Raw genomic sequence first — 72,089 nt, 5'->3', positions numbered from 1 at the left:
TGGAAATATGGAATCAGCCATGACAGGTGAGTAGATGAGATGAGGCCACGCCCTGTCATTACAAAGGTGTGTGCAGGAACAGTCTGGTAATTAAGGATGTACATTGAGCCCCTGGGCAGTAGGGAAACGAATAGAAGGTACAAATGGTCTGGGATCAGATGTGTATGTATACACAATTCCTCAATAGGCCTTACAGACCCAATCATCATTTACCATCAATTAGTCTAAAGCCCCGCCTCCTGGAGGTGACAACTTTTGTGTGTCAATCAGGTTATCACCTTCTGAGGAAAACCAGTGACAGCAGACAGACTGTGTGCCTTATGTGGAAAGCTCTATAAGTAATATTCACATCAAAGGAGTATGTTTAATCTCTTATAAAAGATGAAATCTTAGTTGCAGAGATATGAACATACTTCCTTCTTGTAGGGCGCTCTGTGCGCTACATTTACATATAAGAATCATATTGGTGGATTGGGGAGGAAGCCAGGGAAATGCATGGAATGGTTAGATGACGCGGGGGTGCGACAGTCGGATGGTGTTTGGTACTGTTGCGATCGGGCTGACGCGCTGGTGTCAGAAATCCAATCCCCGACTTGGTGTTCAGGCCAGTCTCGGCCCAATTGAACTTGGGCAGGTCCATACACAGTACCTCTTGTGGGCAGGTCAGGACCACCTCCCCCAGAGTCAATTGGCCGAAGACTAATGTCCTGCCCATCTCCTAATCCCAATAAATTGAACGCATGGACATTTGGACAGGGTGATCCGTACGGAGCTGGTTGGATTGACCAATGGATTGTTAAGTTTCTGGCTTGCTCCAGCCGCAGGGGAACGTGTTATTCTGTCTTTTTATTCCCTTTTTATTTTATAGTAATTAGTCATTTGTGTGGCTTCTTATATCTTTGTATTTCTGGAACTTGTTATATTTTGTACATATTTTATGCCCCGCCCACTTTGGGAAATTAAATCTTAAAATTAATTAGTGAACTTCTGTGTACTTAAGCTCGGGCTCATATCTTCGGAGAGACAAGATTGGAGAGATTAGATCGGAGAGATTAGATTGGAGAGATTAGATTGGAGAGATTAGATTGGGTTATATTGTATTGTATTTTAGTGCCTTTAAAACGCTCGGTTAAGCTCATTGCCAATCTGTATGCAACTGCACTGTGTGTGGGCAGATTGCACGCAGATTACAAAGGTAACAGATCTGCCAGACGGAGATCTGTGTGTGTGGGGTGTCTCAACAGACCATTCTGCGGATAAACTGTTGGGTGGTGGCAGGCTACCTTTGTGGTGCGTCTGGTGTGGGGGGGGGGGTGTGGACAGTGGAAGGGTTATCAACACCGGGGTTCAAGCTAGGATAGCTGAAGGGACCTTTAGAAGGGTGTGTGATTACTAAGCTGGTCCTCAACTCTAATCAGGGCACCAGGTTGTATGTAAGATCGTATCTCCCAGTGTGTGGCCGACCAGCTGGATTGGAGTGGAGTCTCCCCCCGGTGGTGGGCAGAGGTAGTGCGGGCTGTGAAAAGGTATCACGGCTGATCTTATATACGGTTTGAGATATTTAAGTGTAAATCCCTTTATTATCCCCTCTTTACCACCCTGTCGCAGCCGCACGCGTGCGTCACGGTTAGCTAGTCGCTGTGGCGTGTGGCGTGTGGGGGACACGTGACAGGGTGATCGATTTAGCGGATCCTTGACAGTTGGCGGCAGCGTGCGGGATCTGCTTAGTACATTAGTGCATGGTTTATTCATGTAACCCGTGTACTAAAGGTTGGAAGCTCGGTAGAAGTGACTGACCTACAGAAGCTCACTCAGTGCATAATAATTGTTTTGTAGAAGACATACTTGGCTATTTGCTCCCCCCCCCCCCTTCTTTTATCTTTTCTATCTTTTATTTTGTCAAAACGTGAAGATGGTAACCCAGGAAGATGAGTTAATACGCTGGTACCTGAGACAATCCGATGAGACTTTGATTGACCTTTGTGATCTAAAGGACATCAATACAGTTGGCAAGACGAGATGCCAGCTCCTAGGTGCTCTGATAGAGATGGAGTTAGAACAGCGCACCATGTCGGTGGAACCCTGCAACTGTGCCACTCCAGATGACTGCATGAATCGGTGTGACTCTGTTCTCAAACCCGCTCGGTACAAGAGATCAGCACGCAGAGAGAACCATGATGTGGGAACAAACCTACAGCTTTTGGGAGGTGATGACCCCGAGGTGCAGTTTCAGCTCATTTCCGCGTTACTACAAATTGAGAGAAGGTACCAACAGCGGATTGAGCAAATTGAGAGAAGGCGCAAACCCAAGATGGTCCAAGTCCAGCAGGGTAATGCATTGTTACCTCCATCTGCATCAAGAACTATAAGGGCCAGACCTACATTTGTGGAGACCTGGAAGTGTGTTACCTGTAACCAAGTGGGACATTATGCAGGGCCCTGTCCAAACGTGAGGATATCTAGCCCACCAGCAAAAGTGGAAAATGTACCCCCTACTGTGTTTCTTGTTGGAGAAAATGGAGGAGGCCGAGCGGATATCCAGCCACCATTTACTACAAGTAACAGTGTTACAGTTGGACTACAAGGTACGGGATCAGAGAAGGTCCTAGCTCATTCAGAATTGAGGAGCTGTGAGGATGTGATCCCAGTGGAAGCCATTGCTGGTACAGGGGTTGGAGGAGCCATCCCTGCAGTGCCTATGGCTTGTGTTTCTTTGAGCCAGGAGTCTGGAAGTCAAGTAGAAGAAGTGGGCAGAGCAGATCCCACTAATGAAGGAGGCCATGTGGACAGCCTGCAGCCAGTCACCGCAGGCAACAATGTTTCAGCTGTTCTCCGAGATAAGGGACCCGAGGATATCCTAGCCCTTCCCGGATGGAAGAGTCGTGAGGATGGGGTCCCAAAGAAAGCTACAGTTATCATAGGGGTTGGAGGAGTCACCCCTGTACTACCTGCAGCTTGTGTTGCTTTGCCCCGAGGATCCAGAAGCAAAGTGAGAGAAGTGGGCGTAGCAGCTACCACAAACATACTATCGGGTACTGACCTGGGGTGGTTGGTAACCCAGAACAAGTCTAAGTCAACACCCCTGAAGTCTACATTTAAACCCGAGGCCTCGGATTCACGTAATGTACTGTTGAGTGACTCAATGCACACTGGGGATTCTGGGGAGGGTCAGGGGGTGAAGGACTGTGTACCAGGGCCTGGCTCTAGTGGCTGTCTTGAGTCAAGGCCTGGAGAAGAGTTTAAAATCACAGAGGACTCTGCAACTGATAATGTTTTATGTGATGATAAATGTAATGACATGTGCAAGGCAGACCTTCCCTCTGCTGCAGTGGTGACTCAGGGTGCTCGCCAGGTGGCCCCGGACCAGTCATTGCCCACTGCTACAGAGGAACTGTCTGTGGAAGGGCCCAATCTAGCTGGGTTGGACCCTTGTGAACCTGGCCCAGAGGGCCTAAGGTCTCCTCAGACTGTTGTCCCCCTGGCACCTGTGGCAGATAGCTCTGAGTCCCCTGGAGCTGTGAGAATTGATGGCAGCCCAGAGGATCTCAGGGGTCTGGCTGAAGGACCACCAGTGGTGGATAGCAGGATGGGGGTGCATGGGGAAAAGGAATTTGGTTGTTTACCCCTATGTAAAGCAACAGGATGTTCTTCTGAAGTCCCCGGGGAAAAGGCACATTGGGTTTCAGTAGACCAGTGTTGTGTGCCCCTCGCCCCTTGTGGGATGAAGTTCTCTGTTGTCTGCTCCCCTGACACCACAGATACCAGTCATGCCATTTTGGATCCAGGGCTGTGGTGCACAGAGGAGGGACCACAGGGTGAGGGTTTAAGTCTGATTCATTCTGACTCTACCCCCTCAGTAGCTGTGGCTGACGGCACCAAGTTTCCAGAGGCTGTTACCTTTGATGCCAGCCCAGAGGAACTCATGGGTGCTGACAGACGCTCTGCTGAGGACGGGGTAGAAGTCTGTGACGTGGGTCAGAGGACAACCCCTAGTGGAATCCTTCCTCCTGTAACCTTTCCCTCTGTCACCAGTCGCGGGTGCTGCCAGTGCAGACTCATTTCTGTGTGTTGCAGAGGGAAGTCTGCAGGATGTTGAGGCAAATTCAGCCCAATCAGTGTCTTCCACCTCAGCAGCTGCAGCTGACATCACTGAGTCCTTCCAGGCTGATAGGTGTGAGGTTGGCCCGGAGGAGCTCAGGGGTGGTGCTGACAGATGTTCTGCTGAGGAGGACAGAGTAGAAGGGTGTGGCACGGGTCAGAGGATGACCCCTGGTGGAGTAAAGTCTGTGGATTTATCCTTTGTCCCCACAGCTATGAGTATCATGATTGAGGATTCATTGCTGTGCACAGCAAGGGAGGATCACAGGATGATGGGGGAACACTGACCCCCTCTGAATCTGCTTTCTCATAGGTTGGAGCTGACAGCCCTGTATCCTTGCTGGCTGATAGGTTGGATGTCAGCCCGGAGGAAGTCAGGGGTTTGTGCTGACCAGTCTCTGGCTGAGGCAGAAAGAGCAGAAGTGTGGGAGACAGGTCCAAGGGTGGAGGTTCTGGTATCCAAGCCATGGAACCAGGTCCAGATCACCCAGAAACAACCTTATGTCAGGCTCAGGCATCTGGGTGTCGCAGCCAATGGCGAACCACCAGATGACCCTGGCCAGTGGCTGAAAATGTTGACAGCGCACAATGACAGGTTTGCCAGTACCCGCCCAGTCGATAGTCGGTGGCCAGCAGATGAAATGGATCCGCGAGGGGATCTGCTGGCCAGTGGTGACCCAAACCCTTTGGGATCAGTCAGAGAGCTGGGCAGAAGCCCTCTCCCATCGGCAGGGGGATGGGCTGAGCTGTCAGCGGTGTCAAACTTTAGTTGGGAGAACTCACATCAGCCATGACAGGTGAGTAGATTAGATGAGGCCACGCCCTGTCATTACAAAGGTGTGTGCAGGAACAGTCTGGTCTTTAAGGATGTACATTGGGCCCCTGGGCAGTAGGGAAATGAATAGAAGGTACAAATGGTCTGGGATCAGATGTGTATTATACACAATTCCTCAATAGGCCTTACAGACCCAATCATCATTTAGCATCAATTAGTCTAAAGCCCCGCCTCCTGGAGGTGACAACTTTTGTGTGTCAATCAGGTTATCACCTTCTGAGGAAAACCAGTGACAGCAGACAGACTGTGTGCCTTTTGTGGAAAGCTCTATAAGTAATATTCACATCAAAGAAGTATGTTTAATCTCTTATAAAAGATGAAATATTAATTGGAGAGAGATGGAAATGCTTCCTTTGTGTAGGCCATTCTGTGCGCTACATTTACATATAAGAATCATATTTGTGGCTTGGGGAGGAAGCCAGGGAAATGCATGGAATGGTTAGATGACGCGGGGGTGCGACAGTCGGATGGTGTTTGGTACTGTTGTGATCGGGCTGATGCGCTGGTGTCAGAAATCCAATCCCCGACTTGGTGTTCAGGCCAGTCTCGGCCCAATTGGACTTGGGCAGGTCCATACACAGTACCTCTTGTGGGCAGGTCAGGACCACCTCCCCCAGAGTCAATTGGCCAAAGACTAATGTCCCGCCCATGTCCAAATCGCCATAAATTGAACGCACGGACATTTCGACAGGGTGATCCGTACGGAGCTGGTTCGATTGACCAATGGATTGCTGAGTTTCTGGCTCGCTCCAGCCGCAGGGTAAAGTGTTATTCTGTCTTTTTATTCCCTTTTATTTTATAGTAATCAGTCATTTGTGTGTCTTCTTATATCTTTGTATTTGCTGTAACCTTTTATCTTTTGTACATATTTTATGCCCCGCCCACTTCGGGAAATTAAATCTTAAAATTAATTAGTGAACTTCTGTGTATTTAAGCTCGGGGTCATATCTCCGGAGAGACTAGATTGGAGAGACTAGATCGGAGAGATTAGATCGGAGAGATTAGATCGGAGAGACTAGATTGGAGGGATCAGATTGGGTTATATTGTATTGTATTTTAGTGCCTTTAAAACGCTCGGTTAAGCTCATTGCCAATCTGTATGCAATTGCACTGTGTGTGGGCAGATTGCACGCAGATTGCAAAGGTAACGGATCTGCCAGACGGAGATCTGTGTGTGTGGGGTGTCTCAACAGACCATTCTGCGGATAAACTGTTGGGTGGTGGCAGGCTACCTTTGTGGTGCGCCTGGTGTGGGGGGGGGGTGTGTGGACAGTGGAAGGGTTATCAACACCGGGGTTCAAGCTAGGATAGCTGAAGGGACCTTTAGAAGGGTGTGTGATTACTAAGCTGGTCCTCAACTCTAATCAGGGCACCAGGTTGTATGTAAGATTTGTATCTGCCAGTGTGTGGTCGACCAGCTGGATTGGAGTGGAGTCTCCATCTGGTGGTGGCCAGAGGTAGTGCGGGCTGTGAAAAGGTATCACGGCTGATCTTATATACGGTTTGAGATATTTAAGTGTAAATCCCTTTGTTATTCCCCCTCTTTACCACCCTGTCGTGGCCACACACGTGCGTCACGGTTAGCTAGTCGCTGTGGGCGTGGCGTGTGGTGGACACGTGACAGGGTGATCGTTTAACGAATCCTTGACACCCCCTTCCTGCCTAGAGGGCACTTCTACCCCCTTCCTGCCTACAGGGCACTTCTACCCCCTTCCTGCCTACAGGGCACTTCTATCCCCTTCATGCCTACAGGACACTTCTACCCCCTTCCTGCCCAGGACACTTCTACCCCCTTCCTGCCCAGGACACTTCTACCCCCTTCCTGCCTACAGGACACTTCTATCTCCTTCCTGCCTACAGGGCACTTCTACCCCCTTCCTGCCTACAGGACACTTCTACCCCCTTCCTGCCTACAGGACACTTCTACCCCCTTCCTGCCTACAGGACACTTCTACCCCCTTCCTGCCCACCGGACACTTCTACCCCCTTCCTGCCTACAGGGCACTTCTACCCCCTTCCTTCCTACAGGACACTTCTACCCCCTTTCTGCCCACCGGACACTTTTACCCCCTTCCTGCCAACAGGGCACTTCTACCCCCTTCCTGCCCACCGGGCACTTCTACCCCCTTCCTGCCTACATGGCACTTCTACCCCCTTCCTGCCTACCGGGCACTTCTACCCCCTTCCTGCCCAGCGGACACTTCTACCCCCTTCCTGCCTACAGGGCACTTCTACCCCCTTCCTGTCTACCGGACACTTCTACCCCCTTCCTGCCTACCGGGCACTTCTACCCCCTTCCTTCTTACAGGACACTTCTACCCCCTTCCTGCCCACCGGACACTTCTACCCCCTTCCTGCCTACAGGGCACTTCTACCCCCTTCCTTCCTACAGGACACTTCTACCCCCTTCCTGCCTACCAGACACTTCCCCCCCTTCCTGCCTACAGGACACTTCTACCCCCTTCCTGCCCACCAGACACTTCTACCCCTTCCTGCCTACAGGACACTTCTACCCCCTTCCTGCCCACCAGACACTTCTACCCCCTTCCTGCCCACCGGACACTTCTACCCCCTTCCTGCCTACCAGACACTTCTACCCCTTCCTGCCTACAGGACACTTCTACCCCTTCCTGCCTACAGGACACTTCTACCCCCTTCCTGCCTACCGGACACTTCTACCCCCTTCCTGCCTACCGGGTACTTCTACCCCCTTCCTGCCTACAGGGCACTTCTACCCCCTTCCTGCCCACCGGGCACTTCTACCCCCTTCCTGCCCACCGGACACTTCTACCCCCTTCCTGCCCACCGGGCACTTCTACCCCCTTCCCGCCTACAGGACACTTCTACCTCCTTCCCGCCTACCGGGCACTTCTACCCCCTTCCTGCCTACAGGACACTTCTACCTCCTTCCCGCCTACCGGGCACTTCTACCCCCTTCCTGCCTACAGGACACTTCTACCTCCTTCCCGCCTACCGGGCACTTCTACCCCCTTCCCGCCTACAGGACACTTCTACCTCCTTCCCGCCTACCGGGCACTTCTACCCCCTTCCCGCCTACCGGGCACTTCTACCCCCTTCCCGCCTACCGGGCTCTTCTACCCCCTTCCCGCCTACCGGGCTCTTATACCCCTTTCCCGCCTACCGGGCACTTCTACCCCCTTCCCGCCTACAGGGCACTTCTACCCCCTTCCTGCCTACAGGGCACTTCTACCCCCTTCCTGCCCACCGGGCACTTCTACTCCCTTCCTGCCTACAGGACACTTCTACCCCCTTCCTGCCTACAGGGCACTTCTACCCCCTTCCTGCCCACAGGGCACTTCTATCCCCTTCCTGCCCACAGGGCACTTCTACCCCCTTCCTGCCTACAGGGCTCTTATACCCCCTTCCTGTCTACCGGACACTTCTACCCCCTTCCTGCCTACCGGGCACTTCTACCCCCTTCCTGTCTACCGGACACTTCTACCCCCTCCCTGCCTACAGGACACTTCTACCCCCTTCCTGCCTACCGGGCACTTCTATCCCCTTCCTGCCTACAGGGCACTTCTACCCCCTTCCTGCCTACCGGACACTTCTACACCCTTCTTGCCTACAGGGCACTTCTACCCCCTTCCTGCCTACAGGGCACTTCTACCCCCTTCCTGCCTACAGGGCACTTCTATTCCCTTCCTGCCTACCGGGCTCTTATACCCCCTTCCCGCCTACCGGGCTCTTATACCCCCTTCCCGCCTATCGGGCACTTCTACACCCTTCCCGCCTACCGGGCTCTTATACCCCCTTCCCGCCTACAGGGCACTTCTACCCCCTTCCCACCTACAGGGCACTTCTACCCCCTTCCCGCCTACCGGGCACTTCTACCCCCTTCCTGCCCACCGGGCACTTCTACTCCCTTCCTGCCTACCGGACACTTCTACCCCCTTCCTGCCTACCGGACACTTCTACCCCCTTCCTGCCTACAGGGCACTTCTACCTCCTTCCTGCCTACAGGGCACTTCTACCCCCTTCCTGCCTACCGGGCACTTCTACCCCCTTCCTGCCTACAGGGCACTTCTACCCCCTTCCTGCCTACAGGACACTTCTACCCCCTTCCTGCCTACAGGGCACTTCTACCCCCTCCCTGCCTACCGGGCACTTCTACCCCCTTCCTGCCTACAGGGCACTTCTACCCCCTCCCTGCCTACAGGGCACTTCTACCCCCTTCCTGCCTACAGGACACTTCTACCCCCTTCCTGCCTACAGGGCACTTCTACCCCCTTCCTGCCTACAGGGCACTTCTACCCCCTTCCTGCCTACAGGACACTTCTACCCCCTTCCTGCCTACAGGGCACTTCTACCCCCTTCCTGCCTACAGGGCACTTCTACCCCCTCCCTGCCTACAGGGCACTTCTACCCCCTTCCTGCCTACAGGACACTTCTACCCCCTTCCTGCCTACAGGGCACTTCTACCCCCTTCCTGCCTACAGGGCACTTCTACCCCCTCTCTGCCTACAGGGCACTTCTACCCCCTTCCTGCCTACCCGGCACTTCTACCCCATTTCTGCCTACCGGGCACTTCTACCCCCTTCCTGCCTACCCGGCACTTCTACCCCATTTCTGCCTACCGGGCACTTCTACCCCCTTCCTGCCCCTGGGCCAATTTCCAGCTTCCAGCGCTTTCACACTTTGAATGACAATTGTGCGGTCATGCAACACTGTACCCATATGACATTTTTATCATTTTTTGTGACAGATAGAGCTTTATTTTGGTGGTATTTAGTCACCTCGGGGATTTTTATTTTTTCTTAAACAAACCAAAAACCACTGAAAATTCTGATAAAAAATTTTTTTTCTTAGTTTTTATTATACAATTTTGTAAATAAGTGATTTTTCTCCTTCACTGATGTGCACTAATGAGGCTGCACTGATGGGCACTGATAGGCTCCACTGATGGACACTGATAGCTGGCACTGTTGGGCACTGATGAGGAGGCACTGGTAGGTTGCACTGATGGGCATTGACAGGCATCACTGATGGGCATTGAAAAGCAGCACTGATATATGGCACTGATCGGCGGCACTGATAGGCAGCACTGACTGGCACTGATAAGCGGCACTGTTAGGCAGCACTGACTGGCACTGATGTGCACTGATAGGCGGCACTGATAAGTGGCACTGATTGGCAGCACTGATAGGTGGCACTGATTGGCATTGATAGGTTGCACTGATTGGCAGCACTGATAGGTGGCACTGATTGGCATTGATAGGTGGCACTGACGGGTGACACTGAAAGGCAGCTCAGATGGGCACTGATATGTGGCATTGATGTGGCCCTGATGGACACTGACAAGTGGCACTTCTGGGGCAACACTGATCATCACTGCCCTGATGATCAGTGTACCTGTCCCCTCCGCGGAATGCCGATTACCAGCTCTCCTCCCCTCTGTCAGTGTGACAGCCCGTGAGGAGAGAAATGCCGATAACCGGCATTTCCATGTTTACATGTGATCAGACACAGATCGTGATTGGACACAGCTGATCACATGACCGAGCCGACATCTTCAGCTCTTTCTGTGATCTGTGATCCGCTGTGTCCGAGGGATACAGAGCACCGCTGATCGCTGTGCTGCACGCTCCCTTAGCTGCGCATGCGCGGTGAGAATGGAAGGACGTCATAAGAGAACCACCTTGCACCTGTCGTACTACATGGTGGGCAGAAGGTGGTTAATACAAGAAGAGACTCCCTCCAGAGGTGGGTGTGGCCAATCAGTGGATTGCTGGAGGAAAGTCCTGGATTCTTTCTTGGATACACAGAATATAACTGGATATAACATTTATAGGGAAAGGTGATCCCGGGAATATCCGATTATTGATCCCGGGAATATCCGATTATTGATCCCGGGAATATCCGATTATTGATCCCGGGAATATCCGATTATTGATCCAGGGAATATCCGATTATTGATCCCGGGAATATCCGATTATTGATCCAGGGAATATCCGATTATTGATCCCGGGAATATCCAATTATTGATCCAGGAAATATTCGATTGCCTCTCGGGGGATCAGGAAGGAATGTTTTCCCTGCAGGTAGAGGAACACAAGGGATGCAGAGGGACCAGGACATTGGAATACTCAGAGGACACAACAGGTACAAGGATACCAAAGGTCACAGGCAGGAACACATTGAGAGTCACTTGGGACAGATTGGAAAGCACTGGGGGCACAGAGATCACACCGGAAGACACTGGGGGTAGAGAGATCACACTGGGAACATTGAGGGGTACAGAGATCACACTGGAAGACACTGGGAACACTGGGGGTACAGAGATCACATTGGAAGACGCTGGGAACACTGGGGGTACAGAGATCACACTGGAAGACACTGGGGGTAGAGAGATCACACTGGGAGCATTGAGGGGTACAGAGAACTCACTGAAAAACACTGGGAACATTGAGGGGTACAGAGATCACACTGAAAGGCACTGGGAACACTGGGGGTACAGAGATCACACTGGAAGACGCTGGGAACACTGGGGGTACAGAGATCACACTGGAAGACGCTGGGAACATTGAGGGGTACAGAGATCACACTGAAAGGCACTGGGAATACTGGGGGCACAGAGATCACACTGGAAGACGCTGGGAACATTGAGGGGTACAGAGATCACACTGGAAGACGCTGGGAACACTGGGGGTACAGAGATCACACTGGAAGACGCTGGGAACATTGAGGGGTACAGAGAACTCACTGAAAGACACTGGGAACACTGGGGGTACAGAGGTCACACTGGAAGACACTGGGAACACTGGGGGTACAGAGATCACACTGGAAGACACTGGGAACACTGGGGGTACAGAGATCACACTGGAAGACACTGGGAACACTGGGGGCACAGAGATCACACTGGAAGACACTGGGAACACTGGGGGCACAGAGATCACACTGGAAGACACTGGGAACACTGGGGGCACAGAGATCACACTGGGAACATTGAGGGGTACAGAGATCACACTGGAAGACACTAGGGGTAGAGAGATCACACTGGGAGCATTGAGGGGTACAGATGTCACATTGGGAGACACTGAGAACACTGGGGGTACAAAGATCACACTAGGAGCACTGGGGGTACAGAGACCACACTGGAAGACACTGGGAGTGCAGAGATCACATCAGCAGACATTAGGAACATTGGGTGTACAGAGATCACAGTTGTAGATACTGAGAACATTGGGGACACAGAGATCACACTGGAAGACACTGGGAACACTGGGGGTACAGAGATCATACTGGAAGACACTGGGAACACTGGGGGTACAGAGATCACACTGGAAGACACTGGGAACACTGGGGGTACAGAGATCACACTGGAAGACACTGGGAACACTGGGGGTACAGAGATCACACTGGGAGACACTGGGAACACTGAGGACACAGAGATCACATTGGAAGACACTGGGAACACTGGGGGCACAGAGATCACACTGGAAGACGCTGGGAACATTGAGGGGTACAGAGATCACACTGGAAGACACTGAGAACATTGAGGGGTACAGAGATCACACTGGAAGACGCTGGGAACATTGAGGGGTACAGAGATCACACTGGAAGACACTGGGGGTAGAGAGATCACACTGGGAACATTGAGGGGTACAGAGATCACACTGAAAGGCACTGGGAACACTGGGGGTACAGAGATCACACTGGAAGACGCTGGGAACACTGGGGGTACAGAGATCACACTGGAAGACGCTGGGAACATTGAGGGGTACAGAGATCACACTGAAAGGCACTGGGAATACTGGGGGCACAGAGATCACACTGGAAGACGCTGGGAACATTGAGGGGTACAGAGATCACACTGGAAGACACTGAGAACATTGAGGGGCACAGAGATCACACTGGAAGACGCTGGGAACATTGAGGGGTACAGAGATCACACTGGAAGACACTGGGGGTACAGAGATCACACTGGAAGACACTGGGGGTAGAGAGATCACACTGGGAGCATTGAGGGGTACAGAGAACTCACTGAAAGACACTGGGAACACTGGGGGTACACAGGTCACACTGGAAGACACTGGGAACACTGGGGGTACAGAGGTCACACTGGAAGACACTGGGAACACTGGGGGCACAGAGATCACACTGGGAACATTGAGGGGTACAGAGATCACACTGGAAGACACTAGGGGTAGAGAGATCACACTGGGAGCATTGAGGGGTACATATGTCACATTGGGAGACACTGAGAACACTGGGGGTACAAAGATCACACTAGGAGCACTGGGGGTACAGAGACCACACTGGAAGACACTGGGAGTGCAGAGATCACATCAGCAGACATTAGGAACATTTGGTGTACAGAGATCACAGTTGTAGATACTGAGAACATTGGGGACACAGAGATCACACTGGAAGACACTGAGAACACTGGGGGTACAGAGATCACACTGGAAGACACTGGGAACACTGGGGGTACAGAGATCATACTGGAAGACACTGGGAACACTGGGGGTACAGAGATCACACTGGAAGATACTGGGAACACTGGGGGTACAGAGATCATACTGGGAGACATTGGGAACACTGGGGGTACAGAGATCACATTGGAAGACACTGGGAACACTGGGGGTACAGAGATCATACTGGGAGACATTGGGAACACTGGGGGTACAGAGATCACATTGGAAGACACTGGGAACACTGGGGGTACAGAGATCACACTGGAAGACACTGGAAACACTGAGGACGCAGAGATCACACTGGAAGACACTGGGAACACTGGGGGTGCAGAGATCACATTGGAAGACACTGGGAACACTGGGGGTACAGAGATCACACTGGAAGACACTGGGAACACTGGGGGTGCAGAGATCACACTGGAAGACACTGAGGAAACAGAGATCACACTGGAAGACACTGAGGACACAGAGATCACACTGGAAGACACTGGGGGTACAGAGATCACATTGGAGGACACAGAGATCACATTGGAAGACAATGGGAACACTGGGGGTACAGAGATCACACTGGAAGACACTGGGAACACTGGGGGTACAGAGATCATACTGGAAGACACTGGGAACACTGGGGGTACAGAGATCACATTGGAAGACACTGGGAACACTGGGGGTACAGAGATCACACTGGAAGACACTGGGAACACTGGGGGTGCAGAGATCACACTGGAAGACACTGGGAACACTGGGGGTACAGAGATCATACTGGGAGACATTGGGAACACTGGGGGTACAGAGATCACATTGGAAGACACTGGGAACACTGGGGGTACAGAGATCACACTGGAAGACACTGGGAACACTGGGGGTGCAGAGATCACACTGGAAGACACTGGGAACACTGGGGGTACAGAGATCATACTGGGAGACATTGGGAACACTGGGGGTACAGAGATCACATTGGAAGACACTGGGAACACTGGGGGTACAGAGATCACACTGGAAGACACTGGGAACACTGGGGGTACAGAGATCACACTGGAAGACACTGGGAACACTGGGGGTAGAGATCACACTGGGAGACACTGGGAACACTGAGGACACAGAGATCACACTGGAAGACACTGGGGGTACAGAGATCACATTGGAAGACACTGGGAACACTGAGGATACAGAGATCACATTGGAAGACACTGGGAACACTGAGGACACAGAGATCACATTGGAAGACACTGGGAACACTGAGGGTACAGAGATCACACTGGAAGACACTGGGAACACTGGGGGTACAGAGATCACACCGGAAGACACTGGGAACACTGGGGGCACAGAGATCACACTGGAAGACACTGGAAACACTGAGGACACAGAGATCACACTGGAAGACACTGGGAACACTGGGGGTGCAGAGATCACATTGGAAGACACTGGGAACACTGGGGGTACAGAGATCACACTGGAAGACACTGGGAACACTGGGGGTGCAGAGATCACATTGGAAGACACTGGGAACACTGGGGGTACAGAGATCACACTCGAAGACACTGGGAACACTGGGGGTAGAGATCACACTGGGAGACACTGGGAACACTGAGGACACAGAGATCACATTGGAAGACACTGGGAACACTGAGGACACATAGATCACACTGGAAGACACTGAGGACACAGAGATCACACTGGAAGACACTGGGGGTACAGAGATCACATTGGAAGACACTGGAAGACACTGGGGGTACAGAGATCACATTGGAAGACACTGGGAACACTGAGGACACAGAGATCACATTGGAAGACACTGGGAACACTGGGGGTACAGAGATCACATTGGAAGACACTGGGAACACTGAGGACACAGAGATCACATTGGAAGACACTGGGAACACTGGGGGTACAGAGATCACACTGGAAGACACTGGGGGTACAGAGATCACATTGGAAGACACTGGGAACACTGGGGGTACAGAGATCACACTGGAAGACACTGAGGACACAGAGATCACACTGGAAGACACCGGGAACACTGGGGGTACAGAGATCACACCGGGAGACACTGGGAACACTGGGGGTACAGAGATCACATTGGAAGACACTGGGAACACTGGGGGTACAGAGATCACATTGGAAGACACTGGGAACACTGAGTACACAGAGATCACACTGGGAGACGCTGAAAACACTGGGGAACACTAGGAATATTGGGGTTACTAGGAGTCTCTCAGAATGTAGTATGGTGGTAGTGACAAGGGTTTTCTAACAACACATCCCAACAACCTTCTAACAAGCCGTACAAAGGACATTCTAACAACATCTTTCCATTAGTAAAGCAGATATGAATTATTTATTTATATAAAGGGGATCACTTTCTGGAGAAGTTCTGCCTCCTCCAGTTATATAATCTGGGAAGGTTCAGGAGGTTTGTTGGGAGTTCTCTGTATCTGGTCTTTATTGAGGAGGACCTGCTGCTGGTCTACTGGTGGAGGAGGACCCGCTGCTGGTCTACTGGTGGAGGAGGACCCGCTGCTGGTCTACTGGTGGAGGAGGACCCGCTGCTGGTCTACTGGTGGAGGAGGACCCGCTGCTGGTCTACTGGTGGAGGAGGACCCGCTGCTGGTCTACTGGTGGAAGAGGACCCGCTGCTGGCCTACTGGTGGAGGAGGACCCGCTGCTGGTCTACTGGTGGTGTATGTTCTCTCTTCCATCCCAGCAGGCTGTACACGTGTCTCTGCCACTGGGAGGATGCATAGTAATAGATCAGAGGATCCAGACAACAACTGACACTGCTCATACTGACACTGATGACGTAGACGATGTACAGGAAGTTGCCGGCTTGGTGATAGACCTTCAGGAAATGCATGAACCAAATGACATTGGCTGGGCCAAAGCAGAGGACAAACACACACATCACAACCACAGACAGGAGGACGGCTCGGGATCTCTTCTGGGCGCCCTTCATTTTTGGAGCGCTGAGACTGCGGACAATTCCAATGTAACAGAAGGTTGTGATAATTAAAGGCAAGAAATATAAAAGTGAGATAAAAAAGGGGAAAATGTAGTAAACATGAAACCTTTCAAGCAATTCGGCATCCTGAACATCAGAACAGGTTGTGATCTTTAGGTCGGGAAATGTTTGGGTTTGTTGCGCTATGAGAATCGGCGCAGTGCTGGCCATCGATATCGCCCAGATGCAGCAACACACCAGCCAGGCTCGTCTCACTGTGCGCCAGGGAAGGGACTGGATTGGGTAGACCAGAGCCAGGAACCGGTCCACACTGATACTCATCATCAGCAGGATAGATCCACGCATGTTACTTAAATACATGGACGTGACAAATCGGCACATCCCTTCCCCCACCACCCAGTTATTTCCTGAGAATCGGTATACGATGTGGAAGGGAAGAATACTAACAAAGAGAACATCAGCAGTGGCTAGGTTCAGCAGGTACACCGCTGCCGGCTTCTTCACCTTCACCTTCACCAAGAACACGATGATCGCCATTATATTGAGAGGAAGAGCCACGAGGAGAACCACGGTATAGATGGAGGGAACAAACCTCGTCACCAACCAGCTGTTCATATATTCTTTAAATGTGTGTAAAAATGTATTGTGTGGTATGTGGACCTCGATTTGTTGGGTTGAGCTCACCGTGGTTTCATTACCTGAAAACATCAAAATATGAGCTGAAGTCATCCTACAAGAAACATTTTGCAGCATTTTTTACAACAAACAGCAGGACCGTTGGTGATCTCTCATGTTCCCCTTAATGTTGGGTGCCCTGAGATCTGCTGATGAGTCCAATGTAAGAGGAAGGTCACAGCAGATCTCGGGTTGTATGCCTCGGCTCTAGGCGGCTACACACTAGGCATAGAAATGAATAGAATAGATTAGTTTAGAATAGCATAGAATAGTATGGAATAGAACAAATAGAGCCACTTTCTGAAATTTTAATTGATTTGAATAGAATAGAAAATAAAAGGGTAGAATAGGAAAAAAAAGAACAATTATATCCATCTTCTGAAATGTGAATTGATTTGAAAATAACGAATATATTAACCGAATCTGAATATACTAAACTAATTCCAACAATGAATCAATCATTCGTTATGAACAACATATTATTATTATTATTATTATTACTACGAGTTTATATAGCGCCAAAGGGTTTGCTCAGCGCTGTACAATAGGGGGGACAATACATGGCCCAGTACAACAAAGACAGACAGCGTACGAGGGGTAAGAGGGCCCTACTCTTACGAGCTTACAATCTAGGAGGGAGGGGGTAAAGGTACAGTAGGAAGTGGCTGGGGGGGATGAAGTGGTAGGAGGAATGAGGGAGGATGGCCGTTAGGTGAGGGTGGGGTAGGCTTCCCTGAAGAGATGGGTTTTGAGGGAGCGCCTGAAACATAATGAATACAACGAAAGGAGATTATTAAGTTAGCGACAAAACCCGACCAATTTTCCCATCGTGCACATCTCTGCATACATACTTCCCACTAAAGTGTTTATTGTCTCAACAGTTGCTGGTAGACGTAGCAGTAAAAGACTCTGACAGACTGCCTGGCACCCTGCTTGTGTCTTCCATCATAAAACTGCTTTCTCCCCACTGGGACACAAGAACAAGGTATTATAGCCTGGCATTGCGCCCAAGGACTAGACGGCACGGTGGAACGTGAACTCCTTTACTGAACAGAAGAACAGGTATTTTTACACTTCAGAAATAGGGGCAGTCCCCACATGAACAATAAAACGAATATTACACTTTGGGATAAACATCGAACACTGATTAGGTAAGAGCGTGATCACATTATCCTACACAATGCAAATGGTAAACAGTACAGCCAACAGCCAACAGAGATCTAATTAACAGTACGTTTCTCAGCAGCCAAGCATTCAGACAAAGGTTTGTTTAATCAGGGAGCCCACCGCAGACAGCCCACCGCAGACAGCCCACCGCAGACAGCCCACCGCAGACAGCCCGCCGCAGGCAGCCCACCTCAGATAGCCCACCGCAGGCAGCCCACCGCAGACAGCCCACCGCAGGCAGCCCACCGCAGACAGCCCACCGCAGACAGCCCACCGCAGACAGCCCACCGCAGGCAGCCCACCGCAGACAGCCCACCGCAGGCAGCCCACCGCAGACAGCCCACCGCAGACAGCCCACTGCAGAACGCCCACCACAGGCAGCCCACTGCAGACAGCCCACCGCAGACTGCCCACCGCAGACAGCCCACCGTAGACAGCCCACCGCAGACAGCCCACTGCAGAACGCCCACCACAGGCAGCCCGGCAACAAACCCGACCCTGAATACTCAAAGTCCATGACACATTCTTTCTATCACTCGTACAATCTGTCCACCATGAGACAAAACTCATACAAAATTCCAACAGTCTGAAGACGTGGAATTCCTCTATCTTCATAGATTTCTTGAAGGAGATGATTGATAAATATTTCTGTCCCAAGTGGAGGAGCTTCTCCAACCAAGTCTGCAGGAGGGTCACCATAATACCTCTGAACATTGATGAGATGAATATTACACCTTTCCATCCACTCCAGAAGGGAAGCTGGATTGTCTTTCCTCAGAGAATGAATCCAAGCCTCGCTCTCAGCGTTCCTCACGTTATTATCCATCATCACAGACTGATCTGCTCTCTCCATGTGACCAGAGGCTGAACTGAGCTCTCCTCCATGCTCTGACCGGGAGAAGACAAAATCCCAAGTCTCCTCCATAGGCCATATTCAGTCGGTAGAAGGCTAGTCCCCACCAAAAGCCCGTGGCCCGGTTGGGTCTGTCACAGACTAGCTCTATATTGGTTGCAGTTTATTTTCCCTATCTTGGGGTCCAGAAGGACACTGTGCTAGATGTTGGCTGCTTGGGTGAATCTCAAAGACCACAGAGTCTGGTATGACAATAAGCATCATATTGGACGATGGGGTGAAACTCCATATCTTATGGTCCGGTATGACACTAGGCTACATGTTGGTTCCTGGGGTAAATCTCTATATCTAGAAGTATGACACCAAGCTACATATTGGTTGCTGAAATTAATATCAGTATGTGGGGGTCTGATACCATACTAGGATACATATTGGGGGCTGGGGTGAATCTCTGCATCTTAGGGTTCTGTATCACACTAAGCTACATGCTGCTGGGGGAAATCTCCAGGATCAGAAGGTCCAGTATTACACCAAGTTGTATATTGAATTCTGGGGTGAATCTTTATATATTGGGGTTCCGTATCACACTAAGCTACATGTTGGCTGCTGGGGGGAATCTCCAGGATCAGAAGGTCCAGTATTGCACCAAGTTGTATATTGAATTCTGGGGTGAATCTCCTTATCTTGGGGTTCCGTATGACACCAAGCTACATGTTGGCTGCCCAGGGGAATCTCCAGGATCAGAAGGTCCAGTATTGCACCAAGTTGTATATTGAATTCTAGGGTGAACCTCCTTATCTTGGGGTCCCGTATGACACTAAGCTGCATGTTGGCTGCTGGGGGGAATTTCCAGGATCAGAAGGTCCAGTATTGCACCAAGTTGTATATTGAATTCTGGGGTGAATCTCCTTATCTTGGGGTTCCGTATGACATCAAGCTACATGTTGGCTGCTGGGGGGAATCTCCAGAATCAGAAGGTCCAGTATTGCACCAAGTTGTATATTGAATTCTGGGGTGAATCTCCTTATCTTGGGGTTCCGTATGACATCAAGCTACATGTTGGCTGCCCAGGGGAATCTCCAGGATCAGAAGGTCAAGTATTAAACCAAGTTGTATATTGAATTCTGGGGTGAATCTCCTTATCTTGGGGTTCCGTATGACATCAAGCTACATGTTGGCTGCCCAGGGGAATCTCCAGGATCAGAAGGTCCAGTATTGCACCAAGTTGTATATTGAATTCTAGGGTGAACCTCCTTATCTTGGGGTCCCGTATGACACTAAGCTGCATGTTGGCTGCTGGGGGGAATTTCCAGGATCAGAAGGTCCAGTATTGCACCAAGTTGTATATTGAATTCTGGGGTGAATCTCCTTATCTTGGGGTTCCGTATGACATCAAGCTACATGTTGGCTGCTGGGGGGAATCTCCAGGATCAGAAGGTCCAGTATTGCACCAAGTTGTATATTGAATTCTGGGGTGAATCTCCTTATCTTGGGGTTCCGTATGACATCAAGCTACATGTTGGCTGCCCAGGGGAATCTCCAGGATCAGAAGGTCAAGTATTGCACCAAGTTGTATATTGAATTCTGGGGTGAATCTCCTTATCTTGGGGTTCCGTATGACATCAAGCTACATGTTGGCTGCCCAGGGGAATCTCCAGGATCAGAAGGTCCAGTATTGCACCAAGTTGTATATTGAATTCTAGGGTGAACCTCCTTATCTTGGGGTCCCGTATGACACTAAGCTGCATGTTGGCTGCTGGGGGGAATTTCCAGGATCAGAAGGTCCAGTATTGCACCAAGTTGTATATTGAATTCTGATGTGAATCTCCTTATCTTGGGGTTCCGTATGACATCAAGCTACATGTTGGCTGCCCAGGGGAATCTCCAGGATCAGAATGTCCAGTATTACAGCAAGTTGTATATTGAATTCTGGGGTGAATCTTTATATATCGGGGTTCCGTATGACACCAAGCTACATGTTGGCTGCTGGGGGAAATCTCCAGGATCAGAAGGTCCAATATGACACTAAGCTGCATATTGGATTCTGGGGTGAATTTCTGTAGTTTGGGGCCTAGTATGACACTGAGCTACATATGGCTTGTTGGTGTCTATTTCCAAATCTGGTGCCAATATGACCTTATGCTACATATTGACTGCTGGTTCCAGAATCAGTGCGACATTAAGTAGGAATGATTCTAGTTTGCTGTATGTGGATGGGGTGAGATGGTTGAGAACTCCATCACCATCAGCTACATCATGGACTCGGGTTCATCTTCCCCTGGAAGTTTGTGGTGGATGGGCTCATTCATGTTGTAGCCCAGCCACTCCCGGATTTGGGCCATCATGTACAGGGACCATTCCTGGTTGGCAATCCTTTTGGATCCATGTTACAAGGGAAAATGCTGGAGTATCCCTGATGAACTGGACACATTTCAATCTGTGTGGCCTGGCAAGCTGCATATTGGCTGCTCGGGGTGAATGTCCACATCTGAGAGTCCAGTATGACACCAACAGCAGCTGTTGATGGATAATCATGGAGGAGTGTGAAGAAATCTTCATCTTCGGTGTGTTGATCCTGCAAATTTGGATAGAGATGTCCAACCCGCCTGAGGACATTCGGTGATACTGGGCTTCCTCGGTATGTGCCGGGTCATAGCTGTAGGACATACAGTATATGTATATGTGTGTGATGTAGGTGCACGTGATCTGACAGACGGCTGGGTAACAGCTAGACCTTCATTTACGCATTTAAAGGAACTTCCTCTAGATTGGTAGAATCGGCAGAATGTCCCTATGCTAATTCTATTCAAAAGGCTAATGCAAACAGCAATGTTGTGTTCATTGGGCGATTGGGCGATCGTTTCCTGTCCTAGGAGAGAAGGGTAGTTGTAACATAAATGTAAGATTCGGGTAGCTGAGATGTCATGTGATCTGTAGAAATATGTCATCGTAGATCTAGTTTCATTCCATGTTATTACAGATCAGTGTTCAGTATTCAGTCAGAGACATACGTCCTCCAATCAGTGTTCAGTATTCAGAGACATACGTTCACCAATCAGTGTTCAGTATTCAGTCAGAGACATACGTTCAACAATCAGTGTTCAAAATTCAGTCAGAGACATACGTTCACCAATCAGTGTTCAGTATTCAGTCAGAGACATATGTCCTCCAATCAGTGTTCAGTATTTAGTTAAAGACGTATGTTCACCAATCAGTGTTCAGTATTCGGTCAGAGACATACGTCCTTCAATCAGTGTTCAGTATTCAGTCAGAGACATACGTCCTCCAATCAGAGTTCAGTATTCAGTCAGAGACATACGTCCTCCAATCAGTGTTCAGTATTCAGTCAGAGACATAAGTCCTCCAATCAGTGTTCAGTATTCAGTCAGAGACATACGTCCTCCAATCAGAGTTCAGTATTCAGTCAGAGACATATGTTCACCAATCAGCATCTGAAAGGACAGAGCAGGTTCTAGGCTGGAGGTGACAACTATATGCCAATAAAATGTTGTCACCTATGTAGCCAGACTTTGCCACCTTCTTGAAATCTGAAAGAGGAGCTCCAGCCATTTTGGCTTCGGGAAGCAGCAGGAGACCAGGAGTGGCTCCGATCTGTCTGCCAGCTCTGATTTATACCCACAGATCAGAGGAATATATTTAATCTCTCATAAAAACTAAAATATTAGTTGCAGAGAGATGAAAATACTTCCTTCTGATTGGACACACTGTAGGCTACATCTGCATGTAAAACTGTATTCGTAGCCTCTGTAGAATCCCAGAGAAATGCAGAAAACGGTTAGGTGGCGCCTGATTGCGACAGCTGAACAGCGATTGGTTCTGTCGCCATCGGACTGATGCGCTGGTGTCAGAAATTCTATCCCTGATTTGGTGATGCAAACTGTTCCTGGTCCAATCGACTTTGGGCATTTCAGAACCCAGAACGTCCTGTGGGCGGGTATAGGAACACCCCCCAGGGTTGATTGGCCAAGGGTTAATGTCCAGCCCATGTCCATATTTCAATAAATTGAGGACCCTGAGATGTGGACGGTGTGATTTGTACGGAGCCGGTTCCACATGACTGGAGAATCGCAGACTTTCTCTGATTTGCTCCAGTCACAGGATAGATTTCGGTAAAAGTTTTATTTCTGCTTTAGTCCCTTTTATTTTATAGTGAAGTCATTTGTGTCTTCTTGTATTTTCTGTAACTTTTTATACTTTGTACATATTTTTTGCTCCGCCCACTTTTAGGATATTAAATCATAAAATTAATAAGTGACTTCTGGGTACTAAGCTCGGGCTCATATCTCCGGAGAGATTAGATTGTATTGTATTTTAGTGTCTTTATTTGCTCGGTCAGCTCATTGCCAATCTGTATGCAATTGCACTGTGTGTTGGCAGATTGCGTGCAGATTGTAAAGGTAACAGATCTGCCAGATGGAGATCTGTGTGTGTGGGGTGTCCCTGCAGACCATTCTGTGCATAAACTGTTGGGTGGTGGCAAGCTACTGTTTGTGGTGTGTCTGGTGTGGGGGAGGGGTGGGGTGTGTGGGCAGTGAAGAATGATTAACACCGGGTTCTAGCTTGGAGGATAGCTGGAGGAATCCTAGAAGGGTGTGCGATTGCTAGACTGCTCCCCAATCCTTAGTGTGCACCAGATTGTATGTAAGATTCATATCTGCCTGTGTGTGGTCAGCCAGCTGGATTGGAGTCTCCCTCTAGTGGTGACCAGGGGTAGTGCGGGCTGTGAAAGTGTATGACAGCCAGCCTTACATGCTCAGAGCAAGTCCCCCTCATTCCCTCTTTACCCCAAGTCATGGCTGGACATGCTCGCCTTGGTTATCTAGTTGCTGTGGGCATGCGTGTGCGTGGCTGTGGATCCGTGACAGTAGTAAACAATACATTTGACCTGAAGGCTCCTTATACAGGGAGCAGAGTCCATTCTGACCAGCAGATTGGTGACCAAATTCCTTGCTGATCAGAGCCAACCATGACAGACGCCATATCCATGCTTCGTTTGTGCCCAGCAGACGTGTCATCTGTGGGCGGCCAGATGGAAACACACTCTGCAGCCAATGAAATGAAAGGGGCGCGGTCCTTTTCCTGCTTTGTTTGTCTTACCAGACTTGGATGGTCCTGGAGGTAGGTTGGTGTGAACTGACTCTGCTGTCCATTTCTATCAGGATACACAGCCTGTCCTGAGGGCTCCAGGGACCTTCTGATCGGGTCTGTCTGATGGGCTGACTGTTGGACCCTCTCAGAATGCCTGTGTGAAAAGGCTCTACTTGTTGTTCTCTGTAGCTGCAGGTCGGGTTTCTTTTATCTGGTTTAAGAAGCAAAATCAGAAATGTCTGATCCACCAGGCAGCTTCATGTTCTTCTTAGTATGTCGGCAGGTGCAGTCTACTTTCTCCACTGCAGGTGGCGCTCTTGTGCAGCAGCATTGTAGCTGAGGAGGAAGTCAAGAGGAGCACGGTTCATCTATGGTTTCCAGAGTCACTGGGGAGATAGCCGATTGGATGCTGTCACTACATGTGACTCCAGCAGCCATCTTGGGTCAGGCAGAGTCTGTTTCAGGCCCTGGCTCCCAGGATTGGCATGCTTTCTGTGAGAGAACAGAGTGAGGACAGGAACCCCGCCTGGTAATGACAGTACTGGAGGCAAGGAAAGGCTCCAGATGAGAAAGGAAGTGCAGGACCGTAACTTCTCTGCACATCTCCCCACCTGGGTACAAAAGGCTGCATTCTGCCCTGCACCCCACCGCACCCCACCGCACCCCACTGCACCCCACTGCACCACACCGCACCACACCGCTCCGCACCACACCGCACCCCACTGCACCACAGAAGGGGAAGCATAGGACCGTAACTTCTCTGCACATATCCCCACCTGGGTACAAAACGCTGCATTCTGCCCTGCACCACATCACACCGCACCCCACTGCACCGCACTGCACCACACCACACCACACCGCACCCCACTGCACCACACTGCACCCCACCGCACCACACCGCACCGCTCAGCACCCCACTGCACCGCACCCCACCGCACCACAGAAGGGGAAGTGTAGGATCGTAACTTCTCTGCACATCTCCCCACCTGGGTACCAGCGGCTGCGTTCTGCCCCTCCTAACAGGTCCTGTCACAGCTCAGCTGAACCCTGCTCTGTACCCACTGCTGGACCTGTGAGTGATTCTGTCTGGGTTGTTCTTTCATTGTACTTGGACTATGTGTGTTATGGCCACCGCACTGCACCGCACCACACTGTATAATGTATATAATCTCCATGTATAATACATAAGGGGGATATGATCTCCATGTATAATACATAAGGGGGATATGATCTCCATGTATAATACATAAGGGGGGATATGATCTCCATGTATAATACATAAGGGGGGATATGATCTCCATGTATAATACATAAGGGGGGATATGATCTCCATGTATAATACATAAAGGGGGATATGATCTCCATGTATAATACATAAGGGGGGGGATATGATCTCCATGTATAATACATAAGGGGGGGATGTGATCTCCATGTATAATACATAAGGGGGGGATGTGATCTCCATGTATAATACATAAGGGGGATGTGATCTCCATGTATAATACATAAGGGGGGATATGATCTCCATGTATAATACATAAGGGGGGATATGATCTCCATGTATAATACATAAGGGGGGGATATGATCTCCATGTATAATACATAAGGGGGGGATATGATCTCCATGTATAATACATAAGGGGGATATGATCACCATGTGATATGATCTCCATGTATAATACATAAGGGGGGATATGATCTCCATGTATAATACATAAGGGGGGGGGGGTTATGATCTCCATGTATAATACATAAGGGGGGGTTATGATCTCCATGTATAATACATAAGGGGGGATCTGATCTCCATGTATAATACATAAGAGGGGGATATGATCTTCATGTATAATACATAAGGGGGGGATATGATCTCTATGTGTAATACATAAGGGGGGGATATGATCTCTATGTGCAATACATAAGGGGGATATGATCTTCATGTGTAATACATAAGGGGGGGATATGATCTCCATGTATAATACATAAGGGGGGGATATGATCTCCATGTATAATACATAAGGGGGGGATATGATCTCCATGTATAATACATAAGGGGGGGATATGATCTCTATGTGCAATACATAAGGGGGATATGATCTTCATGTGTAATACATAAGGGGGGGATATGATCTCCATGTATAATACATAAGGGGGGGATATGATCTCCATGTATAATACATAAGGGGGGGATATGATCTCCATGTATAATACATAAGGGGGGGATATGATCTCCATGTATAATACATAAGGGGGGGATATGATCTCCATGTATAATACATAAGGGGGGGGATATGATCTCCATGTATAATACATAAGGGGGGGGATATGATCTCCATGTATAATACATAAGGGGGGGATATGATCTCCATGTATAATACATAAGGGGGATGTGATCTCCATGTATAATACATAAGGGGGATGTGATCTCCATGTATAATACATAAGGGGGGATATGATCTCCATGTATAATACATAAGGGGGGGATATGATCTCCATGTATAATACATAAGGGGGGGATATGATCTCCATGTATAATACATAAGGGGGGGATATGATCACCATGTATAATACATAAGGGGGGATATGATCTCCATGTATAATACATAAGGGGGGGATATGATCTCCATGTATAATACATAAGGGGGGGATATGATCTCCATGTATAATATATAAGGGGGGGATATGATCTCCATGTATAATACATAAGGGGGGATATGATCTCCATGTATAATACATAAGGGGGATATGTTCTCCATGTATAATACATAAGGGGGGGGGATATGATCTCCATGTATAATACATCAGTGGTTCATATAGTGAACTCGGTGTAGTTATTCCCCCTGAGGTCATCACAGAGGACAAGGGGGCGCTCTTTACGTCTGTAGGAAAAGAAATGTCATCTCCAAACACGGAAAGGTTTCTTCACAGTAAGAGCTGTGAGAATGTGGAATAGACTCCCTCCAGAGTTGGTTGTGGCCAGCTCAGTGGATTGCTGTAGGAAAGTCCTGGATTCTTTCTTGGATACACAGAATATAACTGGATATAACATTTATAGGGAAAGGTGATCCAGGGAATATCCGATTGCCTCTCGGGGGATCAGGAAGGAATGTTTTCCCTGCAGGAGCAGATTGGATCGTGCTTTGCTGGGTGTTTTTGCCTTCCTCTGGATCCACTGTGGGTGGAGGATTATAACTTTGTTTTTTTTTCATGGTTGAACTGGATGGACTTTTGTCTTTTTTCAGCCAGACTATGTAACTTTGTTATGTTTATCCACCAAATTTAGACAAAGATGTCCAACCTCCGGAGAACATTGGGGTAAACTGGGCTTACTCAGTGCTGGTCTATAGACACCAGGGCCAGCTGTGACTTTGATTTTCCCACTGTCCATCCTCCTGAAGACATTCGGTCAAACTTACTCAGTATGTGCCGGGCTGTAGACACCAGGACCAGCACTGCCGGTGACTTTCCCACTGTCCATCCTCCTGAAGACATTCGGTCAAACTTACTCAGTATGTGCCGGGCTGTAGACACCAGGACCAGCACTGCCGGTGACTTTCCCACTGTCCATCCTCCTGAAGACATTCGGTCAAACTTACTCAGTATGTGCCGGGCTGTAGACACCAGGACCAGCACTGCCGGTGACTTTCCCAGCGTCCATCCTCCTGAAGACATTCGGTCAAACTTACTCATTATGTGCCGGGCTGTAGACACCAGGACCAGCACTGCCGGTGACTTTCCCAGTGTCCATCCTCCTGAAGACATTCGGTCAAACTTACTCAGTATGTGCCGGGCTGTAGACACCAGGACCAGCACTGCCGGTGACTTTCCCAGTGTCCATCCTCCTGAAGACATTCGGTCAAACTTACTCAGTATGTGCCGGGCTGTAGACACCAGGACCAGCACTGCCGGTGACTTTCCCAGTGTCCATCCTCCTGAAGACATTCGGTCAAACTTACTCAGTATGTGCCGGGCTGTAGACACCAGGACCAGCACTGCCGGTGACTTTCCCAGCGTCCATCCTCCTGGAGCAGAGTGTATTCCAGAGACCAGAAGTTGAGTCCCCCAATGAGCAAAGGTGTATACAAGTCCAAGGTCACATTACAAACTGGGAAGCCCCTGAGATGCCTCCAACCCCTTGTCCTGCTGTGTGAGATGCGTTATATTGATATTGATCATAAAATAATATAATATTCAGATTAATAATCTCTTACCTGAGCCCCCAGTAAATTGTAGGTCAGCTGGTGTTAAACGACATTCATCTCCATTTGACCTTTCTAAAGAGAAAACCATAATTCAGTGAGAACGTTGTCTGTGAGGTTCTTCGGAGACAACACACGGACAGGAACGAAGCAGGAACATTCTCCTAGTGTTTTGAGGCGAACACTGATCTTATATTGTATATACTGTGCAGTATGTGGTGTTGGGTGTCAGTCTTGTCGCAGTGAGCAGCACAGTGACTTGGCGGTTAGCAGAGCTACCTTGCAGCACTGAGGTTATTGGTTCAAATCGCAACCAGGACACTACATGAATGGTGTTTTCATGTTCTCCTTCTGCTTGCATGGGTTTCCTCTGGGTCCTCTAGTTTCCTCCAACACTCCAAAGACATGCTGGTGGGTTACTGACACCTGTCACTAGTAGGAGCCAGCGAGAGAGGGGGTTGTAGATTGTAAGCAATGTAAGGGTGTGGGCTGATGTGTCAATGCTTTATAAATACTTGTAATAAGTAAATATTTTCAGCACCAAAAAAAGTGTATGAAACCTAAAAACATATAATAAGTGTAACTAATCCACCTTTAACATCAGAATATTAACGTGAAATCTGTAATATTCAATTTATATTAAGCACCTCCCACCCGCCATATAGTAATGTGAGGCGGTTCTCTCCTTCTGATCGGCAGTCTTTTGACGGCCTTCCATTCTCACCGCGCATCGTGGCTCAGGGAGCGTGCAGCACGGCGATCGGCGGTGCTCTGTGTCCCTCGGACACAGCGAATCACCGATCCACGGAAACAGCCGAAGACGTCAGCTCGGTCATGTGATCAGCTGTGTCCAATTACAACTGATCACATGTAAACAGGGAAATGCCGGTTATCGGCATTCCTCTCCTCACGAGCTGTCACGCTGACAGAGGAGAGGAGCAGAGAGCCGGTAATCAGCATTCCTCGGAGGGGATATCTACACTGATCATCAAAGCACTGATGATCAGTGTGCCCTGATGATCAGTGCAGCCCCAGCAGTGCCACCTGTCAGTGCCACATCAATGCCACATATCAGTGCCCATCTGAGCTGCCTTTCAGTGTCACCTATCAATGCCAATCAGTGCCACCTATCAGTGCCAGTCAGTGTCGCCTATCAGTGCCAGTCAGTGCTGCCTATCAGTGCGCATCAGTGCCGCCTATCAGTGCCTGTCAGTGCTGCCAACCAGTGCCAGTCAGTGCCGCCTTCCAGTGCCAGTCAGTGCCGCCTTCCAGTGCCAGTCAGTGCCGCCTATTAGTGCCAGTCAGTGCCGCCTATCAGTGCTGCATATCAGGGCCATGTATCAGTGCTGCCTTTCAGTGCCCATCAGTGATGCCTGTCAATGCCCATCAGTGCCACCTACCAGTTCCTCCTCATCAGTGCCCATCAGTGATGCCTGTCAATGCCCATCAGTGCCACCTATCAGTGCCTCCTCATCAGTGCCCATCAGTGCAGCCTATCAGTGTCCATCAGTGCAGCCTCATTAGCGCACATCAGTGACGGAGAAAAATCACTTGTTTACAAAATTTTATAACAGAAACTAAGAAAAAACATTTTTTTTTCAAAATTTTTAGTGGTTTTTGTTTTGTTTAGGAAAAAGTAAAAATCCCCGAGGTGATTAAATACCACCAAAATAAAGTTCTGCCTGTCTCAAAAATGATAAATATGTCATATGGGTACAGTGTTGCATGACCGCGCAATTGTCACTCAAAGTGTGACAGCGCTGAAAGCTGGAAATTGGCCTGGGGGGGAAGGGGGTAGAAGTGTCCGGTAGGTAGGAAGGGGGTAGAAGTGTTCTGTAGGCAGGAAGGGGGTAGAAGTGTCCGGTGGGCAGGAAGGGGGTAGAAGTGTCCTGTAGGCAGGAAGGGGGTAGAAGTGTCCTGTAGGCAGGAAGGGGGTAGAAGTGCCCTGTAGGCAGGAAGGGGGTAGAAGTGCCCTGTAGGCAGGAAGGGGGTAGAAGTGTCCTGTAGGCAGGAAGGGGGTAGAAGTGCCCTGTAGGCAGGAAGGGGGTAGAAGTGTCCGGTAGGCAGGAAGGGGGTAGAAGTGTCCTGTAGGCAGGAAGGGGGTAGAAGTACCCGGTAGGCAGGAAGGGGGTAGACGTGCCCGGTAGGCAGGAAGGGGGTAGAAGTGTCCGGTAGGCAGGAAGGGGGTGAAAGTTCCCGGTAGGCAGGAAGGGGGTAGAAGTGCCCGGTAGGCAGGAAGGGGGTAGAAGTGTCCGGTAGGCGGGAAGGGGGTGAAAGTTCCCGGTGGGCAGGAAGTAGGTAGAAGTGCCCAGTAGGTAGGAAGGGGGTAGAAGTGCCCTGTAGGCAGGAAGGGGGTAGAAGTGCCCTGTAGGCAGGAAGGGGGTAGAAGTGCCCTGTAGGCAGGAAGGGGGTAGAAGTGTCCTGTAGGCAGGAAGGGGGTAGAAGTGCCCGGTAGGCAGGAAGGGGGTAGAAGTGTCCTGTAGGCAGGAAGGGGGTAGAAGTGCATGGTAGACAGGAAGGGGGTAGAAGTGCCCGGTAGGCAGGAAGGGGGTAGAAGTGTCCGGTAGGCAGGAAGGGGGTAGAAGTGCCCGGTAGGCAGGAAGGGGGTAGAAGTGCCCGGTAAGCAGGAAGGGGGTAGAAGTGCCCTGTAGGCAGGAAGGGGGTAGAAGTGCCCTGTAGGCAGGAAGGGGGTAGAAGTGCCCTGTAGGCAGGAAGGGGGTAGAAGTGCCTAGGGGGAATGAAGGGGGTAGAAGTGCCCGGTAGGCGGGAAAGGGGAAGAAGTGCCCTGTAGGCGGGAAGGGGGTAGAAGTGCCCGGTAGGCAGGAAGGGGGTAGAAGTGCCCGGTGGGCAGGAAGGGGGTAGAAGTGCCCGGTGGGCAGGAAGGGGGTAGAAGTGTCCGGTGGGCAGGAAGGGGGTAGAAGTGCCCTGTAGGCAGGAAGGGGGTAGAAGTGCCCTGTAGGCAGGAAGGGGGTAGAAGTGCCCGGTAGGCTTGTGGCTAAATTATACATACTTTGGTACAAGCACTGTATATACATATGTGTACAAAGAAACACATATCCCTTCCAAATAAACTCCATTCACGGGTACTGGTGCCACATTGCTGTCATATCTACATCCATCAACCTCCAGTACAGCTCTGTGATCTCTCCTTCCTCATTCTCCAGTACAGCTCTGTGATCTCTCCTCCATCATCCTCCAGAACAGAACTGTGATCTCTCCTCCAACATCTTCCAGTACAGCTCTGTGATCTCTCCGCCATCATCCTCCATTACAGCCCTGTGATCTCTCCTCCATCATCGTCCAGTACAGCTCTGTGATCTTTCCTCCATCATTCTCCAGTACAGCTCTGTGATCTCTCCTCCATCATCCTCCAGTACAGCTCTGTGATCTCTCCTCCATCATCCTCCAGTACAGCTCTGTGATCTCTCCTCCATCATCCTCCAGTACAGCTCTGTGATCTCTTCCATCACCCTCGAGTACAGCTCTGTGATCTCTCTTCCATCATCCTCCAGTACAGCTCTGTGATCTCTCTTCCATCATCCTCCAGTACAGCTCTGTGATCTCTCTTCCATTATCCTCCAGTACAGCTCTGTGATCTCTTCCATCATCTTCCATTACAGCTCTGTGATCTCTCTTCCATCATCCTCCAGTACAGCTCTGTGATCTCTCTTCCATCATCCTCCAGTACAGCTCTGTGATCTCTTCCATCATCTTCCAGTACAGCTCTGCGATCTCTTCCATCACCCTCCAGTACAGCTCTGTGATCTCTCCTCCATCATCCTCCAGTACAGCTCTGTGATCTTTCTTCCATCATCCTCCAGTACCGCTCTGTGATCTCTCCTCCATCACCCTCCAGTACAGCTCTGTGATCTCTCTTCCATCATCCTCCAGTACAGCTCTGTGATCTCTCTTCCATCATCCTCCAGTACAGCTCTGTGATCTCTTCCATCATCCTCCAGTACAGCTCTGTGATCTCTCTTCCTTCATCCTCCAGTACAGCTCTTGATCTCTTCCATCATCCTCCAGTACAGCTCTGTGATCTCTTCCATCATCCTCCAGTACAGCTTTGTGATCTCTCCTCCATCATCCTCCAGTACAGCTCTGTGATCTCTCTTCCATCATCCTCCAGTACAGCTCTGTGATCTCTCTTCCATCATCCTCCAGTACAGCTCTGTGATCTCTCCTCCATCACCCTCCAGTACAGCTCTGTGATTTCTCTTCCATCATCCTCCAGTACAGCTCTGTGATCTCTTCCATCATCCTCCAGTACAGCTTTGTGATCTCTCCTCCATCATCCTCCAGTACAGCTCTGTGATCTCTCTTCCATCATCCTCCAGTACAGCTCTGTGATCTCTCCTCCATCACCCTCCAGTACAGCTCTGTGATCTCTCTTCCATCATCCTCCAGTACAGCTCTGTGATCTCTCCTCCATCACCCTCCAGTACAGCTCTGTGATCTCTCTTCCATCATCCTCCAGTACAGCTCTGTGATCTCTCTTCCAGAGACAGAAATTAAATGAAATGTGTTTTTTTTGTCATCTTAAGTTGTTTCTCTCCCTCGGCATAGACATACTTAGCATTACACCCCAAAACACATTGTGCTACTCCTCCCGAATATAGAGATACCAAGAGACTTTTGCACAGCGAGACACACAGAGGGGCCTAAAATCCTAGGAGCACCTTCAGGCGTTCCAGGGGAATAAATTACACATCTAATTTCCTGAATAGTTCTCACATTGTTGGAGGCCCTGGAGCAGCAGGACAGTGGAGATACCGACAAAGTTACTCCATTTTGGAGAGTAAATACTCCAAGTTATTGTTTTAGAGGCCTGGTGAGTCTTATGAAGACGTTTGAAGACTTCAGAGTGTTCCTGACCTTTGACTTGTTCTCCGACTGTTTCCACTTCATCCCAACCTGCAATCGTTTGTTACCTTTGGCTTGTTTGCCGACTACACTTCTGCTTGATCCCTACATGTTTCAATTGTTACTGGACCCCGGCTTTCTCACCTCCTGGTGGGGCGATCCTGAGGACCGTGTCCTGGCACAAGCACACTGCAAAACCCATCCCCACCATCAGGAGCTCTGGTGAAGTTAGTGCTTAGACCCCACACCTCAGGTGAGCTTGCATCACCCGCCAAGAGAACCTGCTTCTGTTTTTAGACTCCCGGTTTCTGTGAGAGCCTTTCCACTGCTATAGCCACCGGCCTCTGAGCTTGGCCCCTGACTGTGACAACTTTTTAGATCTTTGAGGCTGTGTTCTTCTGTGGTTTCTGGCAGCACCTCCCTTTTGTCGATTGCATACCGATTGTAACGGAACCGTCCCCAGTCTGTGCTTGGGTACTTCTGTTATAATACCGCTTCCCTGTCCGAACACCGACCACTGACACCACCGCTGACCATACAAGACTAGACGACACCAATCTGTCCGAACACCGACCACTGACACCACCGCTGACCATACAAGACTAGACCACACCAATCTGTCCGAACACCGACCACTGACACCACAGAGACCATACAGGACTAGACGACACCAATCTGTCCGAACACCGACCACTGACACCACCGCTGACCATACAGGACTAGACGACACCAATCTGTCCGAACACTGACAACAGACACCACAGAGACCATACAGGACTAGACGACACCAATCTGTCCGAACACCGACCACAGACACCACCGCTGACCATACAAGACTAGACCACACCAATCTGTCTATATACCGACAACAGACACCACCGCCGACCGTACAAGACTAGACCACACCAATCTGTCTGAACACCGACCACTGACACCACCGCTGACCATACAAGACTAGACCACACCAATCTGTCTGAACACCGACCACTGACACCACAGAGACCATACAGGACTAGACGACACCAATCTGTCCGAACACCGACCACTGACACCACCGCTGACCATACAGGACTAGACGACACCAATCTGTCTGAACACCGACCACTGACACCACCGCTGACCACACAAGACTAGACCACACCAATCTGTCTGAACACCGACCACTGACACCACCGCTGACCACACAAGACTAGACCACACCATTCTGTCTATATACCGACAACAGACACCACAGCCGACCATACAAGACTAGACCACACCAATCTGTCTATATACCGACAACAGACACCACCGCCGACCATACAAGACTAGACCACACCAATCTGTCTGAACACCGACCACTGACACCACAGAGACCGTACAAGACTAGACCACACCAGTCTGTCTGAACACCGACCACTGACACCACCGCCTACCATACAAGACTAGACCACACCAATCTGTCTGAACACCGACCACTGACACCACAGAGACCGTACAAGACTAGACCACACCAGTCTGTCTGAACACCGACCACTGACACCACAGAGACCGTACAAGACTAGACCACACCAGTCTGTCTGAACACCGACCACTGACACCACAGAGACCGTACAAGACTAGACCACACCAGTCTGTCCGAACACCAACCACTGACACCACCGCTGACCATACAAGACTAGACGACACTAATCTGTCCGAACACTGACCACTGACACCACAGAGACCATACAAGACTAGACCACACCAATCTGTCCGACCACCGACCACTGACACCACCGTTGACCACACAAGACTAGACCACACCATCTGTCTGAACACCGACCACTGACACCACAGAGACCATACAAGACTAGACCACACCAGTCTGTCTGAACACCAACCACTGACACCACCGCCTACCATACAAGACTAGACCACACCAGTCTGTCTGAACACCAACCACTGACACCACCGCCTACCATACAAGACTAGACCACACCAATCTGTCTGAACACCGACCACTGACACCACAGAGACCGTACAAGACTAGACCACACCAGTCTGTCTGAACACCGACCACTGACACCACAGAGACCGTACAAGACTAGACCACACCAGTCTGTCTGAACACCGACCACTGACACCACAGAGACCGTACAAGACTAGACCACACCAGTCTGTCTGAACACCGACCACTGACACCACAGAGACCGTACAAGACTAGACCACACCAGTCTGTCTGAACACCGACCACTGACACCACAGAGACCGTACAAGACTAGACCACACCAGTCTGTCCGAACACCGACCACTGACACCACCGCTGACCATACAAGACTAGACCACACCAGTCTGTCTGAACACCAACCACTGACACCACCGCTGACCATACAAGACTAGACCACACCAGTCTGTCTGAACATGGAACTCTTTATTTGAAACTCGAACTGGCTTTTTATACACTCAGGGGACAATCCCCCCTCCCTGCATAATGACACAGGGCAGGGCAATCCCCCCTCCCTGCATAATGACACAGGGCAGGGCAATCCCCCCTGCATAATGACACAGGGTGGGACAATCCCCCCTCCCTGCATAATGACACAGGGCGGGGCAGTCCCCCCTCCCTGCATAATGATACAGGGCAGGGCAATGCCCCCCTCCCTGCATAATGAGACAGGGCGGGGAAATCCCCCCCTGAATAATGACACAGGGCAGGACAATCCCCCCTCCTTGCATAATGACACAGGGCAGGACAAACCCCCCTCCCTGCATAATGACACAGGGCGGGGCAACCCCCCCCCGAATAATGACACAGGGCGGGACAATCCCCCCTCCCTGCATAATGACACAGGGCGGGACAATCCCCCCTCCCTGCATAATGACACAGGGTGGGACAAACCCCCTCCCTGCATAATGACACAGGGCGGGACAAACCCCCTCCCTGCATAATGACACAGGGCGGGACAAACCCCCTCCCTGCATAATGACACAGGGCGGGGCAATCTATACTTAGCAATAAGAAACACACAGGTATTCAAATTTCACACCAGCAGTCAGTCCCATGAGGAGGGAGGGCTGCTGGAGACACCCCCCACTAAGACCATACACAAACACATACATCCCATAATAGTTTGCTCCCAAGCCAGAAACACAATAGAACAATGGGATCCAACCACATGACACCAAACAATCCACAACCCCCACCCCCCGCCCAATATTAGGACAGATCACTCTGTACCCCTAACAGGCACAGGTGGACTTACACATAAGAGGGATATGGGGAGCTGAGACAGGGGTCTCCCCACCTCTCCAAAGTGAGCCGTGTTCCATGGGCCCCCCACCCAAAGTGAGCTGTGTTCCATGGGCCCCCCACCCAAAGTGAGCTGTGTTCCATGGGCCCCCCACCCAAAGTGAGCTGTGTTCCATGGGCCCCCCACCCATAGTGAGCTGTGTTCCATGGGCCCCCTTCCCAAAGTGAGCTGTGTTCCATGGGCCCCCTACCCAAAGTGAGCTGTGTTCCATGGGCCCCCCACCCAAAGTCACTGCCACACCGATGGTGCGTATCATGTCTATATGTAGGATAAAACGAGACATTTGTACTTTTGCTTGTATTTCTAACAATTATTAATAGATTCTTGTATATACTTTGGATTGTGTGCCCACCATTAATGTTGGAGATCAACAAAACGTGAGTCGGTTGCTCATCTTTTTGCAGTAACGTTGTGATTTTGCTATGAATGGACCTTTAGAAGAGGATTTTCTCTGTATTTAGTATACTAGGCGGGCACCATGGGGAACGAGGGCGTGGAGGTGCAGTATGTTACTACGTGTGAGTCTTGTACTATCGGCCCCATTAGTTACTATTTTAGGAGGTTTTTTCCTATCTACACACTTTAGGACTTCCTCCGGGACCTTAACAGTCCCATACTCTGCCTCCTAAATAACCCCGGAAAAGCCTTGGCTACATATTATTTAGTCCTGGATCAGCGTATAACGGAAACATTAAAAGTTCAATAATAATGAAGCTTCTTACCGCGATAGACCATGGGCACTGGAAGGGAGAGAAGAGAAGGAGCAGAGTTAGCTTGGATCTTCCATTGATGTCAACGTTATGTTATACAGGATAACCAGGATGTACATAGTGCACTGACCCCCAGCAACCAATCAGATCTCAGCTTACTGCAGTCACATGATAGAAGATGTGATATTTCTCAGTGAGCCTCTTTTCAACCACTGAGTCTTATTGAAGAGTTAAGCTGCCTGTGGATGGTGTGAAGTCAGCAGGTGACCATACTTTCTGGACAGACTGGGTCTAAGGAGGTATGCCAATGTATACTGTGTAGCTTCTCCTCTCCCTCCCTGCTGGGTTCCAATTGCTGTAGGAAGTGCCAGGACAATATTATCTAGAGCCCAGGGTGAACATGCCGAATTGTGCCCCCCCCCAAGATGTATGTGTCAGCAAAAATCACCTCCACCCTGCAAAAGGATCAAGAACTAATCTGCATGCTTACCCTCTAAACATAAATCCCCCCTCCCCCCAGTACAAAATGTGCTGAAATCCCATTCCCAGCATAAGTATTTGCCCCCCCCAGCTCAAATCCTCTCATTCCCCATACTCTCCCAGCACAAATCCACCCCCCGTGAAAAAATTCTCCCCCTCCTAGTACAAACCCTCAAATTTCACTTATGAGCATAAGTTCTCTCTCCCCACTCCAAATCCCCCCTCCATCACAAATTCTCTCCAGTCCCCCCATCCCAACACAAATTCACCCAAATTTCCCCACCTAGCACAAATATCCCCCCTCAAAAAAAATCCCCTACTAGCACAAATCCCACCCTCCCAACCTCCTTTTGGTGCCCCCCTACCTTGACACTGCAGTGCCCATGGCAGCCGCCTCTCTAATCCCCCCGCAGCACTGCCAGCTTCCATCCTCCCTTCTCCTCCAGGCAGCTGCTTGGGGCACACAGGGGGATTGAGGGAAGGAGAGCTGTAAATATGTCATATTTAATGGGCCTTCCTTTCCTGAATAAACACAATGAGTGATAGGTACCGATCATTCCTGTGTCCATTCATCATTGAAGCATCATAAACTGTGTTTATTATGCTTCCATTCATGGATGGATAGGAAGCCGCTCAGCACAGAGCACTTCCCACTAATTCACTGCACAGTGCAGCTGAGGCTGCAGAGAAAGGAATCGAAGAATCTGTGTCCTCGGTTCTTTTCTCTGTCTGAAAAGTGCGACATCAGGGGTTCTGTTCAGACCCCTGATATTTCACCAAAGCCCCGCCCCCACTGAAAAAAAGAAGAAATCAAACTGTAAAAAATAAGTTTAAAAAAACATAATTAATGTGGATTTTTAGGCGTCTTCACACAGGCGGCCCGGTCAGGTCCGGCTGTCAGTTTTTTAGGTGAACCTGTTCAGACTCTCCATTCAGCCATATGGACCAATGGGTGCAGACGGACTTCTACCCCCGCCTACCTCCAATTGATCATGACTGCTTGAAGAAAAAAACAGAGAACCCGCCCCCTCCAGAAATGTCTGATAATGTGATTTGTGGACCAGGACTATGCAATGTATAACTGCTGCTGATAAAAAAGCAATGAAATAGTGCGCTCAGACACGTACCTGGAACCTGAAGGGCCCTGGTGCAAGAAACCATGAAGGGCCCCCCAAACCACTGCCTGGGCCCTTCCCTCCGAGCTCGGGGCCCTTCCCACTGATCCTGGGACTCTTTACTTCTGTCTCAGGGCCTTTTATTACAGCTATGCAGTGAATTCCTTTCACATGTTCTGCATTGGGCCCCCTCCCTACCATTGTGGGCCCCCTCCCTACCATTGTGGGCCCCCTCCCTACCATTGTGGGCTCCCTCCCTACCATTGTGGGATCCCTCCCTACCATTGTGGGCCCCCTTCCTGCCATTGTGGGTCCCCTCCCTACCATTGTGGGCCCCCTCCCTACCATTGTGGGCCCCCTCCCTACCATTGTGGACTCCCTCCCTGCCATTGTGGGCCCCCTTCCTGCCATTGTGGGCCCCCTCCCTACCATTGTGGGTCCCCTCCCTACCATTGTGGGCCCCCTCCCTACCATTGTGGGCCCCCTCCCTACCATTGTGGGCTCCCTCCCTACCATTGTGGGCCCCCTTCCTGCCATTGTGGGCCCCCTCCCTACCATTGTGGGTCCCCTCCCTACCATTGTGGGCCCCCTCCCTACCATTGTGGGCTCCCTCCCTACCATTGTGGGCCCCCTTCCTACCATTGTGGGCCCCCTCCCTACCATTGTGGGCTCCCTCCCTACCATTGTGGGCCCCCTTCCTGCCATTGTGGGCTCCCTCCCTACCATTGTGGGCCCCCTCCCTACCATTGTGGGCTTCCTTCACAGTGGCAAAACACCAGAGCGAGCCTTTGCAGCCCTGGAAGTTCTGCCAGTGGTGTCAGTAGGACTGTGAATGGTGCCATTCAGTAGAGCAGTGAACGGTGTCCATATAGCAGTAGATTTTGACAGTAATGCAGTGGACGTGATCAGTAGGACAGTGGACATGATCAGTAGGACAGTGCATGTGATCAGTAGGACAGTGGACATGATCAGTAGGACAGTGGACATAGTGAGTAGGACAGTGGACATGATCAGTAGGACAGTGGACATGATCAGTAGGACAGTGGACATGATCAGTAGGACAGTGGACATGATCAGTAGGACAGTGGACATGATCAGTAGGACAGTGGACGTGATCAGTAGGACAGTGGATGTGATCAGTAGGACAGTGGATGTGATCAGTAGGACAGTGGACATGATCAGTAGGACAGTGGATGTGATCAGTAGGACAGTGCATGTGATCAGTAGGACAGTGGACATGATCAGTAGGACAGTGGATGTGATCAGTAGGACAGTGGATGTGATCAGTAGTAAAGTGGATGTGATCAGTAGTAAAGTGGATGTGATCAGTTGGACAGTGCATGTGATCAGTAGGACAGTGCATGTGATCAGTAGGACAGTGCATGTGATCAGTAGGACAGTGCATGTGATCAGTAGGACAGTGGACATGATCAGTAGGACAGTGGATGTGATCAGTAGTAAAGTGGATGTGATCAGTTGGACAGTGGACATAGTCATTAGGACAGTGGACATTATAAGTAGGACAGTGCATGTGATCAGTAGGACAGTGGATGTGATCAGTAGGACAGTGCATGTGATCAGTAGGACAGTGCATGTGATCAGTAGGACAGTGGACATGATCAGTAGGACAGTGGATGTGATCAGTAGTAAAGTGGATGTGATCAGTTGGACAGTGGACATAGTCATTAGGACAGTGGACATTATAAGTAGGACAGTGCATGTGATCAGTAGGACAGTGGATGTGATCAGTAGGACAGTGGATGTGATCAGTAGGACATTGAACATGATCAGTAGGACAGTGCATGTGATCAGTAGGACAGTGGATGTGATCAGTAGGACAGTGGATGTGATCAGTAGGACATTGAACATGATCAGTAGGACAATAGATATTGCAGGACAGTGGACGTGATCAGTAGGACAGTGGAAGGGGAGCAGTGGGATAGGAGGGGGTAGTAGGAGGGGGGCAGTGGGACAGGAGGGGGGTAGTAGGAGAGAGGTCAGTGTGACAGGAAGGGGGCAGTAGGAGAGGGGTCAGTGTGACAGGAGAGGGGTCAGTGTGACAGGAGAGGGGTCAGTGTGACAGGAGAGGGGTCAGTGTGACAGGAGAGGGGTCAGTGTGACAGGAGGGGGGCAGTAGGAGAAGGGTCAGTGTTACAGGAGAGGGGTCAGTGTGACAGGAGGGGGGCAGTTGGACAGAATGGGGCAGTATGATAGTAGGGGGGGCAGTGGGACAGGAGGGGGATATTGTGACAGGAGGAGGGCAGTATGACTGGAGGGGGGCAGCATGAGAGGAGGGGGGCAGTATGATGGGGGTGGGCTCTGTGATGTAGGGGGACACTGAAAATAGGGGGGCAGTGGGACAAGAGGGGGGCAGTATGACAGGAGGGGGCAGTATGACAAGAGGGGCGGTATGACATGAGGGGTGCAGAGGGACAGGAGGGGGGCATTGTGACAGGAGGGGGGCAGTATGACAGGAGGGAGGCATTGTGACAGGAGGGGGCAGTGGGACAGGAGGGGGGTATTGTTACAGGAGAGGGGGCAGTGGGACAGGAGGGGGAGTATAGTGACATGAGGGGGGCAGTATGACAGGAGAGGCGGCAGTGGGATGGGGGGCAGTATGACAGGAAGGAGGCATTGTGACAGGAGCTGGTAAGTGTGTCATGAGGGTGGCATTCTGACAGGAGGGGGGGGGGGCAATATGACAGGAGGGGGGCAGTGGGACAGGAGGGAGGCATTGTGACAGGAGGGAGGCATTGTGACAGGAGGGGGCAGTGGGACAGGAGGGGGGCATTGTGACAGGAGGGGGCAGTGGGACAGGAGGGGGCAGTATGACAGGAGGGGGGCAGTGGGACAGGAGGGGGGGTATTGTGACAGGAGGGGGGCAGTGGGACAGGAGGGGGGGTATTGTGACAGGAGGGGGGCAGTGGGACAGGAGGAGGGCAGTATGACAGGAGGGGGGCAGTGGGACAGGAGGGGGTAGTATGACAGGAGGGGGGCAGTGGGACAGGAGGGGGTATTTGATCGCCTCTGCCTTTTTTATTTGTTGCGCTATAAACAAAAAAAAGACCAACTATATTGAGAGAAAAACAAAATTTTTGACTTTTTGCTGTTAACCCCTCCCCCTCCTGAGGATTTACCGCCCTTAATGACCACGCCTCTTTTTGCTACTCGGCGCTGCACTAATTCAACTGATAATTGCGCGGTCATGCAATGCTGCACCCAAACTAAATTTACGTCCTTTTTTTCACACAAATAGAGCTTTCTTTCGGTGGTATTTGATCACTTCTGCACTTTTTATTTTTCACGCTATAAACAAAAAAAGGCCAAAAATTTTGAAGAAAAACAATATTTTTTACTTTCAGCTATAAAAAATATATAATAAACTCAAAGTTGGTTATAAATTTAGGCCAAAATGTATTCTGCTCCATGTTTTTGGTGAAAAAAATCCCAATAAGTGTATATTGATTGCTTTGTGTGAAGTTATAGAGATACAAACTATGGGAGAGATACTGCAATTTACACCATTTTTCTGCTATACAGCGCTGCGCTAGTTTAACGGACAATTGCGCGGTCATGCAATACGGTACATAAATGAAATTTACATCCTTTTTTCCCCACAAATTGAGCTTTCTTTCGGTGGTATTTGATCGCCTGTGCGGTTTTATTTTTTGCGCTATAAAAAAAAGGCTGACAATTTTGAGGAAAATAAACAATATTTTGGACTTTTTGCTATAAAACATGTCCAGTAAAAAAAAATGCAAAAATCAAATTTAGTCATAAATTTAGGCCAAAATGCATTCTGCGACATGTCTTTGCTACAAAAATCCCGATACGTGTAAATTAATTGGTTTACGTGAAAGTTATAGCGTTTACAAATGGCGGGAAAGATACTGGGATTTTTAGTTTTTTTTATACTAATAATGGCGGCGATCAGCGAATTATGGCGGGACTGCGATGGACATTCTGACATTGGGGGGAACTGACTTGGGGTCACTGACATCCCCAAAAACACTAATACAGTGATCAGTGCAAAAAAAAAAAAACACTGACACTGTACTAATGGTAATGGGGGGGAGGGGTTAACTTTATTGTGCAGGGAAGGGTTATAGGAGTGAGGGGAGTGTTTTACTAGGGGGCGGGGCAGGGGGTGTGTGCTGCACGGGGGACACCGCTGATCGAGAGAGAGAAACTCTTCTTTCTCAATCAGCTCATCCTCGAGCTGACAGGGAAGTGACAGACAACACAGCTACTGCAGCTGTGCTCTCTGTCACTGTTTGCCGCCGATCGCCAGGACATAGCCGCTAAGGAGCGGCTGTGACCCGGCGACTGACATCTGCGGTGGTGATCCGCGGGACAAATAGGGCGGCGGCACACCTCTCGCGCGCCTCCTATTTGTTTACAAAACATACGTTTTAAAACGTGGTTTTGCCTGCGAGTGCCACCCTGCCGCCGTATATGTACAGTGGCTGGGCGGCATGTAGTTAAACATGTCCAGTCAAAAAATGTAAAAAATCAAATTTCCTCATAAATTTTGGCCAAAATGTCTCCCGCTCCGTGTCCCCTGCTCCGTGTCTCCCGCTCCGTGTCCCCCGCTCCGTGTCCCCCGCTCCGTGTCTCCCGCTCCGTGTCTCCCGCTCCGTGTCTCCCGCTCCGTGTCTCCCGCTCCGTGTCCCCCGCTCCATGTCCCCCGCTCCGTGTCTTCACTAAAAAAATAATCCCAATACTTGTAAATGAATTGCTTTTTGTGAAAGTTACAGCGTCTACAAATGGCGGGATAGATACTGAGATTTAAAAAAAAAATTTTTATACTAGTAATGGCGGTGATCAGCGACTTATAGCGGGACTGCGGCGGGCATTGTGACACTGGGGGGGGACTGACTAACTACCACTGACATCACCAGTGACACCAATACAGTGATCAGTGCTAATAAAAAGCCCTGACACTGTACTAATGGCACTGGGCAGGAAGGGGTTAATGTGAGGGGCGATCAAAGGGTTACCTGTGTTCCATAGTTCCATAGTTAGTCTGGCTGAAAAAAGACAAAAGTCCATCCAGTCCAACCATAGAGAAAAAAAAAAAGTTATATTCCGACACCCACAGTTGATACAGAGGAAGTAAAAAAAAAAAACAGCAAAGCACAATCCAATCTCCTCCTGCAGGGAAAAAAAATCATTCTATGTGCTGTGTGTGTTTCACTGTGAGCATGCTTCTATGCAGAGCAATACAAAGCAGCATGTCCTTGTTGACAGGGGAGAGATCTGTGTTGTTTACATACAGACCTCTCCCCCGTCAGTGATACTCGCTGATCTCCAGGTGCCGGCGGGGAATCTCTGGATGGGACTCAGTGATCGACAGCTGAAGCCGCCAATGGCACGCGCCCCGGAAATGCAGATCACATATATATACATGTGATTTTGTGCAGCCCTACCGCCCCGTAGAAGTATTTCTGCCATAGGGCAGCGGGAAGGCGGTTACACAATAAATATTGGTGTCTTATTGGACACGAGAGATGGAAGGAGCATACGGGTTTGCACCATGGCTACTAAGCCGGTTTGCAGCGCCTGACATCTCGGATTGAGCCGGCATTCGGCTTTTAACACAACAAAAATCTTTATTGGATGCTGACAATTGCGCCACACACACAATCTGTGATGTTTGGGTGGAATAAACAGCATTTCCATCCTGATTGGTGTTCTGCTGCAAATAAGGAGCACTGGGTGGGGTGACACCAAAAGGTTCACTTTACTGTTAATGCTGAAACTGTAAACAAAAATCTATCAAATAAATAAATAACCCCCAAACTCCCCCAAAACAGAGCTGTAAACACTACAAGAAAAACAAGACACAGGATATTGTAGTGATGAATTCTCAGCTCACCCCTCCGAGACGTGGAAGGTGCAGGAAAGGATGGGGATAACCCCCATGTTGCTGATGTTCGCCATTTTCAGAATTAAGTTAGGTTTTTGCAGATATATTAGAAGTTTAAACGGTTTCAGCTGCACCAGGATGTATCAACAATGATAGGATGACCCTGACATTTTCTTTGTCCGGCTAATTCTCAGAAAGCAGCAAAACAATTTGTACCAAGAAATGTATATGTCATGTCTCATGTAATCAGCTCATGGTGGAAACTTACAATTACAGTTTAGAACTCGCTCCCCCCTCCCCCCCCCCCTCCCCCCTCCCTTATTATTTCTGTATCCTATATAATCTTAGTAATGTCTAATAAAGTTTGAACATCTCTGAACATAAGCTGCCGTTATTTCCGTGTTCAAGGGGTGTTCCCAGAATTCTGCTGATAGACCAGGAATCTCTCCACAGACCGGGGGTCTCTGAGGGGATAAAGAAAATCATCCTTTCAGAACAGAGATCACCATGTGCTGCAATAGGCTCCTGTTGGTGTCATGGCGGCCCTCCTATACATGTCTATACAAATGATAGAGAAGGTCGGAGCAGATACAGGAATATATATGTGTGGTGAAGGCAGGCTGGAGACAGAACAATCAAATAACAAATATGAGACAAAAATGATTCCTTACGTGACAAATCACTGAGATCTATGTTGAGATCTACATGTCAGAGAGAAAAGAGTTCAGTGAGAACATTGTATGATGGAGCATCGGATACAATACAACACATGGACAGGAAATACACTGTAAGGTGGATGGAAGAGAGATCACAGAGCTGTACTGGAGGATGATGGAAGAGAGATCACAGAGCTGTACTGGAGGATGATGGAAGAGAGATCATAGAGCTGTAAGGTGGATGGAAGAGAGATCACAGAGCTGTACTGGAGGATGATGGAAGAGAGATCACAGAGCTGTACTGGAGGATGATGGAAGAGAGATCATAGAGCTGTAAGGTGGATGGAAGAGAGATCACAGAGCTGTACTGGAGGATGATGGAAGAGAGATCACAGAGCTGTACTGGAGGATGATGGAAGAGAGATCATAGAGCTGTACTGTAGGATGATGGAAGAGAGATCATAGAGCTGTAAGGTGGATGGAAGAGAGATCACAGAGCTGTACTGGAGGATGATGGAAGAGAGATCATAGAGCTGTACTGTAAGATGATGGAAGAGAGATCACAGAGCCGTACTGTAAGATGATGGAAGAGAGATCATAGAGCTGTAAAGGTGGATGGAAAAGAGATCACAGAGCTGTACTGGAGGATGATGGAAGAGAGATCATAGAGCTGTACTGGAGGATGATGGAAGAGATCACAGAGCTGTACTGGAGGGTGATGGAGGAGAGATCATAGAGCTGTAAGGTGGATGGAAGAGAGATCACAGAGGTATGTTGGCAATCAGGGAAGGGCCTTGCTCTTCTCCTCTGGTACTGTCATGGCCGCCCCCCTACACACGGCTTACACCAACTCATTGCATTATTACCTTTTTAAAGTGTAACTCCAGACAAACGTTCTCTGGGTGGAGCAGGAAAAGGTTTTATGGCTGACTGTGTCCCTGCCGGGTGATTTCCCCTCACATTCTCTCCAGGTGACACCACATTAGTCAGAGTCTGATATGGTGTCACACGGACAGAAACTAATAAGGAGAACACGGACAGCACAGCAGAGATGACACAGACACCTTTCCACACTCCAACCACAAATCAAACAAACTCTGGGGTGGAGTTCCCCTTTAAGTGACATTTTTGTTACAGAATGATGGAAATAAGATGGCATCTAACAATGGAGCTCCTTACCTTCGGGGCGCTTGTATTCTGAAGAGAAGAGAAGACACAGAGTTAAAGTTTGATCTTCCATTGATACAGTTACTTTATACAGAGTAACAGGGATGTACCATGTGACCTGAGCCCCAGCAACCAATCAGATGTCAGCCCACTGTGGTCACATGATAGAAGATATGATTTTGGTCAGTGAGCCCTTATGGTGTGATTTGTTGTACAGTCTCGTGTTTCTCAGCTTTTTTTCCAGTTGGGGCCCCTTGGAAAGTATTTTCAGTCCTGAGGCACCCCCGTACAAGGCTTGGTTCATGTGTGTCACAGAATCGCTCTCATTCCTGACACGGAGACAAATGCTCTGTACTGTAGGGGTACCCCCACATTGGCAGTCTCGGGGGGTTGGTGTGGTGCAATGTTACAACTAAGGTCAGGGACGACTTTCCCCGCATCTCTGGCGGTAAGGCATTGAAATGATTGGACCACCCTACACACAGCCACACAGATGTGAACTGTGACGGGAGTGACTTTTGGGGGTGGGGGGACCTCTGTGTCAGCTTATGTTCCCCTCATTATGTTTAATCCACCCTGTGCCTGTTAAGGGGTACAGGGTGTACATGTGAGGATATTGTGTATTGGTGTGTTGTCCTTTGTTCTCGGCCAGGTGGCTGTCCTTTGTCCTTTTGCCATGTGCTGCAGCCCATTATTCTGTGTCTTGGTTGGATGGGGAGGGGTGATGATGTGTTTCCTGTAGTCCTTCCCACTGATGGGGCAGGCTGATGATGTGTTTCCTGTAGCCCCTCCCACTGATGGAGAGGGGTGATGATGTGTTTCCTGTAGCCCTTCCCACTGATGGGGAGGGGTGATGATGTGTTTCCTGTAGCCCTCTCCACTGATGGGGCGGGCTGATGATGTGTTTCCTGTAGCCCTCCCCACTGATGGGGTGGACTGATGATGTGTTTCCTATTCCTGGTTGTTTCCCCGCCCTGTATATATAACTTGTTGTTTGTGTAGAAATAAAGAAGTTGACTTCCTGTTTTAAGAAGAGTCGGGTGCTGTCTATTTCCTGAGGGATTTCAAGGCTGTGGTCCGTGGATGGTGTTCGGACAGGGAAGCTGCGATATAATGGAATATATCCAAGTGCGGTCGGGTACCGGTTCTGTTACATTGGTGGCAGCAGTGGGATGCTTCCAAGCTGTAAACACATCCAAACCTCCCCCGGGATCCAAGGTTCAGATAGCAGGAGAGGAGAGACAGATACCACCTGCAGCTATGGAAACAGAGGTCTTATGGTGGATGCAGCAAGTGCTGGCTTACCTAGACGATCCTGTTTCTGCACGGGATGAGCGTGGATGGAGGAATGCGTCTGTCCAACAGCTGGATGAGGGTGTGGAAGATGGAGCAGTTGGCTCATCCCTCCAATTACAGATCCCAGAATGCTTGGATCTAATTGATTTTTCAATGGAGGATGTTGTGGGTGATGAGTCACCTGTCAAAGTGCTGGCACTGGACCCAAGGGCCACCAGCCCGTGCCCTGGACATTTAGCCATTCCAGAGACTGGGGATTGTACTGACTTTTTTACTGATGAGGAACCAGCCGGGGAGCTGCCAGCTGAAGCGCTGACAACCGGACAGAGGGTCCAGGACCTCTGCCCCATGCCTGTGGTAGTTTCAGAGGCCCAGGGTGAGAAGGGAGAGGAGATTGTTGTCCTCCCTCCCCCACAGTCAACCAGAGTGGAGGAAACTGTCTTCCCTCCCAAGCCAGGATCTGTGCACCAGGGGGACAGTGACAGAGGAATGCCATCCCAGCATCAGATCCACAGTCTGGGAGTGGAGGAAGCCGACCTCCCTCCCCCACGGTTAGCCGGAGCAGATGTGGGGTCCCCAGCAGAAGTGCTGGCACCAGGGCAGAGCGCCGCTGGCCTCTGCCTAGCAACTACAGTCACCACCTGGATACCCCAGGGATGCTGGGTAGTCGGCCCAGATCCCCCACAGCATGATGGAGCCGGCCAAGATCCCCCACAGCATGATGGAGTTGGCCCAGCCACCCTGTCTTCTCCCCAGCGGCTGAGAGGACTTCATGGAGAAGGACCAGTCCGTACTTCTCCCCAACGGCGGGTATGTTCTACGGGAGAGGCAGAGGTTGGCTGGGTGAGTAACGCTTGGTGTGGGACAATTTTCATGGGGTACTGTGTGGGTGCCGGCATTGGGGGACTGGAGGTGCAGACTAACTTCAGAGTACATCCGTCTGGGATCTACTCCTGTGTTAGTCTCCTGCCGAAAGGGGAGATATGTGACGGGAGTGACTTTGGGTGGGGGGACCTCTGTGTCAGCTCATGTTCTCCCCATTATGTTTAATCCACCCTGTGCCTGTTAGGGGGTACAGGGTGTGAATGTCCTAGTATTGTGTATTGGTGTGTTGTCCTTTGTCTCGGCCAGGTGACTGTCCTTTGTCCTTTTGCCATGTGCTGCAGCCCATTATTCTGTGTCTTGGTTGGATGGGGTGGGCTGATGATGTTTCCTGTAGTCCTTCCCACTGATGGGGTGGGCTGATGATGTGTTTCCTGTAGTCCTTCCCACTGATGGGGCGGGCTGATGATGTGTTTCCTGTAGCCCCTCCCACTGATGGGAAGCTGCGGTATAACGGAATATACCCAAGTGTGGTCTGGGGTCCGGTTTCGTTACATGAACCAAGGGCCTGTTCACCTGTGAGGTTGGAGGGCGGTAAAACCACGCAACTGAGCTGCTTTTACCACCCCCAACTGCTCCCTGTTTAGCTGCAGAAACAGCAGTTGGGGGTATACCTCCAAGTAAATGGGTTTGAACTACAACCACCCCGCAGCTGTGTGCGCATTGTATGAAGTTGTGGTGCGGTGACTGATGCTGGGGGTAAACCAGGTGGTGAGGAGGCAACATATCTGTCAAATGCCTCTGAAAAGCAATCTGAGCATGGATTGCTTTTCAGAGGAGAAGCAGTCCTTGCTGCTATTACGAACAAGTCCTAGAAAAGCATTTCTGATAGGACAGGAATAGGGGGCCGAGATTAAAAGTAAAATACATATACACACATATAAAAACACACACATCTACACGCACAGACACACATATATACGTAAACATACGTACACACACACACGTATACGTACACACGCACACATACGTACACACACACACATGCATACATACACAAATACGTACACACACACACATACATACACACACGCGCACACATACATACATACACACACATACGTACACACACACACATACGTACACACACACATACGTACACACACACACATACGTACACACACACGCGTGCATACGTACAAACACGCGCACACATACATACACAAATACGTACACACACACACGCATACATACACACACACGCTCACACATACGCATACATACACACATACGTACACATACACGTGCATACGTACACACACACATAAATACGTACACACACACACGCATATGTACACACATACGTAAACACACACACGCATATGTACACACATACGTACACACACACACGCGCGCATATATACACACACATGCAAACACACATACATACACACACAAATATGTAAACACACACGCATACGTACTCACACGCGCTCACACACATGCACATACATACACACACGCATACATACACACACATACGCATACGTACACACCCATACATACACACACACGCATACGTACACACGCATACATACACACACATGCACATGTACACACACCCACACACAAATACGTACACACACACACATATGTACACACACACGCATACGTACACACACACATACGTACACACACGTACACACACACATGCATACATACGCACACACACATACGTACACACACATACGTACACACATACGCACACACACATACATACACACACATACGTACACACATACGTACACACACATACGTACACACATACGTACACACATACGTACACACATACGTACACACACATACATACACACATACGTACACACATACGTACACACACATACATACACACATACGTACACACATACGTACACACACATGCATACATACACACACATGCAAACACACATTGATACACACACAAATATGTAAACACACACGCATACACTCACACACATGCACATACATACACACACGAATACGTACACACACGCATACGTAGACACATGCATACGTACACACACAGACACATGCACACGTACACACACGCATACATACACATATACGCGCATACGTACACACACACATACGTACAGACACATACATACACACACACGTACGTACACACACACACGTACACACACACACACGTACACACACACACACGTACACACACACACACGTACACACACACACACGTACACACACACACACGTACACACACACATACGTACAAACACACACATAGGTACACACACATGCATACATACACACACAAATACGTACACACACACGCATACGTACACACGCATACGTACACACACATACGTACACACACACACACATATGTACACACACACACATACGTACACACACACACACATACATACACACACACACACACACATACATACACACACAAATACGTACACACACACGCATACGTACACACACATGCGTACACACATATACGTACACACACACATACACACATAGGTACACACACAGGTACACACACATGCATACATACACACACACGCACACACACATACATACACACACAAATACGCACACACACACGCATACGTACACACACGCGCTCACACACACGCACATACATACACACACGAATACGTACACACACGCATACACACATACGTACACACACACATAAATATGTACAAACACGCATACATACGCACACACATGCATACATACACACACACACGCATATATACACACACACGCACATACGTACACACGCACGCACACATACAAATACGTACACACACGCGCATACGCACACACACGCACTCACGCACATACATACACACACGAATATGTACACACATACGTACACACACACACATGCATATGTACACACACACGCGCATACGTACACACACACGCGCATACGTACACACATGCATATGTACACACACGCATACATACACACACACATGCATACGTACACACACACGCATACGTACACACACATGCATACGTACACACACACACATGCATACGTACACACACACGCATACGTACACACACACACACATGCATACGTACACACACACGCATACGTACACACACACATGCATACGTACACACACACGCATATGTACACACACACACATGCATACGTACACACACACACATGCATACGTACACACACACGCATACGTACACACACACACGCATACGTACACACACACGCATACGTACACACACACATGCATACGTACACACACACATGCATACGTACACACACACACACATGCATACGTACACACACACATGCATACGTACACACACACACACGCATACGTACACACACACGCACATGCCCTATGAATAGTACCTAGCTTCCATCACACAGCCGTGTACTGCACTCTAGGGGGAGGCAGAGAGCACAGAAGACACTCCCCTTCCCTTTGCTGAGCGGTGCGATGGCTCCCAGTGCCGGTGTACAGTGCGGATGGGGATCAGGGGGATCAGGGATCGGGGGATCGGGGGGATCGGGGATCGGGCTCAAGTGACAACCATTCTCCCCACGGCACTCCTGAAGAGCTCTGGTGGCACCCCGGTTGAGAAAGGCTGGTATCATCTGAGGACCATCTAAATCAGTGGTTGTCGAAGTTCAACCACAGGGGGCCTTAACGTGGAACAAAATTCTCTGTATCAACATGAACTATTTGTGACCCTTTTACCGCCAACACCAGTAATTTGATAGGACGGGACATCATATTTACTTGTTTTATCCATTCTAAACTTTAGATATTCCACGTTCTTCCACCTACCTCACCTACAATGCCAGATCTCTCAATGTGTATGGAGAACTAGCCGCCTTGGATGTGCAAACAGCACGATGTTCCTCCATAGAACAAACTGAAGCTTTGGACGGCCAAACATCTCCCTATACCATAGAGCATCCCTTGTGGGTCAAATGTATCATCGGTGGAGCCCAACCTCAAACAACATTTGATGGAACCCTCTTTATTTAAGGCCCACAGCCTCATAATACCACTTCTGGCAATAAACGGGGGCTGCCTCTACCTGTATCAGATTACTCCACCCTCAATGTCAGCATGAAAATATGGTCAGAAATCGGGGGGCGGATGGACGTCTGATACAGGAGCAGGAAGGGAGACTGCAGCGAGTGGGGGATCGACCGAAAGATCTATTCACACTGATCACCCGAGCATTTCACCCTCCAACAGCCGTAGATGTTGCAGAAGCTCAAGGAGTTCTTCCTCCGGCCTACAAGTGATGGTGGTAAAGATGACGCCGGCTCCACGACCCCAGCCTCCATTCCCAGCTACAGCGGACACTACATGGACCTTCCAGATGCAGCAACACAGGCCAAGGGTGGACATGGGGACTCACCACCCCACTCTAGTTCTCCTACTACAAGCCCTCCATGTGCAAGCCTTCCCAAAACCAGGATGAGGCTGGACACTGGAACACCAGACACAGCGGTGAGTCCTGGGGATTCCCCACATATTATAAACACCTCTACGCTTGTATCTTTTGCCTCCTTTCCTACCTCCAATCAATCTGTAATGGACACCCTGTGAGAAGATATCTCCCTCCAACAGTCACCACATGCTGACTCTCTCACATGCAAAATTTCAGCGGAAGTCGCTATTCTGGGAGACAAAGTCCATACAGTTGAAAAAGCAATAACTGTTATGACCACCACTGTTAACCACCTAGTAGATGCTAATGAGGCTGGAGAAGATCAGAGAAAATGGTTAAGGGCAAAAGTAGCAGATCATGAAGATCAATCAAGACGCAATTAAAAATTCGATTGGGATTCGAAAAAAACGACCCTAGTACTGCCAGGCGGAAGTGCTAACCAGATCAACTTAAAAGCCTCGATTTACCCTTTACCACCCAAGAAATAATGCACGTTATGGAAACCCTGCCACCTCGGAAGGCCCCGGGTCCTGACAGAATCCCAGGGGAATACTACCATCAACTTAAACCTCTCTTAGCTCCCAATCTCTGTGAACGTTTCAATGCAGCTTCCTCCTCCTCTTCCTTTCCCAAAGAAATGTTGTCTGCTTTAGTGATTGTGGGGGCAAGTTGTCATATGACTGGATAGCTACTGTTAGGAATGGACTGGCCAGCAATGGTGGGACTCACCTGCCTTTTGATCTGCAGTACCAGGGCTGGCCAGCGGGTGCTCCCAGCAATCAGAGACTCAACCTTTCAGCCAGCTAACACCTGGAACTGATGATGCTGGGGTATTTAAGGGATGGCCAGACTTGCAGACTCTGCCTTGGTGTTGTGTTTGTCCTGGGCCCTGTATCTGTCCTGCATCCTGTTTCTGTTCCTTTGCTGACTTCTCCTGCTCTGATCCTGGCTTGTGACCCTGACCATTCCTCTGTCTGACCCTCTGTACTATGCTGCTTGCTACCTGCTGAACCTGGCCTGTGACCCCGACCATTCTCCGCTTGCTCCCCCTGTACCTACCTGCCCAATTGATATTGACCCGGCCTGCCTGACGACGCTTGCTTGTATGTACTGTTATCTGTGGGTGGTTGGTTGGTTTGTTTGCACTGTGTTATGTTTTAGTATTGCACTGCGTTTATGTTTGTATTGTTAGTGTTAATAAATTATATTGTTTATCACATATCTGAAGTCTGCGTTTCCCTGCGTCAGTCACACACCTCTGGTCATACCTGGGAGCCCTGACATTACACCAAGGCCAATCCTGACCAGAAGTGGCTGCACAGGGAAGCCATCTTGGCTTGTTGATGGGAAGGATGGATCTGGATGAGGTTGTGTATTTATATCTGCTAGTGTTTGATGACAGGGAGTATGCTTATCAGACTCTGAAGGAGTATCCCCGGGATCAACTGCTAGAATGTATACGGCTCGCTCATGTTCTAGTAGATCAGGGCACAGAGTTCTCTGAGGTGCAGCCATTGATTGAGGTTTGTGCTGAGTTGGTTTCATCTGGTTCCCCCGAATGCAGGGATGAATTTTTGCCCCCATTTAGTGCCGACCAGGTAGAGTCCCTGGTGTGGTTATTAGAGGATGATGTGGGTTACTTTCTGGAGCGTTATTCCACATGTTCACCACAGACACTAAGAGATTGTATAAACGCAGTGCAGTCATTGACCAGACAGACTTTGTGTAAGCTCAGCTTTGTTCAACCCATACTGCAGACATGGACAGACTTGTTGCACCCAGCCTCAGTCAGCTTACAAAGACCCCGTCCTGCTTCTAACTCTACTCCTGTATTCCCACCAGCTCCTCCAGTTACAGCCCAGTATACTTGGCTGTCTACCGCATGTCAGTACCCTGTTCCCACTCGCTGCACCTATCCTGCCTTTAACCCTGTAAAAAAGCCCTCTGTAGCAACTGCTCCCTCTCCTGTTCCATCCTCCAGCTCTTCTCTGTCTCCAGCTGCTCCATTCGTTTGCAGACCTGCGTTTACTTGCAGTGCTCCAGTAGTTAAAACCAGAAAAAAGCGAAAATTCTTTCCAACCAATACCATCCTGCCAGTATCCAAACCGGTGAGCCTGCCTTCCGTGGTTCAGCCTGATGCCTCTACTCAGCCTGAAGCCTCTACTCAGCCTGAAGCCTCTACTCGGCCTGAAGCCTCTACTCGGCCTGATGCCTCTCCTCGGCCTGATGCCTCTACTCGGCCTGATGCCTGTACTCGGCCTGATGCCTGTACGCGGCCTGAAGCCTCTACGCGGCCTGAAGCCTCTACTCGGCCTGATGCCTGTACTCGGCCTGAAGCCTCTCCTCGGCCTGAAGCCTCTCCTCGGCCTGAAGCCTCTCCTCGGCCTGATGCCTCTCCTCGGCCTGATGCCTCTCCTCGGCCTGATGCCTCTCCTCGGCCTGAAGCCTCTCCTCGGCCTGAAGCCTCTACTCGGCCTGATGCCTGCATTCAGCCTGATGCCGCTACTCAGCAGGATGAACTGATCCAGCCCGACGATCCTATTAGGCCAGTTGACTCGATGCCCGCTGTTGATCCAGATGATCCGGTACCTGATCCAGTGCCCGCTGTCGTGCCAATTGACTCAGAGCCCGCTGTCATACCTGGTGACCCGGTGCCCACTGCCTTGCCAGATGACGCGGTGCCCGCTGGCAAGCCAAATGACCTGATGCCTGGTGACCCAGTGTCCGCTGTCATACCTGGTGACCCGATGCCCACTGTCGAGCCAGACGATCCAATGCCTGGTGACGCGGTGCCCACTGCCTTGCCAGATGACCTGATGCCTGGCGACCCAGTGCCCGCTGTCATACCTGGTGACCCGATGCCCGCTGTCGAGCCAGACAATCCGGTACCTGATGCCCCGGTGCTCACTGTCGTGCCTGTTGACTCGGAGCCCACTGCCTTGCCAGATGACGCGGTGCCCGCTGTCGAGCCAAATGACCTGATGCCTGGTGACCCAGTGCCCGCTGTCCAGTCAGACGATCCAATGTCTGACCCAGTGCCCGCGGTCATACCAGTTGACTCGGAGCCCACTGTTGTGCCTGGTGACTCGGTGCCCGCCGCCCCGCCTGGGGGCCCGAGACATGTCGTTCCGCCTAAGGGCCCGAGACCTGTCGCTCCGCTTGGGGGTCCGGCACCTGCCACTCCGCTTGAGGGCCCGAGACCTGTCGCTCCATCTGGGGATCCGGCGCCCGCCGCTCCGCCTGAGGGCCCGAGACCTGTAGCTCCAGCTGGGGGTCCGGCGCCCGCCGCTCCGCCTGAGGGCCCGAGACCTATCGCTCCATCTGGGGGTCCGGCGCCCGCCGCTCCGCCTGAGGGCCCGAGACCTGTCGCTCCGCCTGGGGGTCCGGCGCCCGCCGCTCCGCCTGGGGGCCCGATGCCTGTCGCCCCGCCTGGGGGCCCGGTGCCTGTCGCCCCGCCTGGGGGCCCGGTGCCTGTCGCCCCGCCTGGGGGCCCGGTGCCTGTCGCCCCGCCTGGGGGCCCGGTGCCTGCCGCCCCGCCCGGGGGCCCGGTGCCTGCCGCCCCGCCCGGGGGCCCGGTGCCTGCCGCCCCGCCCGGGGGCCCGGTGCCTGCCGCCCCGCCCGGGGGCCCGGTGCCTGCCGCTCCGCCCGGGGGCCCGGTGCCTGCCGCTCCGCCGGGGGGCCCGGTGCCTGCCGCTCCGCCGGGGGGCCCGGTGCCTGCCGCTCCGCCTGGTGGCCTGCTGCCTGCCGCTTCGCCTGGTAATCCGATGTGCCTCTGCCCGGAGTCCTGCCCGATGTACCTCTGCCCGGAATCCTGCCCGATGTGCCTCTGCCTGGAGTCCTGCCCGATGTGCCTCTGCCTGGAGTCCTGCCCGATGTGCCTCTGCCCGGAGTCCTGCCCGGTGTGCCTCTGCTCGATGTGCCTCTGCCCGGAGTCCAGCCCGGTGTGCCGCTGCCCGGAGTCCAGCCCGGTGTGCCGCTGCCCGGAGTCCTGCCCGGTGTGCCGCTGCCCGGAGTCCTGCCCGGTGTGCCGCTGCCCGGAGTCCAGCCCGGTGTGCCGCTGCCCGGAGTCCTGCCCGGTGTGCCAGTCTTTGATATCCCGCCAGTTGCCAGACCCGGGCGGTGGAACATTTTGCCCAGCTAGGACTGTTTGGAGCGTCCTGAGGCCGCTCCTTGAGGGGGGGGGGTACTGTTAGGAATGGACTGGCCAGCAATGGTGGGACTCACCTGCCTTTTGATCTGCAGTACCAGGGCTGGCCAGCGGGTGTTCCCAGCAATCAGAGACTCAACCTTTCAGCCAGCTAACACCTGGAACTGATGATGCTGGGGTATTTAAGGGATGGCCAGACTTGCAGACTCTGCCTTGGTGTTGTGTTTGTCCTGGGCCCTGTATCTGTCCTGCATCCTGTTTCTGTTCCTTTGCTGACTTCTCCTGCTCTGATCCTGGCTTGTGACCCTGACCATCCCTCTGTCTGACCCTCTGTACTATGCTGCTTGCTACCTGCTGAACCTGGCCTGTGACCCCGACTATTCTCCGCTTGCTCCCCCTGTACCTACCTGCCCAATTGATATTGACCCGGCCTGCCTGACGACGCTTGCTTGTATATACTGTTATCTGTGGGTGGTTGGTTGGGTTTGTTTGCACTGTGTTATGTTTTAGTATTGCACTGCGTTTATGTTTGTATTGTTAGTGTTAATAAATTATATTGTTTATAACATATCTGAGGTCTGCGTTTCCCTGCTTCAGTCACACACCTCTGGTCATACCTGGGAGCCCTGACAGCTACTATGTCAATTTGCGATTCCTTGGCCGGTGAAGAACTTGGTCGACAAAGTTCCCTAGAGTATTTTTCACAGTGGGGGGATGTAAAATCCATAGCCCGTGCTCCCCAGTTGATGGAAGGATTGTGAGTGGAGAACCAAGGAATGCCCAGGATGATGGGAAACTTGGGTGACGTAATCAGCTGAAAGCTGATGGTCTCTGTGACAGAACCGGACCCCAGACTGCACTTGGGTATATTCCGTTATACCGCAGCTTCCCCTGTCCGAACACCATCCACGGACCACACCCTTGAGATCCCTCAGGAAATAGACAGCACCCAGCTCTTTTTAAAACAGGAAGCCAACAACTCTTTATATACACAGGATATATACAGAGGGTGGGGACAAAACCAGGAACAGGAAACACATCATCAGCCTGCCCCATCAGTGGGAGGCTGCAGGAAACACCTCATCACTCCTCCCCATCCAACCAAGACACAGAACAATGGGATGAAGCACATGGCATAGAACAATAGGCAACCACATGGCAGGGACAATACAGGAACACATGCATCCCATAATAGTTGGCTGGCCAGCAAGGCACAGCATAATGGGGGGTAGCACATGGCAAACAAACAATGGACAGCCAGGTGGCCTAGAACAAAGACAAAGGACCTCACATGTATACACCTTGTACCCTAACAGGCACAGGGTCACTTAAACATAATGAGAATTTGGGAAGATGATACAGGGGTCCCCCCACCCCCAAAAGTCACTCCCGTCACAGTGTCACAATGGTCAGCCTCAAACAGCAGTACCAGGGGAACCGTTTTATGGGTAACCAGTCCTGAAGATAAGGGTGACCCATCAACTGTCTCCATATCAATAGGGGGAAATGTGTCTCTTGCTTGAATATTATTGCTGTTGGCAAACTCCATATCCATAAAGTTCCCCCCCCGCCCCCCCGGAGTCCAGCATAGCTGAGCATAGCTGAGCAGGAGATTTCACGGCCCTCAGATACAAGTTTAATGGGGATAACAAAGTGAGAGAGCAGAGAGTTCACTTTATTCTCTTCAGGAATCAGCGGGGAGACAGACTGGCTTATGGAGTTTATGTGTTCCGGCCAATCACATCACTCACAGCAATTGTTCTTCTCACCTTGTTAGGACAAGTAATTGCATAATGACCAGAATCCCCCCAATATAGACACAAGTTCTCTGAACGTCTTCTTTCTCCTGGATGGAAATGGATCTCTTGATGGCATCAACCTGCATAGGCTCAGGAGTGTTAGAACCCAGAGAGACTCCTGAATCCTGCTGAACACATGGACTAGCAGAGAGATGCATATCCCTATTACCTCCAAACATTCCCAGCCTCTCCTTCCTCCTTTCTGTAAGCCTTTCATCGATTCGGATACACAATTGGATGAATTCCTCAAGATCATTAGGAATATCTACTCTGGCAAGCTCATCCTTTACCTGTTCAGAAAGCTCTTGGTGGAACTGGCTCTTTTGTGCTGCTGGGTTCCAGGTGGTATCTGCCATCCAACTTCTGAACTCGGCTGTGTGTTCAGCGTCCGAGCGTCTACCCTGCCGCAGACTATGCAACTTTGCTTCGGCAGTAGCACAACGGTTGGGATCATCAAAAACCTGATTCATCGCGGTCAAAAAGGTGAGAGGAGCAACGGGTTCAAGGTTTATGATAAACAAGGCGAAGGTAGGATCATCCAAATAATTGCCAAGGGAGCTGCCCAGCATTCCAGGTGGCTCAGCAAGAAAAAACATTGCCACTCACCGCAGAAGGCCCAGGTTCAGACCCAGGCTCTGACACCCGGCTCATATCCTGACTCTGCCTCTGCCTGATGTTCCTGTACCTCCCTGCCCGGCTGTGTACTGATCCCGGCTTGTATCCTGACTCTGCCTCTGCCTGATGTTCCTATACCTCCCTGCCCGGCTGTGTACTGATCCCGGCTGGTATCCTGACTCTGTCTCTGCCTGATGTTCCTGTACCTCCCTGCCTGGCTGTGTACTGACCCCGGCTGGTATCCTGACTCTGTCTCTGCCTGATGTTCCTGTACCTCCCTGCCCGGCTGTGTACTGATCCCAGCTGATATCCTGACTCTGCCTCTGCCTGATGTTCCTGTACCTCCCTGCCTGGCTGTGTACCGATCCCAAATTGTATCCTGACTTTGCCTCTGCCTGATGTTCCTGTATCTCCCTGCCCGGCTGTGTACTGATCCCGGCTTGTATCCTGACTCTGCCTGATGTTCCTGTACCTCCCTGCCTGGCTGTGTACTGATCCCGGCTTGTATCCTGACTCTGCCTGATGTTCCTGTACCTCCCTGCCTGGCTGTGTACTGATCACGGCTCGTATCCTGACTCTTCCTCTGCCTGATGTTCCTGTACCTCCCTGCCCCGCTGTGTACTGATCCCGGCTCGTATCCTGACTCTGTCTCTGCCTGATGTTCCTGTGTCCTGCTGCCTGGCTGTTGATGACCTTTTGGGCTGTGTCCTGGCTACACTCCTGTCTGCCAAGCAAGTGTCACTGTGTTCCAGTCCCTGGTTCCTGCCTGGTGATCTATGGTCATCTGCTTCCTGCAAACCCCAGCTGGCGCTACCTGCTACACCGGCCCTCATACCACTCTGTATCCTCACACTCCCTGTCATCACCACCAGGGGTGTTGGACAAGAGGTGCAAGAGAAGTCCTCTCTCCAGCTCGATCTCCACCAGGTATGTGACAGAGAGGAAGACTGTTCTTTGGGGCTGACATATGAAAGGGTCTTGGTGCACTCATAGAAGGTTTGGGGCCCAAGTATGAAAGGTATGGAAATCACATACGAAAGGGTCTTGGCTCACTCGTGAAAGATTTGGAGGCCATATATGAAAGGGTCTTGGTTCACTCCTGCAAGGTTTGGGGCCCCATATGAAAGATTTGGGGCCCACATATGAAATGTTCTTGGTTCACTCATGCGAGGTTTGGGGCTTCACTATGAAAGGATCTTGGTTCACTCATGAAAGGCTTGGGGCCTGCATTTGAAAGGGTCTTTTTTCACTCATGAATGATTTGGGCCCACATATGAAAAGGTCTTGGTGCACTCATGGAAGGTTTGGGGCACACATATGAAAGGATCTTGGTTCACTCATAAAAAGTTTAGGCACCACATATGAAAAGGTCTTGGTTCACTCATGGAAGGTTTGGGGCCCAAGTATGAAAGGTATGGAGCCCGCATACGAAAGAGTCTTTGTTCACTCCTGAAAGGTTTGGGTCCCATGAATGAAAGGATCTTGGTTCACTCATAAACAGTTTGGGGCCCACGTAAGAAAAGGTCTCGGTTCACTCATGAAGAATTTGGGGCCCATATACGAAAGGGTCTTGATTTGCTCATGAAATATTTGGGGCCCACCCAGGAAAGACTTGCCCTGGGCCCACCAATGTCTTAAAGGGGCCCTGATCCATCCGCTCATTATTACCATCTACTCTGTGACTGTATAAAGGAAATGTATAACACTTTCTATAGTTTCTTCATATATTTCATTTTTATTTCTTTCTATATTTTCTTTCCTGATGTTCTAAAAATAATATAATTTAAAAACATAGATTTCTTCTTTTTTTTAGCTTAATAAATGTAAAATAATGTCATTCAGCCGGCAGGAGCAGCTCTCGGCTCCTGCTCACATCTACCAATCAGGACAACAGATGTCTACAGCCATTCGCAGCAACCAATCCCATTCAGAGAAGAGCAGGAACTAGAATTAGAGCCTCCAATCACTGGAGGTGTTGGGTCATGTGATCAGTACACTTTGGGGGCTTGTTTAGTGGGGATGTATATGGAAAGGACAGCGTATTACCCCGACCCCCTACTCTCCGGGATAAATCCCAGCTCAGACCTGGATAGAAGGTGGAGGCTTCCATCCCCCCACATTACTCCCTGGACAATGATCTCCTCTCCAGACATCGGTGGAGGACACGGCCTGGACACAATGAGGAGGTATTGGGGATCTGAGAACCCTATTGGATGGGATGATGAGGAACACCAATAGCATCACAGAGACCATATCAAATATGGAGGGAACCCCACCTACTTTACATAGAGATATTTCTCCACCTAAAACTGGAATGTGTAGAAATAGAAGTGAATGTCTGCAATAGTTTACTAACAATCGTTATATTGTACCAACCTGATGGGCCAGATACGGGATGACCTGCAGAGAGAAAATCATTTACAATTCAGTTGATTCTCAGGACTCATTTTTACACCCAAACGGAACATTTCTCCTGTACATAGTAAGGTTGAATAAAGACCCCAGTCCATCCAGTTCAACCGGAGTGTGTGTGTTTATGTCACTACCATATACCATATCCCTGTACATTGCATTCACTAAAATACACATCTAAAAGTTCTTCTGAATTGATGTATTTACCCCAACTGTAGAAGGGAGTTCCACCTCCTCACTGCTCTGACAGTAGAGAACCCCGTACACAGTGTAAGATTGAACCACTTCTCCGACTTCATCGTGTGGTCAGGTCATCTTTCCAGACTCAGGGGAGTCACTGTACATTGTGATCATATCCCCAAGTACATGGAGGTTCCAGGGGATATGTAGAGAACCACAGGTCAGGGCAGAGCCAACAATTCGGTGATCCCAGTGGCTGCCGCCCACACAATCCTCCCACTGCCCTCAGGATCCGGGGCTGAGAACCCTACCGTTGGGTCCAGGATCATGTGTCACCCTCCAGCTTCAGGGAATATGTTTCTCCTCCGACTTCATTGTGTGGCCACGTCATCTTTCCAGACTCAGGGGTAAATAGTCTGCTGGAGTCACTGTACATTGTGATCATATCCCCAAGTGCATGGAGGTTCCAGGGGATATGGGCAGAGCCAACAACTTGGTGATTCCAGTGGCTGCCACCCACACAATCCTCCCACTGCCCTCAGGATCCGGGGCTGAGAACCCTACCGTTGGGTCCAGGATCATGTGTCACCCTCCAGCTTCAGGGAATATGTTTCTCCTCCGACTTCATTGTGTGGCCACGTCATCTTTCCAGACTCAGGGGTAAATAGTCTGCTGGAGTCACTGTACATTGTGATCATATCCCCAAGTGCATGGAGGTTCCAGGGGATATGGGCAGAGCCAACAACTTGGTGATCCCAGTGGCTGCCGCCCATACAATCCTCCCACTGCCCTCAGGATCCGGGGCTGAGAACCCTACCGTTGGGTCCAGGATCATGTGTCACCCTCCAGCTTCTGGGAACATGTTTCTCCTCTCTACTGGCTTGGTGATGTATGACTCTGGACACGCCTACATGTCATGCTTTGTAACCCAACATTAAAGTGAATTTCAATTTGAACTGTTCCTGGCTAGTGATTGGCTGAACACCCCCGTGTTCACAGGCAAACATCTGAACCTACAGTGGGGTTCCCCGGTGACAGCTGAATATCAAAAGAATTGCCTACATTGCCCGACAATTGAATTTTTTTTTAAACGGTGTGAGGTCCCACCTTCCATCCATACCAAGCCCTTTGGGTCTGGTATGGATTTTAAGGGGATCCCCCACGCCAACATTTTTAGAAAAAAAAAGGGCATGGAGGTGCCCCCAAAATCCATACCAGACTCTTATCTGAGCATAGAGCCTGGAAGGTCAGGAAAGGGGGGGGCAAGCGAGTGTCCCCCTCTGAACCACATACCACATGCCCTCAACATGGGGGGGTGCTTTGGGGCAGGGGGTCTCCCCCCAAAGCACCTTGTCCCCATGTTGATGGGGACAAGAGCCTCTTCCCCACATCCATGGCCAGTGGTTGTGGGGGTCTGCATGGGGGGGTTATTGGAATCTGGAAGCCCCATTTAACAAGGGGTCCCCCAGATCCCACCCCCCATGTGAGTATGAGGTACACGGTACCACTACCCATTCACAAAAAAAAGTGTAGTGTAAAAAAAGACAGAAGACCGTCTCTGACAAGTCCTTTATTAAAAATAAAAAGTCCCCCAAAGTAGATCCAAAGTCAATCACAATGCTGGCCGCCACCGCTGCCAGAAAAACAAAACACCCCCCCACACTTGGCTCATTGTGCTGGCCCCCGCTGTCTGACAGCTGCTCCCCGATGACAGGGCCATAAACCCCGCCATGACATCACAAGGGGGCGGGGTTTACTCCGCCACCTTGTTACATCATCCTGTGCTGTGATTGACCTGTGGTCAGGTGCATTGCTGTGACCAATCACAGTGCACTGTCAGGGAGAAATAGCCCGCCGCCCACCTGTACTGTTTGTGTTTTCGGTGAACACATGAAAGGCCCATGTTTGGTATTCCTGGGCTTGTGACTCTATTGACTTCCACAGGCTTGGGAGCGCTCTTCTATTGGCTGGTTTGTGATTATATCCCCTCTTATGTGTCTTCTCTCCAATCAGAACAAGTCAAATGTTTGTAATCATTCCTCGTAGCTGAACTCTTCCTTCCCCCTTCACTGAACTCCTCCATCTCCCAAAACTGAGCTCATCCAGCCCTCATAACGGAGCTCCTCCATCCACCATAACGGAGCTCCTCCATCCACCATAAAGGAGCTCCTCCATCCACCATAACCGAGCTCCTCCATCCACCATAACCGAGCTCCTCCATCCACCATAACCGAGCTCCTCCATCCACCATAACCGAGCTCCTCCATCCACCATAACCGAGCTCCTCCATCCCCCATAACCGAGCTCCTCCATCCCCCATAACTGAGCTCCTCCATCCCCCATAACTGAGCTCCTCCATCCACCATAACTGAGGTCATCCAGCCCTCATAAAGGAGCTCCTCTATCCACCATAACTGAGGTCATGCAGCCCTCATAAAGGAGCTCCTCTATCCACCATAACGGAGCTCCTCCATCCACCATAACTGAGCTCCTCCATCCACCATAACCTCCAGCCCCAATAATTGAGCTTCTCCATCCCTCATAACTGAAGTCCTCCATCCCCCATAACAGAGCTCCTCCATCCACCATAACTGAGCTCCTCCATCCACCATAACCTCCAGCCCCAATAATTGAGCTTCTCCATCCCTCATAACTGAAGTCCTCCATCCCCCATAACAGAGCTCCTCCAGCCACCAAAACTGAGCTCCTCCATCTCTCATACAGTATGTGACGTACTTCAATGAGGCTGCATATGTGAGTATGCTTGGTGGTGATTGGCTCACATTGTAACCTCCTTGTTCCTAGTCTAGTTTTATTTGGCTAAAATATCAAAAACAAGGCCTACAGGTTGAATCTGTCCTGCCAGGCCATTTCATGTGTCCCTTGCACCTTTCCTGAAGCTGCAGCACTCCTCTTGTCGATTCCCCCTTGTCTCAGCAGTCGGGAGCAGAGAGGAGGACAGAATTCCTACACCAGATCCTGTGCTTCTCTGTGCTGCTTCAGCACCCCCTCTGTCTTCCCTGGCCTAAGCATTCAGCAGCCTCCAGCAGCTGACCCCAGCCCTCCTCTGGTCCTCCTCCAGACCCTGCACTTTCTGTTTCTCAGCTCCGCCCCCAGCTTCTTCCCAGCAGCAGCACAAGGTAAGGTGGGTGCACTGTGGTGTATAGGAAGGTGGGGAACTCTGATAGTGTGGAGGCTCTTGACATCTGATGTAAGGGGGATGGGGTGCTCTGGACATCCAATCCTATAGATGGAGCCGGCTCTATGAGGACATCCATAATGCTGATGTGACCCGCAATGAAATGGAGTTTGACACCCCAGTTATAGACGGGTCCCCACCCCATTAATACATGGATGTTCCTCCATCTGTGGACATATATCAGGACATTGTACAGCACATTACTAACCATCCAACGAAGGAGCGTTTCCATCGTCTTCTGAAGAGACCCGGAGGATAGGATCACCTGAAAAGAGAAAATCATTTACCATTCAGTCCATTTCAGGATTCATCATTTCACACAAAAGGAACATTTCTGATCTTCATTTACTAAACTTTTATCTGTAACACGTTTGCTGCCCCTGATCTATGGCATGTACTGGATGTAATGGAAGAGGTGGGGTGGAAGAGGTGGGGTGGCTCCCCAGTCGCCTCATTCCTTCCACACACCCTGGCAGCAGTCAATCCCCCCCCCATATTTCCTGGGCTCTATGCTTCCATCGGCAGACCCGAGACTGGCATGGCAGGTGCCATTGGGGGGAGGGGGAGGGAGATCAATAAACTTCTGTTCACCGATCTCCCTTTCTAGTAAGAACCCGGAAGCAACATTTTCCATGTCACTTCCAGGTCCTTCTGTCACGTTGGATCTAAAGGAGTGTGATCTGCGCTCCATTATCTTCAATAGGGAGCAGGTGAGACATCAGGGGTCTAAAAAGTCACCCAAAGTGGATTTTTTTTTGTTCCCAAGTGATGAAATATAAAGTTTAGTGAAAACAAAGTGTTCAAAAATTAAATTACACTCAAGAACTGAAAAACCCCTTTTATCCACTTCCAGTCCAGACACTTTCCCCCCTTCCAGTCCAGACACTTTCCCCCCCCCTTCCAGTCCAGACACTTCTCCCCCTTCCAGTCCGGACACTTTCCCCCCCTTCCAGTCCGGACACTTTCCCCCCCTTCCAGTCCGGACACTTTCCCCCCCTTCCAGTCCGGACACTTTCTCCCCCCTTCCAGTCCGGACACTCCCCCCCCCCTTCCAGTCCGGACACTTCCCCCCCCCTTCCAGTCCGGACACTTTCACCCCCTTCCAGTCCGGACACTTTCACCCCCTTCCAGTCTGGACACTTTCCCCCCCCTTCCAGTCCGGACACTTTCCCCCCCTTTCCAGTCCGGACACTTTCCCCCCCTTCCAGTCCGGACACTTTCACCCCCTTCCAGTCCGGACACTTTCACCCCCTTCCAGTCCGGACACTTTCCCCCCCCTTTCAGTCCGGACACTTTCCCCCCCCCCTTTCACTCTGGACACTTTCCCCCCTTCCTGTCCGGACACTTTCCCCCCTTCCGGTCCGGACACTTTCCCCCCCTTCCGGTCCGGACACTTTCCCCCCCTTCCGGTCCGGACACTTTCACCCCCTTCCGGTCCGGACACTTTCCCCCCCTTCCGGTCCGGACACTTTCACCCCCTTCCGGTCCGGACACTTTCACCCCCTTCCGGTCCGGACACTTTCACCCCCTTCCGGTCCGGACACTTTCACCCCCTTCCGGTCCGGACACTTTCACCCCCTTCCGGTCCGGACACTTTCCTCCCCTTCCGGTCCGGACACTTTCCCCCCTTCCAGTCCGGACACTTTCCCCCCCTTCCAGTCCGGACACTTTCCCCCCTTCCAGTCTGGACACTTTCCCCCCTTCCAGTCCGGACACTTCCCCCCCTCCTTCCCCCCCAGGCCAATTATCAGCTTTCAGTGCTATCACACTCTGAATGACAATTGCGCGGTCATGCAACACTGTACCCAGATGAATTGTTTAGCATTTTTTTGAGACAGATAAAGCTGTATTTTGGTGGTATTTATTCACCGCTGGGATTTTTATTTGTTTTGCTATATAAATGAAAAAGTCCAAAAATTTTGAAAAAAAGTGTTTTTCTTTTAGAAGTTGGCAAATAAATTATATTTTATCATAAATCTTGGCCGAAATTTATTCAGTTATCTTTTTAGTAAAAAAAATAAAATAACCCAAATTAGTTTATAACCAAAAATTATAATTTTTTTTTTAAAAATGTACATTTTTATTTTATTTTTTTATATTATTATTTATGTTTTTTTTATATATATATATATATATATATACCGTCACCCTAGCAGTGTGGGGTCACCATGGTGACACTGTACTACTTGTGGGGGGTGATGAAGATTTGTTTTTTTTTACACTGATTGCTTTTACACCCATAAAGGCTGTAAGAGGAATCATTTCTCCTCTCTGGCTGCATTCTTGCGGCCATTGAGAAGTACTGAGTGAGCTGTGATTGGTCACAGCTTGTCACATGGTACAAGGCTGTTGTGAATGGCCCTGTACCATGTGATCTCTGGGATCATTCACAGATTTCACACGTAGTAAGCAAGGATGTCAGAAGTGACATCCTTGCTTACTACTCTGCATGTGATCACTGATTGGCCAATCACTGATCACATGATTGGGACCTCACACAGAGCTCCCGTACGACGATCAGTGTTTCACTGTGTCCGGAGGATTGCGGTGCTGGGCGCTCCCAAGGATCACACACAGTCCAAAATGGCGGGCGCTGTTTATGAACGGCAACCCACCCCCGCACTGCCCCCGTCTGGCCGTTTATATACAGCAGCCGGACAGGAAGGGGTAAAGAATGTTAGCCTCTGATGAAACCTCATATTGTATATTTTTTATTTTTTAAAAAAGGTAATATATTATGTTTTGTGCCGTATAATTGACTGTAGAATATTTTTAATGGACATTTTGAGATAAAGCGATAATGTGATAATATCGTCTGACACTGACCAATCGCACTGCGTACCACCATTTTACTCTCCGTGGTCTCAGGAAATAGATCCTGTTTAGGGGTAACCTTCCGGCCTAAACTGTTTAACCGCTTGCCCTCCGGAGGGTTTTGTTCCCCCTTCATGACCAGGTCATTTCTTGCTGTTCAGCTCTGCGCTACTTTAACTGGTAATTGCTCGGTCATGCGACACTGTTCACAAATTACATTTATATCATTTTTTTCTTTTGGTGGTATTTGATCACCGCTGGGGTTCTTTATTTTTTATTTTATAAACAAAAAAAAGACAAAAAAACCCAATATTTTTAACTTTCTGCTATAAAACATCCAATAAAATATATGGAAAATCAAATTTCTTCATAAATTTTGTCCAAATTATATTCTGCTCCATTTCCTTGTAAAAATTACCCAAATCAGTGTATATTATATAGTCTGCAGGAACTTTATAAAGTCCTCAAACTATGAGATATGTATGAAAATCCATCAATCCTGATGTACCGACGGCCAATCTCAATTCTTGAGGCACAAAACACCAGGACAGGACAAATCCCCCCAAATGTCAGGACGGTACAAATCCCCCCAAATGTCAGGACGGTACAAATCCCCCCAAATGTCAGGACGGTACAAATCCCCCCAAATGTCAGGACGGTACAAATCCCCCCAAATGTCAGGACAGTACAAATCCCCCCAAATGTCAGGACAGTACAGATACCCCCAAATGTCAGGACAATACAATTCCCCCCCAAATGTCAGGAGAGTACAAATCCCCCCAAATGTCAGGACGGTACATATCCCCCCAAATGTCAGGACAATACAATTCCCCCCCAAATGTCAGGAGAGTACAAATCCCCCCAAATGTCAGGACGGTACATATCCCCTCAAATGTCAGGACGGTACAAATCCCCTCAAATGTCAGGATGGTACAAATCCCCCCAAATGTCAGGACGGTACAATTCCCCCCCAAATGTCAGGAGAGTACAAATCCCCCCAAATGTCAGGACGGTACAAATCCCCCAAATGTCAGGACGGTACAAATCCCCTCAAATGTCAGGATGGTACAAATCCCCCCAAATGTCAGGACGGTACAAATCCCCCAAATGTCAGGACGGTACAAATCCCCCCAAATGTCAGGACGGTACAAATCCCCCCAAATGTCAGGACAGGACAAATCCCCCCAAATGTCAGGACGGTACAATTCCCCCCCAAATGTCAGGAGAGTACAAATCCCCCCAAATGTCAGGACGGTACATATCCCCTCAAATGTCAGGACGGTACAATTCCCCCCCAAATGTCAGGAGAGTACAAATCCCCCCAAATGTCAGGACGGTACAATTCCCCCCCAAATGTCAGGAGAGTACAAATCCCCCCAAATGTCAGGACGGTACAAATCCCCCAAATGTCAGGATGGTACAAATCCCCTCAAATCTCAGGACGGTACAAATCCCCCCAAATGTCAGGACGGTACAAATCCCCCCAAATGTCAGGACGGTACAAGTCCCCTCAAATGTCAGAACGGTACAAATCCCCCCCAAATGTCAGGACGGTACAAATACCCCCAAATGTCAGGACAGTACAAACCCCCCCCAAATGTCAGGATAATACAAATCCCCCCCAAATGTCAGGACGGTACAAATCCCCCAAATGTCAGGACAGTACAAATCCCCCCAAATGTCAGGATGGTACAAATCCCCCCCAAATGTCAGGATGGTACAAATCCCCCAAATGTCAGGACGGTACAAATCCCCCCAAATGTCAGGACGGTACAAATCCCCCCAAATGTCAGGACGGTACAAATCCCCCCAAATGTCAGGATGGTACAAATCCCCCCCAAATGTCAGGACGGTACAAATCCCCCCCAAATGTCAGGACGGTACATATCCCCTCAAATGTCAGGACGGTACAAATCCCCCCAAATGTCAGGACGGTACAAATCCCCCCAAATGTCAGGACGGTACAATTCCCCCCCAAATGTCAGGAGAGTACAAATACCCCCAAATGTCAGGACGGTACAAATCCCCCCAAATGTCAGGATGGTACAAATCCCCCCAAATGTCAGGACGGTACAAATCCCCCCCAAATGTCAGGACGGTACATATCCCCTCAAATGTCAGGACGGTACAAATCCCCCCAAATGTCAGGACGGTACAATTCCCCCCCAAATGTCAGGAGAGTACAAATCCCCCCAAATTTCAGGACGGTACAAATCTCCCAAATGTCAGGACGGTACAAATCCCCTCAAATGTCAGGATGGTACAAATCCCCCCAAATGTCAGGACGGTACAAATCCCCCCAAATGTCAGGACGGTACAAGTCCCCCCAAATGTCAGAACGGTACAAATCCCCCCCAAATGTCAGGACGGTACAAATACCCCCAAATGTCAGGACAGTACAAATCCCCCCAAAATGTCAGGACTGTACAAATCCCCCCAAATGTCAGGATAATACAAATCCCCCCCAAATGTCAGGATGGTACAAATCCCCCAAATGTCAGGACGGTACAAATATCCCCCCCAAATGTCAGGACGGTACAAATCCCCCCAAATGTCAGGACAGTACAAATCCCCCCAAATGTCAGGACGGTACAGATATCCCCCCCAAATGTCAGGACGGTACAAATCCCCTGCAAATGTCAGGACGGTACAAATCCCCCCAAATGTCAGGACGGTACAAATCCCCCCAAATGTCAGGCCGGTACAAATCCCCCCAAATGTCAGGCCGGTACAAATCCCCCAAATGTCAGGAGGGTACAAATCCCCCCCAGTTGTCAGGACGATACAAATCCCCCCAATGACTCCTTTTAGGAAAGTAGACAGTCTGAGGTATTTAGTAAGAGGCGTGGAAAGTTTTTTGAAGTTGTCATTTTTTGTCCCCGTTTTTTGGAAAATGAAGAAATGAAATATATATTTGTTACATGCCGTCCCCAGTGCAGTATAGCGCCATCATATGGGCGGGGTGGTGATCAGCGACACTGACTGGTTATAGAATCATGTTTGGGTGAGGTTTTTAACCTCTTTGTCTTTTTTCCTTTTTTTTCCACCTTGTGATCAGAGTAGCTCAGTGTCACCATAGTGGGGGGGTGTCAGGGATTTGTTTACACTGTTATTGCCAATACAGTGATGATCAATATATAACCAGACGGCCCGCCCACAATGTACCGCGGACAGGCGGCCCGGACAGACAATGTACCCGTATGTCGCTGCCTGCCTATGGGTGTAGAGCGTGCACATGGGCTCCTCCGCCAGAGGTCCCATCAGTCAGGAAAGGACCCCAACCTTACACAGGTATTTCTCCACCTATAACTGGTGTGTAGAATATACAATCCATCACTTACCATCTAAGAACTGTGTCCCTCCAGGATCTTCAGAGGAGGTGTTGAGGACAGGTAGGAGAAGACCTAAAAGGAGAAAATCATTTACAATTCTGTCCACTCTCAGGATTTATATTTCTATGCAAAATGAACGTCCTGCTTGTCAATTGTTACATTTAATGACCTTTATTAGTATAAAAGCAAATTGTAACATTAGAATTATACAGCCGGGATTTGTAAGAAGGATAAAAGTCAGAATGTGAGACTCAATCAGTACTCTCCTCCCACCCAACAACACGGAAATCTGCAATACAACTGGTCCCAGAGGAAGGACCCAGAACCCGTCCAGGGGCAGATCATTCCTCTACAATCTCTGATATGGAAGGTCACCAATTCCTCCTGACACCATTCCACTCAGGGTAACCCAGAACCATCCCAGGGACAGATCATTCCTCTACAATCTCTGTGATGGAATATCACCCCTTCCTCCTGACACCATTCCACTCAGGGTGACCCAGAACCCTTCCAGGGACAGATCATTCCT

General features: G+C 50.1%; 1 protein-coding gene and 1 long non-coding RNA gene across 2 annotated transcripts; both read right to left on the bottom strand.

The window, feature by feature from the left end:
• Nucleotides 1-15,555: 15,555 nt before the first annotated feature.
• Nucleotides 15,556-17,038, bottom strand: LOC149434976 (proteinase-activated receptor 1-like). Its single transcript, XM_089663148.1, has 2 exons — nucleotides 16,031-17,038; nucleotides 15,556-15,827 (listed from the first exon to the last, which is right to left on the bottom strand). Exons 1-2 carry the CDS (start codon nucleotides 17,036-17,038, stop codon nucleotides 15,759-15,761), a joined length of 1,077 nt encoding a protein of 358 aa, XP_089519274.1. The 3' UTR covers nucleotides 15,556-15,758.
• Nucleotides 17,039-45,310: 28,272 nt separating this feature from the next.
• LOC149434975 (uncharacterized) lies at nucleotides 45,311-65,646 on the bottom strand. Its single transcript, XR_016308584.1, has 4 exons — nucleotides 65,623-65,646; nucleotides 62,000-62,023; nucleotides 46,475-46,492; nucleotides 45,311-45,340 (listed from the first exon to the last, which is right to left on the bottom strand). It is a non-coding gene; the product is annotated as an uncharacterized LOC149434975 (long non-coding RNA).
• Nucleotides 65,647-72,089: the final 6,443 nt, after the last annotated feature.

The sequence above is a fragment of the Staurois parvus genome, unplaced genomic scaffold (genome assembly GCF_062004578.1).
Source record: "Staurois parvus isolate SC_StPar_1 unplaced genomic scaffold, SC_StPar_1.0 ptg001635l, whole genome shotgun sequence".
NCBI lineage: Eukaryota > Metazoa > Chordata > Amphibia > Anura > Ranidae > Staurois > Staurois parvus.
Note: the sequence above shows the minus strand (reverse complement) of the source record. Positions and strands in the feature narration are given on the sequence as shown.

Coding starts and splice junctions, on each gene's coding strand:
- LOC149434976 (XM_089663148.1), bottom strand. CDS start 17,038: ATGTTTTCAGGTAATGAAACCACGGTGAGCTCAACCCAACAAATCGAG. Junction 15,828..16,030: donor CACCAGTAGACCAGCAGCGG/GTCCTCCTCCAC, acceptor GACCAGCAGCAG/GTCCTCCTCAATAAAGACCA.